This window comes from Vicia villosa, linkage group LG3, assembly GCF_029867415.1.
Source record: "Vicia villosa cultivar HV-30 ecotype Madison, WI linkage group LG3, Vvil1.0, whole genome shotgun sequence".
Lineage (NCBI taxonomy): Eukaryota > Viridiplantae > Streptophyta > Magnoliopsida > Fabales > Fabaceae > Vicia > Vicia villosa.
This window is the reverse complement of record NC_081182.1, coordinates 80,958,715-81,030,803: the sequence shown is the minus strand read 5'-3', so window position 1 is coordinate 81,030,803 and position 72,089 is coordinate 80,958,715. Positions and strand designations below refer to the sequence as shown.

Genomic DNA, 72,089 nt, shown 5'->3' with positions numbered 1-72,089 from the left:
CTAAGTGTCTTCAGATTAAATGACTGTCAATTTAATACAATAGAAATTGATTTGTCTATTTGTAAATGATAGTCACTTTACTAACAATTGAAATTGATTTGTCTAGTTGTTATTGATAGTCACTTTACTAACCGTAAAAATTGATTTGTCTAGTTGTAAATGATAATCACTTTATAAACAATAGAAATTGATTTATCTAGTTGTAAATAATAGTCAATTTACTAACAATAGAAATTGGTTTGTCTTGTTGTAAATAATAGTCACTTTACTAGCAATAGAAATTGATTTTTCTAATTGTAAATGATAGTCACTTTATTAACGATAGAAATTGATTTGTCTAGTTGTAAAATGAAAATCATTTAACTTGAAGTGACTTGGATTTGAGACCTCATAGGTAAAAAATTTATGCATAGAATCCGTTAATATTAGTAGAAATTATGGAAATTACTTATTTAAAAATTACTTTTAAGAAATAATTTTGGCTTTTTTGATATTATTCATTGATAACTGTTAAAAATGAAATTTAAAATAAAAATTAATTTAGTATTCAAAAAATAAAAAATTCAACGTATCAGTCCAGTCACGGTTTAAAAGTATGAAAAGAACCGGTTTAGAAGTAGGAAAAAACCGATTTGAAAAAAAATATTAGCAAAAGGACTAATATAATCGGGTTAAATTTTGTAAGGGATTAAGTTGAGTCAATTTTTTTGTGAGGGACTAATTTGACTCGTGTGATATTTGTGAGGGACCAAAATGGGTCTTCACCCTTTGAGTTAATAGTACCAGGGGTATTTTGGGAATATCATAAATTTTGGGGGTGCCAAAGATAATTTGGGGGGGTGGCAAGACAAATTCTCGATTTTTAGGCGAGCAATTGCAGGTCTTGAGTTATGTCACCATCAAGACCACCTTCGAAACATACGAGAATGAAAAGACGATAAAAGTAAAGTATATGGTGATAAATACTCCTTTGCCTTACAACATCATCATAGGTAGGTCGGCCTTCAACATTTTGGAGGCGGTCTTATCGGCGCTATATTTGATCATGAAGTACACATTGAGCAATGGGTAGGTTGGAGTAATAAAGGGAAATCAGGAGTTAGCAAGGTAGTTTTATAGAGACGGCCTAAAGTTAAAAAAGAAGATCAATAAGGAGCCCATCCCGAACGCGCATAAAGTCCACTATATGGACCTATATCCTTGTAGAGACCTCCTAGAATATAGTCTAACTCCCATGGAAGTACTAAAGATTGTTAGAATATGTCCCGGATAGTATTAAACTACCTAGATTGGAATGACACTTCTTGGAGACAAACAGATCAAAAGTGTGCAGCTGCTACGAGAGAATGCAAATCTTTTCACATGGGCTCTCACAGACATGCCTAGGATAGATCCATATGTGGTTTGTCGTCAGGTGTCCATAAAGGTCGGAGTGAAGCTTGTCACCTAGAGGAAGCAAAAGGAGGGAAAAGAGAATAGTTTTGTTACGACAGAAGAGATAAAAAAGTTGCTAGAGGCGAGATTTATCCAAGAAATCAATTACCTTGCATGGATGGATAACATAGTAACGGATAAGCCCAACGACACCTTAAAAATAGCATTCATGAAGAACTGAAGCAATTACTACTATGATGTCATGCCTTTCGAATTAAAGAATGCAGGAGTGACATACCAAAGGCTCATCAACATTGTGTTTTTTGATCAGATAAGTCAGAACCTTGAAGTGTATATCAATGACATGGTGATCAAAACCCCAAATGATGGGCAATATTATAGTGATTTTAAGGATAAATTATCTTCAGTAAAAGGTTTAACATGTGGCTAAATCTAAATAAGTGTTTGTTCGGGGTACAGATGTGAATTTTTTTGGGGTTTCATGTTAACCAGTCAGGGAATTAAGGCGAACCCAGATAAATGTCAGGCAATCATTAACATGAGAAGCCCGGCCTTAGTGAAAGAAGTGCAACAATTGACGGGAAGAATCGCAACACTCTCTAGATTCTTGTCTTACGTTGGTGATTAGTCTATCCAATTCTTCACGGCACTACATAATTCAAAAAGTTTTTAATGGATAGAAGACTGTGGGAAATATTTTCAAGAGTTGAAGAGTTTCCTATAAGCTCTGCCCATTCTTACATGTTCTATATAAGGAGCACATTTAATCCTATATTTATCCATCATAGAGAAAGTTATAAGCTCATTCCTTGTCAAAGAAGGTAAGAATGGAGAAAGGTTGGTCTATCTCGTCAGCAAAGTCTAAAAAGGGGGCGAGTTGCGTTAAGACAAAAGATAACTTATTTCTAGGGACATTAGATTATTGTTAAGACAAATTACCCAATCAAACAAGTACTGAAAATGTCAGATCTTACATGCCGAATGATGGCATGGTCGGTAGAGCTGTCAAGGTATGACATATTGTTTGTACTCAAAAGTAATACAAAATCCCAAGTCCTTACAGGCTTTTTGACCGAGTTCAGTACTCTGATTGCGGCGGAATCCCCATGCTTGTGGTGCTTATTAGTGGAGGGATCGTCCAACCTAAGAGAAGGGAGCAAGAGTTGTGCTGGAGAGACGTGGTGAAGTTCTCTTGGAACAACCATATTTGTTTTAAATTCCAATAAGAACTTCCACAGGTCCCTTCAGCACGATTCCCGCTCTGCTTCCTTTAATGTTGGATAACTCGTCCATTAATAAGAGCCACATGTATGAGGATTCTGCCTCAGCCGAAGTACTGAAGGGACCTGGTGAAGTTTTATATAATGGGAATGAAGTTAGCCCATAATATAGGAGGTACTTACCTCTGGGCCTGATGCGATTCTCAATTGGTCACTAACCAGATGAAGGGAGATTATCAAACAAAGGAACAATTGTTGGCCAAATATCTGCAGCATATCCTCGAGATAACAAAGGATTTCAATACTTTTGAGATAGTACATGTCATGCATGAAGAAAATGCTTATGTTAACCTATTAGAAAAGCTCTTCAGTACCAAAAGTTATGTCTCAACAGAACAATGTAACAGAAAACTCTTGAGTCTTGATATACCGAGTACAGAAGTCGATTATGATGATTCAAAACGGTGAAACCTAGATGACTCCCATCGTCGAATACTTAACCAAATAAATAGTATCCAAGGAAGCGGTGGAAACTTGAAAGATACGAAGGCCCGTTGATTGATATGTCCTGGTGGTAGACATGCTCTACAAAATGGGGAGGTCAATGCCCATGCTAAGATGTATCTTAAATGAAGAAGTAAATTTAGTATTGATCAAGGTGTATAGAGTTGTATCTGGAAGACACATTAGAGGGAGAGCATTAGCAAACAAGCTCTTAAGAGTCAGATACTATTGGCCAGAAATACTCAGGGGCAGTGCCAAGTTCGTTAATCAGTGTTTGTTGGTCAAGGTGCATTTTACCACAACTTATGACTATGTCTCTTAGGAATATCTAAGAGACATCCTACAGAGGATGAATTTTGGTAGCAGATGGCTTAATTGGATGAATTCTTTAGTCTTTTCAAGTTCAATGTCAGCTCTAGTAAATGGTAGTCATACCTTAGATTTTCTGGTAAGAAGGGGTTTGCGTCATAGGAATCTTTTATCCCTATTTCCGTTCTTACTTGTTGCAGAGGGTTTATCAGGATTGAGGGGAAGTTCTAGTGATTCCAATTAAATGAGGAAGTGTACTTTGAACTTCTTCAATTTGTAGACAATTCAATTCTTATTTTGGATGGTTCTTGGAACAACTTACGACCATCAAAGCTATGTTGAGAGGCTTTGAGTTGGTATAGAGTCTTTGTGTGAACCTCTTCAAAAGCAAATTAACTTGGCATCAATTTGAAGGAAGACTTTTTGCAATTTGCATTGATTTTCTAACAGATAAACCAGAAGCTGTAGATATTGGAGCATCATGGGTTAGCTTTGATGCAGTGCATTTCTGGAGCAAAATATATATCTAACTACTCTGACCAAAATGACTTACTATATGTATCAGTTACATTTAGTTCAGTAACATATTTTCTCATGAACAAATAAAAAGAGAAACTATCTAAATGCAACCCATGCATAACATAAAAATTAGATGGAAATAATACGGATTATAGAAATAACAAAAGATATATGCAATAGAGTATAATAGCATAATTTATAGGCATACTTGAAGTTGCTGAACGAGAACTAAAACATACATAAGATAAGAAATAATAAAAAAAACTGTTGACAGCTGTGGGATTTGAACCCACGCCCTTTCGGACTGGAGCCTGATTCCAGCGCCTTAGACCACTCGGCCAAACTGTCTTGTTGGTCAAAGGTCTCGTTGGCTGTATATTATCGTGGATTCGATGTAAGCAACTTCATGAAGAGCAAATATTAAGTTATAAATGGTAACTTTTCACAGGGATTGATTCACATCTGATGGTGCTTGCTGAAAGATTTAGGATGTTTGAAAATGTAGATTACAAATTCAATCTCTTCACCTTTTTATTAACCTTTGTTATCGAACAGCAACTAAACAGTAGCATGTTCCACCTTGATAGATCAGAACAGCACTATAGGCATGGTTTAAATTGCACTTGCGGTCGCGGAGATGCGATTGCGGTCATTGTATTTGTTGCGATGCGCATTGCGGCCGTCTATAACGAAGATGAGATCAATCCATTGTTGGGAGTTAGACAATTTGTTTATAAGATTTTGGTTCAATTGCATTTAAAATTGAAAGTGTATAATAATGATGAGATGAAGAGATTTTATGATAGGATAAGACAGAATGTAGGGGGTAAAGGGAATTTGTAGTAAAAGTGGAATGGCAAATTTTATGACTGCAATGAAAGTCTTTGGGATATTCTAGAGCTTTAATTAATCTACTTGTTTTGGAAATTATGTGGAAAAAGACCAGAAAAATGTGTGTGCACAAGATGATTATAAAAATAGTATTGTGTATTGGGTTTGGGAGCTTTATGGAAAAGGGAAAATTGTTAGTGTTGTTGATAAAAGGACATGTGTTGATGAAGAGGATGATATCAACATTGGAATAAGTTGAAACTGTGCTTATTCTTGGATTGGCTTGTTGTCACCCAAATCCAAATGAAAGGCCTCCAATTGTTCCAATGGAAAGACCTGCGTTTGTTTGGCCTGCTATGCCTTCATCTTTCAAAGAAGGTGAAGATGGATCTCTTATCAATCTCACTCCATTCTCTTTCTACTATAGTTTGATAATATTAGTATTAATTTTCTATATCAATGAATTCATATGTACTATAGTTTGATTTGTAACTATAATTCATGACCATGTTATTCTTGTATAAAGTACATATGCATTGGACTGTTGCTAGCTAAGTGATCAATTTTTTCTTTCTTTTTCGTATACTTTGTTTTCTTCATGCAAGGAGGATTGGTTACTTGCTTAAAGCTTAGAGCTTACAATAAGCATAGCTCTGTATTTGGAAGACTGTGTGGTGTTTAGAATTGTTTATGGTGTTATAACATGTTCACGTAGAAATGTGAAAAACTTTGTATCTATAAATTTTAGGTGAATCGAATGATCTCTTCTCAATCTTGTGGTTGGGATATTTATATAGGTCTATAGAGTCTGGATCTTTGTATCTAGAGTGTGGTTATTATGCTCTTCTATCAAGAGTCTGGGACATGGAAACTATTATTTCCCATATTATTCTGGAGAATATGATTTCCACCCTTTTATTGAGCTTTCCATGCTGTTGGTGCCTAAAGACACGTCATTCCCCCATGTTTCATAAGAGGGTGAAAGACAGTCTGAACCAAGCCTAATAGAGGGTCAGTGACACGACCAATGGGCGAGTGTTACGACCAATGAACGAGAGTTGCGACCAATGGAAGACTCGAGACCCAACTTTGGGAGGCATGTGGTATTTACCAACCTTTAGAGAGCTTTGTATTGCTCCCTCTGTGCCCTTTTTCTTCCATGCTTGGTAAACTTATCTATGTATAAGGTTAATACAATTATATTGGTACATAGTCCCTCAAGCACGAGGGCTTGTAAAAGACAAAGTAATTTAGCTCAATCGCGTTTAATATTCATTATTGGGTGTGTCCCTTAAGTAGGAATTGGGCGAGACTCTTAAGCAGAATTTGGAAGCGAGTCCCTCAAGAAGAACTTGGATGCGAGCCCCTCAAACAGAACTTGGGGCGAGTCCCTCAAGTTGAACTTGGATGTGTGTCCCTTAAGTAGAACTTGGGGCGAGTCCCTTAAGAGACTGCGAAGTGAATATTCTAACATCAATTGAGGTGAGTCCTTAAACGTCAGCAAAGGTGGGTGCACGTGCAACATTAAATGTAGCTAATGATGAGTTTGTTTTGTGAAGCCAAGTCGGTTTGTGTTCCTTATATGTGTCAGAAACGTGGGGAATCTTTTTGTAGTTGTTGACTTACCTATTGAGAGGTTATTAATTAGATAGAGGCATGTGCTCAAACACAACCTTATAAATGTGGAATTTAAGGCCCTGACGCTTGTGCTCCGAGAAAAGCTTGAAGGAGTCCTTTGACGTTGTCCTTCACTCTGAGAAGAAGCTGGGAGAAGAATTGTACACCCTTAAAGATGAATTAATGGACACTTCTGATCAGTACTTCGAGCGAACAAAGAAGCATGTAGTCTTCCTCTAATCAAAGTCAAATGGACGTATTCAAAAGGTATGGGATGACAAGTTAGTGGAAGAAGAAAATGTGCCACCTCCCAAGGATTCTGGCATATTTCTGGATATGCTTTATTTGAACCTGAGGGTAACAAGACGGGGACATGTAAAACTCTCAAGGATGATTATGCTCTCCAAGAGAGTGCTTTAGAAGAATGTTAGGATTTAGAGGTGGGCCAGTAAGCTCGCGATTTTGTTATTTCTGCCATTTATGGATTTTTTTTGGTAACCACATCCTAGATTTTCTCAAGTTCTCTCATCAGGGACCTATCAAATCCCTGTCATGACAAGTATTCTCGCACTCCAGTGTGCTTCGAATCAAAAGTTTCCACGGTTGTGAGACAGTTCGGTGCAGAAGTTCGTTCTTACGGTGCAAGTGCAAAATTCGCAACTCCCGACTGGAAGGTCGTATGGGGTCGGTTCCCGTTTAGTTGGGATTGTTTCGTCATTCTCTATATCTTTCGTGTTCGGCCCGGAAGCTAACTCATTAAGGAAAGTGGCGAGAATTAATTGTTTATGATATTTCGGTTTTACCTGTCCACTGTCTTTCGGAGGTTCGAAAATTCATAACTTACACCCACTGAGCCCGTTTGAGGGGATCCATATGCCAAAAGTTTCGTCTTGAGGCCTATTATATTTCATGTGTTCAGACCGGGAATTAATTCTTTGAGGAAGATTTCCTAATTGGAAAATTTACCTAGAGATATACAGTGAGAAATTGTGTTGAACCACTGTCTTCTGGATTCTAAATAATTCATAACTCTCGCACGGTTTATCGGATTTGGCTGAAATTTTGACAGTAATTTTGTCTCGGCATCCCCAAAATTCCGTATGTTTGTCTCCAAGGCTAGTTCTGTACCAAAAATTCCACAAAAATATAAAAGCGTCAGGATTTATTCGCCGAAATGCGTTTTTGCGCACGGCGCGACAAAATTCAAAATGGCATAACTTCCTCAATTTTTATCCGATTGAGCCTATTATGGCGGCTAACTCTCTGAAATTTCATTGGCTTCATTTTATTTTCAGGCCTCGAGTTTGAATTTTGATCAGAAGATCGAGTTTCATCGCGTTCTTTGAAAGGTGCGCACGAAAATTCTGCACAGTTGAGTTTTCCGCCTCAGATGACCAGATGAATTTCTCGTCGTTCAGACGCGCATAACTTTTTCACCGTTTATCCGATTGAGCCGATTCTGGTGGCTACAGTTCACAAATTTCGTCCTTTTCAATTTGACGTTGGACCTGATTCCGAATTTCATGCCGAAATGTGTTTCCTTGAAAATGGAGCTTAAAAATACGTTTAGGAGGGAAATTGAAGTTTTGAATTTCAGACCCACTATATATACTTTTTCCCTCACAATTTCGTTCATGCACCAATTTTCTTTCTCTAAAATTAAACACTAATTTCCTTTGAATTTTTTCAAGAACTCTAACAATCTTCATACAATTTCAAGAACACAACAACATCAAAACTCAAGAAGGGTGGTGTTTGAAAAAGTTGTTGAGCTGCAGTCATAATTTCCGCTGTGCAGTTTGGGCTAGAGAAAATTGATGGAAGATTTATTTTTGACTTGTGGAAAGTTCAAGTCAAATATGTGTTGATACAATCAAGATTACATAAGATGGAAGATTATGTCGGTGGTTGAAGAGCTTCCTGCCAACAAGGTAGTTGCACCATAAGTTTTCAACCTAGTTTTTGACATGTGAAATTCTTGGAGTGGTTTAGTTTCAAGTGAAATTTATTCTTCATGATAAATTATATGATTGTTGGTGATGACAATGTGAAATTATTGAAGTAGTTTATCTTCAAGTGAAATATATTCTTCATGAGAGAGTATGGTAGTTTTTAAAACTATGATTGTCGATAAAGACAATGTGAAAAATTCTTGGAGTGGTGTAGCTTCAAGTGACTATACTCTTTATGGTGGAGTATGATTTTCGGTGAAGACAATGAAATTTGATGTATTATTTTCAATCAAAACGGAGATTATTGAGATTGGTTGAAAATATACATGTTGATACTCTTTATGGTGGAGTATGATTGTCGGTGAAGACAATGAAAGTTAATGTATTATTTTTAATCAAGGTGGAGATTGTTGGGCTTGGTTAAAAATATATATGTTAAAGAAGTCCCACATTGTTTAGTTTTGTAACGGAAAAGGGAGTCTAAGGCTATATATAGGATACAAGTTCTTTGAACTCCCACATCGCTTAGTTTAGTGAAGGAAGAGGGAGTCTAAGGCTATGTATAGGATTCAAGCTCTTCGTTCCAAGATGCACCAGTCAAAAGCACTTTAAGCTTGTATTTGACATGCTCTTGTATTAGAGTATTGTGAGATGTAGATAAATATTTATTTGGGAGAGTGTGGGTGTACTGGGTGTCTGGGTTAGTTGAGGGAATATTATGTGTTGTAATAATTTCTACATACTGTTATTCTCTTGTTGTCTATTGACAACGACCGAGGTTTTTCTCTAGTTTTGGAGTTTCCATGTTAGGTTCTTGTGTTGTGATTGTGTTCTTTTTTTTTCCTCTATGCTATGTTTTTCTTCTCAACAGGTGTTTCAATTATGGATTGAGGTTTAGGTTTGTATTTAGGAGGAAAATTGTGCTTAAAATAGTATGTTTCAATTGTATGACCTGGTCTTGAAGAAAAAGCACATTGTTTTGGAAGGCCACATCCAACATAAGGAGACCTACCATGACCATGATTACAATTGTTTTTGTTGGATGCATTGAAGGGAATTTTGGATTCTTGAACAAGTGTATTTGCAAGACTTGATTTTTGTTGTAAAACCAAAGAAAATAGATGGGAGTGGATCCATGAGAAGAATTTGGGATCAAACTGTATTGTAATCATCTCTTAATCCTTTGAGAAAGAAAATTACCAATGCATAGTCATGTTGTTGCTTGATGATTTTTAAGGTTGGCTGCACAATTGCATATTTTACAACATGTGGAAGTATGGGAGCTTAAATTATGTATATTCAAATCCAGTTATTACAAACTGGTTAATTATTAGTTATCAGGTAGGGTTCCCACTATGAATCGAACTTGTATTACTCAAACCTTTGATCATTAATAGGAGCTCGTTTACCACTTGATTCCAAGTGTTTGATTTTAACCAAATCTATATTTTGAACATGTTATTAATATGGTTTTAACCAAATTCATATTTTTGATATTCATACCAAAATAAAAAACCAATTTAATTTTTAATTTGAAAGTCATAAAAAATTTATAAATTTATTTATTTTTTAATTTAAAAAATTTAAAAAAAAAACATTATAAATTTTTTTACTCAATTTATTTGGAAATTATTTTTTCTAAAAATATAAATAGAATTTAATAGATATCAAATTCAAAAGTTTGTAAATTTAAATTTTAATACTTGTAACTAACAATTATAAAATAGTAATATTTATTTTTTATTCCCTATATTTTATTTTAAAAAATAAGAATAAGAGGATATGTATGGAAGATTGGAAGGTATTCTTCTTGAAAAGAAGATATTCAAGATATTCATCTTGATTACTATTAATATAAATAATATATCTTAAGTGGAAACGTTCAAATCTCACTCTAGGCCTGTTTATTTTAACTTTAAAAATAATTGTATTTTTATGAATAAATTTTACAAATTTTATTTTAAAAACATTACAAATTTTTTATATTTGTTTTTTTATGAAGATTTTTGTTTGATGGATTCAAATAGAATTTTCAGGAATGTGAGGTTGAAAATCGCATATTCCCATGTTTGTTTGAAGTTTTAACAAATTATTCCTAAGTATTTTTTATTCCTTGAAATATAATTTACTCACGAAATTTTAAGGATTTATTCTCATGTCAGAGGGTGAGAATTTTATATTTCCATAGAAATAAAAAGTAACTAACTATAATTACCCACTTATATATTATTTTAATATTTTTGTATTTATTTTTAAAATTTTAAAATTATAAATAAATTTTCAAAATATTCCAAAAAAACTAAATAATTCGTTAAACAAATTGATGGAAATTATATTCCCAACAATAATATTACTAAAAATAAAATTCTCAGGATTGTAATTTAATCCATCAAACAAACGATGACATATCATATGAGAATGTCATATTTATATGAGAATGTGAGAATAAATCTGAACCATTTGATTTTAAAATAAATGGTGGAGATTATGTGTGAATCTTTTTTTCTCTCTCCTACATCATTTATTTTAATAATGGAGGAGAGAGAGAAAAAAATTCACACATAATCTCCAACATTTATTTTAAAATCCAATGGTTCAGATTCATTCTCACATTCTCATATAAAAAAGACATTCTCATATGATATGCCCTCCAAACAAACACACTCTAAATAGAAAGATTATTTTGATATCCTATAACATAAATATACATTATTGAAGATCAAAACATATTTGAAATCGCAATTTTTTCAAAAAGTTGTATCTCAAAAGTGTTTTTTATGAAAAACTATTTGAAATAGTTTCAAAATTAATATTTTTTTTGAAATTTTGATATCCAAAAAAAGTTTTAATAAAATGATCAAATATCTAAAATAACATTTTAAGAATAATTATTCAAACTAAATTTTTCATTTGAAGCTTTTATGAAAAATATCTTTGTAAATTTTTTTACACAAAATTATGTTACACTATAAAAATCATGCTTTTAAAAAAGACAAAACAAACAAGCCCTTTGTCTTGTGTATAATATTTTTCGCTTTTTTCAAATTCAATGCAACACAAATAGCGTGTGTTTTTATTTATTAATATATTTTTTATTTTTAAGAAATCAGATTTTTTTAATTCCGACAAACATAATTTTACATTACAGTTTCTTTTAATAATAAGATACAACAAATCTTATCCATATATCCATATATATATATATAATAGGAAATGCACTGACGATGTAAGATAATCGTATACCGTCATCCAATGAACGACGTGCATTCGACTGCCCAAGATACCACCCTTCCTGCTAGACCAGGCTTCTTTAAGACTTGACAAATAGGATAGTTGTTTTCCCCAAGATCTTGTGACCCTGAAAGTCGGGTCTCATTTTCCTAGTCGCGAAAAAGAGGGCTAGCCGCCAGGTTCTTAATCTTTTGATAACGTGCTTTGGAACATCTGAACACCTTGCTTACGAAATACACATGCCTCTTTATCTTGTCTGTCTCATGGACAAATACTGAGCTCATTGCTTGATTTATGACTGAGAGATAGAGGAGTAGTGGCGACTCCTCTTCGGGCGAGTGAAGATGAAGGCGATGTGAGGAAGGCCTTTACCTTGAAGAAATCCTCCTCTCACTTTGTAGTATATTCAAATCTTTCTTTCTTTTTTAAGGCGGCGAAAAAGAGGAAGGCCTCAACACTTCCGCATAAGAGGAAGTGAGATAGGGTGGCAAGGCGACATGTAAATTGTTGCACTTCCTTTACATTAGTAGGGATTCTCATGGTGATGAGTGCTTGGAATTTATCTGGGTTTGCCTCAATGCCTCTCCTTGTCTGCATGAGACCTAGGAATTTCCCAACCTGAACCCCAAAAGAGCATTTGATGGGGTTTAGGCGCATATCGTACATCTCGTCTGAGTATGAGACATCCTCCAAGTCTTCTCCATGGATCTTCTATTAGACAGTATAAACTATCATGTCAGCGACGTGGACCTCTAAGTTTCTCCCAATCTGATGGGCGAACACATCGTCCATGAGTCGTTGGTAGGTGGCGCAAATATTCATGAGGCTGAAGGGCATGACATAGTAGTAGTTGCCTTATCCCTGATTAGGTTGATGTTATATGATGAAAATCTCTATGAATTCTTGGTAATGGTTGCGATTGGTATGCAATTCTATGAATTTTTTATGTTATATGATGGATGATTGAATATAAACTGTGAATTCTAATGTTAATTAATGATGATTATGGGTTCCTAGTTAGTGGTTTCCAAACTGATTCTATTGAGATTTTCAAATTTAGGGAAAATCAGGGTTTTTAATGAGTGGTATTTGAATTACATGTTTGATTGTTATGTGATTACATGTGTTAATCGTTGACATGAAAATGCAAGAATCAATTAATTTCACAATATTATTTTTTACTATGGATTCCCATATTACATGATATGAATGCTTGATGTGTGAAAATGGTTGCATATTATTGTGTTATGTTGTGAATCATCTATGAGTCTCATTGCATATTGGTAGCATAAACATGTCTAGAAGATATGCATTAATTGATGAGATTGTTGTATATTAAGAGTTGGAGATTATGCATGAAAACTGATAAAAATGGGTTTATAATGTTATGATTCGAATCATATCATCTCTAGGTCGAATAATGTGAGTTTTTAGAGTTTCTAGGCAATCTATGGTTGCTATAATTCGAGTAATGATATTTGTGATTCAAATCACTGGTAAAATTTTCATCTGGATGTCAGTTATGGTTGATTTGATTCGTATCACATGTCCCTCATTCAAGTCAAGAGAGTCAAATTGTGTTTTAGACCTTGTTTTCATCATAACTTGAGTTCTGTGATTCTGGTTGAGGCGTGGTTTGAAGTGAAAATTCTGGTAAGACAGACTCAGAATGTCATACACAATGTCACGACACCTTTTCTGTTATTAGCTTAGCTGAGGCAGTACATACAGATCCCCCAAATTTTGATTACTTCTTGCATGCAGAAGTCCATGAGTGCTGGGATCATATTAGTTTAGTTAACACAAATAAATCTGCTTTGGAGAGGTTCTGTGATAGCACAGTCATTGAGCAAAACACTAATGTCATGCACGATGTTATGAAATTCAAACTGAACAAACAAATAAACAATGCAGAAACATAAACAACACAGAGAATTGTTCACCCAGTTCGGTTCTAACTAACCTACTCTGGGGGCAACCAAGCCAGGAAGGAAATCCACTATCAGTAGTCTTAATTTGAAGCTAAACTCCCCCGTTTACAACTTCTCACTTAAACCCTACACAATGCAATCTCTACCTAGGTTCTCCCTAGATATGGAATATCTCCATTCCACTCCCAATCATAGCAATGATGTCTAGCCGTCAACAACTCAGCCACTCCATCGACAGCCTAATTCCCAACACTTTAAGCACAAATAAACACAACGTTACCTTGAAGTTGCTTACAAGCTTCCTCCAAGAACAAAACTTCACTCATTGCTTCACAGCTTCTGAGTGATTAAAACAAACCTCTCACCTACAGGCTTTGAGGCACAAATCAGTGACCATCCCACACACCGGGTGGTTCACATACACGGCTAACCCTAGAGACTACTTCTTCCTAGCTCTGGCTGTTAGCCACAGAAAATTAGGTTACAAAGGTTTCTATTTATAACCTGATCCCAGTTGGACTTGGGCTTAAAATCGCATCACTCCTTGCTGTTACAAATAAGGTCTTTAATCATAAGTTTCCTAATTTATCTCCTAAATTAGAAACTGTTGAATCTTCAATCTTCAGATTTGATTCTTCAATATTCTGACTTGATTCTTTGACCTTTAAATATGTGCCACATAGGATTACATAATATTCACATAGAATATTCTGTATCTGTTTTAAATCAAACGGAATTGTTCTTCCTCAGTTCTACAGGCGCGATGTCATGGTTGAAGTCATGACATTCCATATAACATCTTGCTTCAGTACCTGTTTTGTTCTTTTCATATTTGCAAGACTTATACACTATTACATTCAGCTGCTATTATGTTTTAGCCAAGCATGGATGCCAATAAAACAATTCTACAGAGCAGAACATCAATAATCTCCCCCTTTGGCTTATTTTGGCTAAAACTTACATTTACAATAAATTTAAGATCAAGAGCAAATGCTTCAACTTTCAAGACATCAAGAAGAACAGTCTTTTACATTCTCAGAATTGGGTCTTCTGTTCTTCACTGCTTAACCACATCATAACATCTTCAATTCACTCTGTCTTCAGATCTTCCTTTGTTTCTTTTGACAGTAGCAAAATCAACATGCTATGTACCATCTCTCCCCCTTTTTAGCCATAATATGACAAAGCTTGAACCAATGTCACACCTTTGGATTTCAACACCTTCATGCAACACTCGTACATGAGGAGAACGATGGATGGTGGCCTTTGTCTACGAGGACTATTGGTGACAATATGAAAACCCACTCCTTCTAGCTCGAGGTCTAAGATGAAGCTTGAATGAGTTTCTGCCATCCTTCCTCATAACTCAGAACACAAATCACAATTGTGTTCACAAATCACAACTAAAATGACCCCATTATCGAAGGCTGAATAAGGAGGAACATTCTTGTTGTTATTGCTGTAACACCACTGGTAGAGACACATGATTTCCCCACCCTGTGTTTTTCTGGACAGGTTTTGGTAAACAAACCCATCATAATACCACACCTGCACACACCCAACACGAACACACACGAAACACATCTTGAGAGATTTGATCTCTGAAGCCTGCTGCGAAGATGCTAATTTATAGCCATTTGAGATCATAGGTAGTAACGATGGTCTTTGGTCTTGTTCAATGGTCAATCGATTAATTAGGAAACAGTTCCAAAAGCAATTACTCTTTCCAAAGTAGTTTTTGACTGTTTTCTTCTAATAGGAGTTATCTTTAATCCAGCGCATGCATAGTCATTGATTGAACTTTACACATGCCACTGACGAGAAGAGATAAACCCAATGCAGTTTTCCTTGTTTGACCCTGAAGAGTCAATGTCTTTAGCTATGTCATGACATCCTGTCAGAAATTGTCCCTCTTTCACCCCTTAAGCACACCGCTTAAGATTCTTTTAAGAGACTTTGACAAATCCTCCTATGAACCAAGTAATAGACCTCCCACTTACTCTACTGACTCACTAGTCATAGACTTCTGTTGTTCTGATTACCTTTAGACTGTTTACTGCAACTGTAAAGAGCCTTCCCCCACCTGTTAAAGCATGCAGCCACTAGACCAGATAAAGATTTGTGGATACCAGATGCACATGGTTGGATTCAACCATTCCCAGATAACTGACTGTAATGATACATCTTATTATATAAACCTTTTCATAGGAAACTCCCTCTAACTGAGTTGAAAAAGCTTCTGCTGACTTGGAACATCTTCATTATAATGGTAGAGTATAACAGACCAAGATAATTTTCTAGAATTATATCTTGAACTAAGAAGCCACTCCCCCTATCTGAGATAGTTTGTGCTTCTCCAAGGAAAATTGTAATGATGAATGGAAAATATAAGACTCATCTTCATATCTTCAAGAGCCGCACCCTCTGTTCAACAATCCTGCTGAACACACTCACTATATCAAATTTGTTCCTTTACAAAAGATACTTACATCAGAAATTAGATGTTATAACGTCTTGTATAACATTAGGATACAGCTGAGCTGTTCAGTACATTCCACTAACTCCACTTCTCTTTCTGCAACAGATTCAAGTCTACCACCTTATCTTCACCTGAAATAATCAACTGATGCCCCTTTGACACTAGATGCTTCCATAGGAAAGGTTGCCACAGACACAACATAAAGAACTACCACTTCTTTCAATGTTGATCATAACCCTGCCATGTTTCAATCAGCTCATGGTCTGCCAAGAAAATTTAAAATCCTCCTTGATAGAACTAGAAGGATCCTCTTTTATCCTTAGCTATGTTGATCATATCACCAAACTTCTGTCTTCATAGTCATACTCACTAATGGAGTCTTCATCATGAAAGTAAACATGTATTGCCAGAACATGTTACAATCACCAAGATCAGAATCTGCCCATTCTAATCCATATTAAGTCAGAACTGTCACTTCAAACATTAATGTTGCTTCTTCTTCCTTCACATATAGTGATGTTGTGACATCCCACAAGACATTAGTTTATCAGACTTAAAATCTCATCCATTCCTCTGAGTGTTCGTTTACCTACACTGGTTGATGTCTTGTCTTGCTTCATACTCCCCCTGAGAATTACAGCATACGGATGTTTTGAATGATTTTTCTTATCCTTGAAGCATTCTTCATTTGGAACTTGCCACACTTTCCAAGTTTGGAATCCTTAGTTTGTTTGCTACACAAGATCCAGACTGCCACTTCTTGTACCTTGAAATAGAAGAAACTTCTGAATAACCCTGGACATGTCTTCAACAGATAGGTCTGAACCTAAACTTTACTGGTGTCTTCAAGTGTTGTGATGTAATAAACAAAGCATTACAAACATCTTCTTCTTTAAATTATCACATAGTAGATGTTAATATCCAGCTCCCATCAAGATATTTATCACCTCTTATATGTTACTTTTGCTTGAATCAACTCACAAGCCAACCATTTCCCTTCTTAATGCTTAAGAGAAGATAACACATAACTAAAATTGATACATAGTTCAAACCAGACCATGGATACTTTATACACATACTTAGCTCCCGACAGAGTATATGAGTCTTGTATTCAGGCTGTACATTCAATAAGTACTAAGTCTCCCGTCAAAGTACCTATTAGACACTCAGATAGAATTTACTGCTCACACCAGATCCTTCTAAATGATTTCTTCTTCATACATAAGAGCATTCTTTCAACACTTTTTATGACATCATTTATTAAGGCTTTTTGGATTTCACACTCAACATCTCTTTTTATGACACTTGAGGAAAGACAGAAAAAGCTCGACACACACCATCAACTCAGCTACACGTCAGTCATGATTAAGGGATAATATATGCCATATCTCAATAACCTTTTCTTTAGACGTTCATTCTAATTTTGAGATAATGGATGTCACAATCTGTACCTACAGAGGAGATTCCCTCAATAAGGTTTCTGGAACGGATTCAATTATGACATAACACTTGAAACCAACTCAGATTCTTCACAATAATCTGATTCCCTTAAGTCATCACACAATATTTAAAACCATATTTCACTGTGAAAGAGACACAGTATTCAGTTTTCACCACTAACTGTTCTATGGTTAAGAAAACATTCCACATATCTGGTTCCTTTGATCAGAAGAGCATACCAGATATAAGCTCATCTTGAATTCTCATATAGGTCTTTAAAGGAAAACCTGAATGAATCCTTTTACTTGCACTGAGCTTTACTTCCACATTCCCATATATATGCCCGAAATAAACTGACAATTGGGATGGAAGGTACAGTTGATTGTATTCTGACTAATCAACACACAAGGCGGATGTCTTCTCTTTCAGATCATGAGTAGGTTCCAAATGAATGTACTCACACTACATTAGTTTAGCACCAGAACATCTGTTCTTCAGATGGTAGCTGCATACCAGTATATCATCAGTTCCTTTTCCTTGGAACATACAACACTTGACAATCTTGAAGATCATCAAACAACTCCGCAGACGAATATGAGGAACAATGATCAATTGAACCTTTTCAACCTTAATAACCATGCCATTATGAGTGGACTTGAGAGAGATCCCAAGTATCTTTGACACTTGCACTAAAGCTGAAAAATATGCTACAAACTCTGTTGAAAACCATATAACCTTAGACATCTTCTTTCAAAGATAGGATTTTGCATCAGATGCTATGCAGCGGAAAGTAGCCATATATCAACAGAGATTACACAATGCTTACTCCATGAACCAATTGTAAGCATGACAACCAAGGATTGAAGCTGAACAATCCAACAATATGCTTGCTTCTTCTCCAAGCAACACAATGAGACCTAACCAATATTCTGACCAGAAAGAAACAGATAAGCATAAAGATTACCTTATCATTAACTTCACTCCCGCATGAAGGTTTTTGATACTCTTCTTCTGTACTTTGCTATATGCTGAATAGAGCAATACAAATTCTTCACTCCCGCATGAAGCCTTTGGATATCCTTGGATCCAGCAACACCATCTTTTCTTGCCAAGAGAGTACACTTGTTTTGGTCAGATTGGTTTAGTCTACCACACATAGGTCCATCCTCCAATTCTAGGGACCATACAATATGAACAAGACTGTTCAAACAATCTTCTACCTTCAGCAACCAGAAAGTATCCCTCATGGATCTCATCCTGAAACAGACAGGATGCCTGCTCTGATACCAATTGAAAATTCTAGTAAGACAGACTCAGAATGTCATACACAATGTCACGACACCTTTTTTGTCATCAGCTTAGTTGAGGCAGTACATAAAGATCCCCCAAATTTTGATTACTTCTTGCATGCAGAAGTCCATGAGTGCTGGGATCATATTAGTTCAGTTAACACAAATAAATCTGCTTTGCAGAGGTTCTGTGATAGCACAGTTATTGAGCAAAACACTAATGTCATGCACGATGTTATGACATTCAAACTGAACAAACAAATAAACAATGCAGAAACATAAACAACACAGAGAATTGTTCACCCAGTTCGGTTCTAACTAACTTACTCTAGGGGCAACCAAGCCAGGAAGGAAATCCACTATCAGTAGTCTTAATTTGAAGCTAAACTCCCCCGTTTACAACTTCTCACTTAAACCCTACCCAATGCAATTTCTACCTAGGTTCTCCCTAGATATGGAATATCTCCATTCCACTCCCAATCATAGCAATGATGTCTAGCAGTTAACAACTCAGCCACTACATCGACAGCCTAATTCCCAACACTTTAAGCATAAATAAACACAATGTTACCTTGAAGTTGCATATAAGCTTCCTCCAAGAACAAAACTTCACTCATTGATTCACAGCTTTTGAGTGATTAAAACAAACCTCTCACCCACAGGCTTTGAGGCACAAATCAGTGACCATCCCACACACCGGGTGGTTCACATACACGACTAACCCTAGAGACTACATCTTCCTAGCTCTGGCTGTCAGCCACACAAAATTAGGTTACAAAGGTTTCTATTTATAACCTGATCCCAGTTGGACTTGGGCTTAAAATCGCAGCACTTCTTGCTGTTACAAATAAGGTCTTTAATCATAAGTTTCCTAATTTATCTCCTAAATTAGAAACCGTTGAATCTTCAATCTTCATATTTGATTCTTAAATATTTTGACTTGATTCTTTGACCTTTAAATATGCGCCACATAGGATTACATAATATTCACATAGAATATTTTGTATCTGTTTTAAATCAAACTGAATCGTTCTTCCTCAGTTCTGCAGGCGTGATGTCATGGTTGAAGTCATGACATTCCATATAACATCTTGCTTCAGTACCTGTTTTGTTCTTTTCATATTTGCAAGACTTATACACTATTACATTCAGCTGCTATTATATTTTAGCCAAACATGGATGTCAATAAGACAATTCTACAGAGCAGAACATCAACATGAAGCATTGAAAAGCTAATGTACAGAAATATCTTATGATAATGTCTCATGATGTTTAACAGTTTAAATGATATCGTGAATATGATAATAACTTATGATGTTTATAGAGGTGAATGATGTTGTGAATATGGTAATTGTTCTTATAATGTTTTATGCATGAATGATGTGGAAAAAGATAATTGTGTAAGTGACATAATGTTTAGGAAGTAAGGGTCCAATGCTTTGATAAATACTTGTGTGAACTAAGCTGTAAATGTTTTAGGACACGAGTCCAATTCCTTGATGAAATGTTTGTGTGAATCAAGTTGTTAATATTTTAGGACATCAGTCCAATATTTTGATAAGATGTTTATGTGAATTAAGTTGTTAATATTTTTAGACACAAGGCCAATGTTGATGAGATACAATTTTTGAACTATGAATGATTGTGTGAATACCTTTAATCATTGTTTAATTATGTTTAGGTGCGAAAGAACCAATGTCTTATCCTAATTGACAATGTTATTAAGTTAGAAAGAACCAATGTTAGTTTTAATTGACAGTGTTGAATTATGGTTTGGAGATTCGGATGGAAGATTTTATTTGTTTGAAACACCATGCATCATATACTTCAGAGTTAGGTTAGGACTTCAGTCCAGTGTTAGGACTTCGGTCTAGTGTTAGGATTTCGGTCAAGTGTTTTAGGACTTTAATAAAATAACTTTGAGTCCATTGATGGTACCACATGCATTGGAGTAGAGGAGATGAGCATTGCATATTATTCTTGTATATGTTTAAAATATTATGTGATGTGTGATTAATATACTTGTAGTGATAAATGCTATCCTTGTTGTTATTATATCACATAATTTTATGAAATGTATTCTCACCCTTTTGTTTTCCTTGTTTCTCATATATGTAGAGAATGATCATGATGAGAATGAAGAGTAGTTGTACCGTAGTTCTTTAAGGAAGCTAGTATGGAAGATATCTTATTTTATTTTCGTTGTATTTCGCAGAACGTTTAAGTCAGACTGTTGGATTATTATTATTATTATTATTAAAGTTTTGATATTGTGACATCGGGATCAGATTTTATTCTTTTTAGATTTTATGTTTGATTAGTATGATCGGAACATTATTTTTATTTGAATGGATACAATTTTTTGTTTTTGAAAAGGCCAAATAGCAGTGTATTAAAAAAGGAACAAGAAGTGCATCCGGTACAAGCAGACTTGATACAAAAGCCAAGTCATCAAATAAGTTCCAATACACATAAATGATACTAGCAGTAATAAAAAAAACAACTATCAACTCCTATAACAGGCTTAAAATCAGACCCCTTTGCCAATGATAAAAGATATACCCCTAACACCTTCGACCAGCAGGTAAGATTTCGACCATCCAATACGGGACAGAACAAAAACCGGATGATGCAAAATGGTAAAGATGCTTTCCGCGTGCAGCAGTTTGCCCAAACCAGAGCTGAAGAACGGGCCTCGCCACTAGATAAACTATCTGATAAACTATGAGATTCCGCAATTCAAGCCAAAGAAACCAAAGGCCTTCAGTGTTGAAAACCGAGATGCCACCTGAGATGATAAACAACCATGAGGCTCAGCACAACAGCAGAATAACCGAAACATTTGCGATAAGCCTCCATATTTAAATGTACTATTCTGATGAATTAATTCACACAGCCCAATACAGGTCTTGGATTCAATTTTTTTGTTAATGTGATGTCTTTCCTTATCATTACCGCTCTTATTCTCCAATGCTTGTTAAATTTTTAAAAGAAATTTTATCAGAATTTTAGGGTGTCACAAATAGGGCTGTTTTTGGAGCTGAAGAACCGAAAACCACCCAAGATCCGGTCCATTGGAACCGAACCATTGGACGAGACGAAACGTCTCTTGGTCTGGTAATGGATATAATTTTAATCTGTATCTAGAATAAAGAATCAGACCATTTATCCAACGGGTATCCGGTAAGCACTGATATAAATTCTTTAATTTTTTCATTTCCTCATTTTTTCCTCTCTCTTTTCACTCTCTCTCTCTCTCTCTCTCTCTCTCTCTCTCTCTCTCTCTCTCTCTCTCTCTCTCTCTCTCTCTCTCTCTCTCTCTCTCGTCTCTCACACTCTTCCGTTCCGTCTCTCTCCTATGGTTTTGTCTTCCTCCCAAATTTCGATCAAGCCACAATGGTTCCTTGCATGAGTGTTTGAATCATTTCTGTTAGATACTTAGTGTGATTTGTTCAAGACTTCAAGCCTACAACAATCATGTAATGTTTCCAGACTCTTTTATTTCTTATTTCTGTAGTAATATTGTTTACAAATTACAATGTTTGCATGTTTGAGATGTTGAATAGTTCTTTACATGGTATCAATTTTGACATAAAATGTTGGGATTTTGGAATCGTTCTTGACCTTGTTTCCATTTTGTAAAAAAATTTGACCTAAACTGTTTGAGTATTTGATTTGTTGTTTATATTGCTTGAGTTGTGATAAAAAATGTTTGAGAATTTGATTATGTTTCTGAGTATTGTTCTTCATTAGGGCTCGGCCTAGGGTTTTGAAATGAGGTTCTTGACCCTGTTTCAATTTTGAACAAAATTTTGACCTAAATTATTTGAGTTTTGATTTGCTGTTTATGGGCCAGTTTGTTCCAGCTTTAAAAAAATGGATTTTTTTCTTTGTATTTTTGAAAATAGATTTTCTAAAACCGTTTTTCAAAATATTACAAGGTTTTTTATATTTGTTTTTTCTAAAATGAAACACTAATTTTGACATCTTATAACATAAACATACATAATTGAAGACCAAAACTTTGTCAAAATCATAATTTTTTCAAAAAGTCATATTTCAAAAATGATTTTTATGAAAATCTATTTGAAATAGCTTCAAAATTAAGTGATTTTTTGAAATTTTGATATCCAAATTTTTTCCCCATAAATAGATGAAATACCTAAAATCACATTTTAAGAATAACTATTCAAACAAAATTTTCATTTGAAACTTTTATAAAAAGTTTCTTTGTAAAAAAAATTTTCACAAAATTTGATAACACTATAAAAATCATTTTTTAAAAAAAGCCAAAACAAACGGGCCCTATATTGCTTGAGTATTTGATTTTGTTGCTGAGTTTTGTTCTTCATTAGGGTTTGGCCTAGGGTTTTGAATTGAGGTTGTGATTCTATTTATGTTACTCAGTTTTGTTCATATTTCGTTTTACATTATTGTTTGATTGATATTTTTCTGTTTGTTATGTCTTTTCAAGATTCTTCATTAACTCCAACCCTGGATGATCTTATTGATATTAACATGTTGCTTGATGGGAGTGGAGAAGAGGAGACAACAGACGGAGGAAATATAGAGATTGGTGAGATGATTGATTTGGAACTTCTATTTACACTTCCAACTGACAACACTACTCAAAATACAACTACTACTCAAAATACTTCAACTACTCAAAATACAACTACTGCTAATGATGGGGAAACCCCTCTAGTTGACCCAGATCAGAGTTTTCATAGCTAGATAAATGCATTTGGTAAAGCTCCTTTTCCCAAGAAATATGTTGTTCATACTGAAATGGTACTTATAGAAATACCTGATGGTACCAAGAAGTGGAAATCCATATGGTGTGGTAAGCTTTACAGTTATGATGTGAAATGGAAAAGTACTTCTAATGGTAAGAAACATTTAGAAAATTGCATTTAGAGAAAGTTGAGGATTATGTTGCACCAATAGAATTATGTTGCTTTTTGTGACTTGTGACTCTATTTGATCAATTGGTATTAGTTGATGCCACTTATGTTTGTTTGATCTGATTGTGATTCTATTTGATCAATTGTTCATATGATGAATTATGTTGCCTTGTTGTGAATTGTGATTCAACCTTGGCCTATGATAAATTATGTTGCCTGTGAAATATAAGTTGAGGCCACTTTTGTTTGTCTGGTATGCTTGTGATTCTGTTTGATCAATTGTTCATATGATAAATTGTGTTGCCTTGTTGTGAATTGTGATTCTATTTGATCAATTGGTATTAATTAAGGTCATTTCTGTCTGTCTGATCTGCTTGTGATTCTGTTTGATCAATTGTTCATATGATGAATTTTGTTGCCTTGTTGTGAATTGTGATTCAACCTTGGCCTATGATGAATTATGTTGCCTTGTTTGATCTGAGGCCAATTCAATTATCTTATATTGTAAGATGTGACTCAATTATGCCTAAGATTTAATTATGTTGCCTAGTGAGTTATGATTTAATTGTGCCTATGATGAATTATGAAAATCTGCTTGATATGATTATAGTAGTCTCTGAGGCCAATTCTGTTACCTCCTTGTGATGTGACTTTAGTTGTGTCTAAGGCCAATTCTGTTACCTCCTTATAACTTTTGTTGCCTATGATGAAATTAAATTCTGAGGCTAAACAATGTTGAAAATAAATTATGCAAATAGGTATAGATGAATTTAAGTTGGTTGACAACTCTACTTGTTCAAATAGGTATAAATGATCTTCATCAAATGGGTATATCCCTTCTTGTATCCAAATTCTACTCAAGCCACTGCCTATGAACAAGAGTTGGCAACCAACTTAAAATCTCTCTTCCGATTGTATCAAGATACATATGGAACCAATGGTGAGAATGTCCCTATATATGAGACTCCAGAGGTGGGATCTAGTTATGAGTTGGTAAGGAGGAGTTTTGAGATGTTTTTAGAAACTGTGTTTGGTAACACTAATTCAAAATATGATCTTGAATTATTTCTTGAGGAGCCTCCCTTGAAAGTTTCCCCTAAAGCTAAGTTTGATGTTTTAACATGGTGGATGGGGAATGAAGCCGAGTATCATGTTCTTAGTAAATTGGAAAAGAATATCCTAACTGTTCCAATTACAACTTGTACTCACTTGAGGATCAGAACCAGAAAAGGGGCCACAAACGTCTTGTACAGTATGGGTGATGTCGAGGAAGGGGATGTACCTGTAAGGTACTCCGACAATCAAGTCAGTAGGAGCCCATATACGATTTAGTGTTTAGGGTTATGAAATTGTGTTACCTGACTCTCTCGAGGAAGAGAGTATATATATTACCCCCAGCATGTGGCCAACGGTCTGTCTTTTGGGCTGGATCGTGGATTTAGGCCCAAAACGCGTGACTGCCAGGATTTTAGGAGTAAACCTAGGAATCCTGGGAGACTGCTCGAATCCAACTATCTTTCGAGCAGAGGAGTGTTCCTGGTTGACAGGGACGAGGTCCGGGGAGCCTGTCATTCGACCAGTGGTGTTGGAGCTGATCTGGTCATCTAGATCGTGGATAGCTCGGAGGCGGGCAGAAGAGAGAGCGCCCTTTCTGCCCATAGGTGATTGGGCCTAGGTCGTTGGATCGTCCTATAGTGGATGTGGAATGGGCCGTTCCTACTTGTGAGGCCAGTCCAGAACACAACTGTTGCTTCTGAAGCAACTTTTAGTGCTGGTAAAAAGGTTCTTAATCCAAAACGATCTTCTATGAAAACTAAGACAATTGAAATGGTTCTTTGTGGGGGTAATTGGGTGAAGGAGAAGTATGAAATTAAAAAGGGCTGCACTGCTAGTATTGTAAGTAACTTTTGCGTATGGTCTATTTTAATTGAATATTTATATTTCTTATGCTTTTACATTTGTGGTGCACTGGTGCTTATGAAGTTATCATTTTACTTTTGTAGCTTGAAGAACCACGATCAATCTTTAACATATCATTTTGGTGAGGATCCTGTCGCTTCTTCTACAACAATAACTTGAAGATATATAATTGCAATGTCAATGATGAGATTGTTCTAAGGCATCATTAACAAATGTAATGATATTTTGTGTTTTTTTGAAAACATAAGTTTCTAACTTATGTTTGAATAAGGTTTAATTATTTGCATTAACTTCTATTTTGAACATGTGAACTGATTATGTGAATTTTGATTAAAATGTAATGTGAATGTTAAATTGAAATGAGATTTTAAAAATTTAATGTTATTGCAATTTATTGTGAAAATGATGTGTACTGTTATTGAATTTTGATTAAAAAAATTCATTTTTTTATTTTTCCTCTCTAATTCGGGTGGTCTAGACACCCAATCCAAAAATTATCGGTTCCCTTTTGATTTTTCAATAACAAATTATTCAATATCCAGTCCGGTCTCGATTTACTCAAACGTACCGGGTTTCCCTGCAAAAAATTGCCAATACGGTTCTGGTTTGATCTCAATTTACTCCGTTAGATTTTCAGTCCAACTCTCGAGACCTTGGATACCCGAATTGGTCCGGACCAAAAACGGCCCTAGTCACAAATACCAAATTCAATCATTTTATTATACTCGTTGTAAAATTCATAAGCGACTGTCTCATATTCAAACTTTATTTTCAAGTGATGTTTATCGGGAATATTTGCATATATTTCACATTTTATTCATAAATATTGAGACAATCTAGAACTGATAAAAAAATTTATGTTTCTTTTTAAGTATAGAGTTATGACGTTAGTTATTGTGAAAAACAAAAATTCTGAATCTTATAAATCCATAAATTGCTTTCATATTTTATAATTTTTTTATAAATTCTTATGATATAACAATTTGAAATCTAAATTAAATTTTAAATTTTTTTAAAATCATTAAAATATTCCAGTTTTTAAAATTCATAAGAATTTTTTTTGTGAAAAAAGTATTTTTAAATTTTAATTACCGGAATAAATCAACCATCAATGAAAAAACATTATTTGCTTAATTAACATTTTTTAATCATACTAATCAGTCTTTAGTCAATTTGACCATTAAATTAAAATTCATAAAAAAAAATTGTGAAAAAAGTATTTTTAAATTTTAATTACCGGAATAAATCAACCATCAATGAAAAAGCACTATTTGCTTAATTAACATTTTTTAATCATACTAATAAATCTTTAGTCAATTTGACCATTAAATCCAACGTATATAATTTTACGACCCTATTCTTTTTAAATCAGGTTTTTGCTTTGACATTAAGAAAGCACCATTTTAGGAGAGTGAAAATTCTAGAAATGTATGAATGGTAATAAATTATTCTTCATGAATTTACTAATTAAATTGAAAATTCCATTAAATCTCCAAATAAATAATACTATTCAAAAACAATATTATGAAAAAAACATCATGAGTAATTTTTTTCTGGTCAATATCATAAAAAAAAAAAAACATTTTATATTCATTGAATAATTGTTTATTTTTTGATATTTTTTGATACATGAATAATTGTTTATTGTAAATGATAAATCAGTTGTTCAATGAACCTATTCATTTGACTACATTAAAAACTTTTCCTATAATTTTTTTTAATGACCATTTTGTGTTTTGGTTATGAAATTTTTCATCAATGATAATTTCTTTAGGAATTATATATGTTTAATTTTTGGCAAACACTTTTCTTCTGCAGAATTGATGGATTATCATATGTATTCCTCTCTTCATCAAAACATTTTGAATGTTCCCTTTCTCTTTTTCTTTTTCTTCTTTTTTTTCTAATGATAATTAGTATACATTTATAATTGTTTTGTAGGTTAAAATATCTACAAGTGAAGCAAATAATTTAGCCATATTGTAAAAGTACTGCTGCAAAACCCAACTAAATATCTACAAGTGAAGCATGTAAGTTAGCTAATTTTATATTAATTTAAATTATTTTATATATCAAATTAAATATTATTTATTATTAATAAGATTTATTTTTTATTTAGGATTGAGTGAGTTTATGTATATGTATACAAACGTTAGTATCTAGTTTTTTTTATCAAGTCAAAGAGCTTATTAGTTATAGTGAAAATGATATTTTTTGAAAAAAATATTATATTTTAAAAATTTAATGGAAATCCTTAAAATATTATAAAGCAGTTTTACACTGTTAGTAAATCATAGCCGTTAAATATTTATTAAATTTTAACTTTTATTTTAATTATTTATAAAATAATATATAAAATAATATATGTGAATGGTTGTGATGTACTGACTGTGTAAAAAAAATTACACTCAAAGTGCATATCCATTAAACCTATATTTTAATTTGACTTGTAAACAAAAAAAAAAAAAACTCAACTGCTTATTTTGTAGTTTCAAAAATATATAAATATTGAATAAAAAATATTTTTATCGAAGCTTGATTTTTATACTATCTAAAAAGTCTTTTTTTTCATTGTTAATACAAAACCTAATACAATTCTGTAAGAAATTAAAAAAAAAAAAATCACAAATCTTTTTATCTTCAAATAAAAGAATATAGATTCAAAATTTTCTTCTATGATATTCTTTTAATATTTTTATTTAATGCGATTGTAATTCCTTATATCAATACTTTTAATTTTTAATTGTATATACTCCACAATGATTTCCTTTTTTATTTTTATATTTTGAAGTTTATATTTTTATTTTAATTGTTACATTCTGAATACATTTGATTGCACTGCCATATAAAATATTGTGATATATATAGGGACAATATTAAAAAAAATTGAAATAAATAATATTCAAGTTTTTGAATAGTGACATATTGATTTGCATAAATTGATTATGGTTCTGTTTAATAAATTTAGCGGTTGGGTGATAAGTTAGCTTATAACTGATGACTGATGGTTATGGCTGATAAATTATAGTTGTTGGTTGATGACTGATAACTGATAAGTTAATTAAAGTGTTTGATAACTTAGCAGTTTAATTAATGTAAAATGACAAAAAAGAGGTCTTTTAATTATTATTAAATGTACATTCAAAATAATTAAAATTTATAAGGGATATTAATGGAAGAAAAAATGATAAGCTATAAACTATAACATTAATTAAAATAGCGTTTAAAAAATAAACTATAAGATAGTAAAATAAACTATAACTTCGTGATAAAAGACTGTTATCAAACAGGTCTTTTATCATCATACAAATTTATAAGCTATAAACTTAAAATATGACTCGCCAAACAGAGCCTATTTATTATTTGGTATTATATTTCTAACTTTTTTTAATATTTCCATATATATTTTTTCTAGAATGTCACCCAAAAAAGGTATTTTTTTGGTTAATTAGATTGATTATTTGTTTTGTTTTTCAATAATAAATCATAGTCACATGTAAAACAAAACTGAGATTATTACAGCTACTACTTCTCTTTCTTCTATATTCACTAAAAGAAAAAATTATTCTGCATCTTTTGTAAAAAATAACTCTTTAAAACTAGTAATAATTTAATTTATATCAAATATATCCTATTCTTTTATTTTTTAGGCCTATTCTTTGTTTTTAGGCCCAATAGTTAATTTATAGCTGTAGCCCATTTGCTGAGTTTATCAACAGATCTGATTTTTTTGTGAGATGTTTATTTGAGGGAGTCCAATGTCAATCTTGTTCAATTTTCTATTGAATGATTTGATTAATATTCAATAAAAAGTTACTCAAATTCTAGTGAAACAAATTTTCATTGGAGAGAATTTGTTACCATTATTTAGTCATATTTTCTAACACTAGTTTAGATTGACTTCCCTTCACTTATAGGTTGATGAATCACTATTGATTTTGTGTTTTGGAAACAAGTGACTAATCTATTAACAATGGCATCATTCTTCCTCAACAAGATTGGTTATTTGGATTCAAGAATCAATTTGAAATTGCAGAATTCAAATCACGAGTTCGGACAGTATCTTCATCGACAACGAGGAGGACAATTCTTAAATTTTCTCGAAAGAAAGAATGCGGTCTCTATTATATCAAATTCTTCTTTTGTTCACAAACTCCAACCTGTCAGGTTTTTCACTTCTACCCTTCTTTTCTTTAATATTTTTATATCTCAATCACTTTTAAGAGATTTATATGATATGTATGATTCAATGTATTACCCGAAGAAATAAAATACATCTAATTGAAATAAACTGAAAAACAACCCTAAAAAAAACTTGCTTTAACATACCAACCAACTTAAAATATTAATATTTCCCAGATATTTTTAGGGAAAAGCTATTTTGCTCCACTTTCTCCCCATCCATAATCTCAAAACTCTTAACATACAAGCCAAACATTCATTTTAATCAATTTGATAAAACTTTTAAATAATTAAAAAATATATTTATTTATTATATATAAATGCCATAATCTTTTATTAATTAGCTTGGCTACACATAAAATCAAGTTGATTTTGCTAAGTTAGGGAAAGAGAGCCTAATTTCCACAAATCCAAAATATTATTTGATTTTATTACAACTTCTATGAAAATATATGATATTATTACATTTTTAAATATATTTGTTGCTGTAGTCATTGATTATAATTTATTTTATAACTATTACCTAATTTGTTTGAGGAAATGCTTATCACGATTGAGCAAATTGAGTAAAAGTCATATACTAGAAGCAAAATAATATAATACTTTTTTTATAAAAGAAAATGATAATATATTAGATATTAGATTATATATATTCTTTGTTAAAATTTCCACAAAAGGACTAATACATTCACAAAATAAATAAATAAAATACGGATACAATATTTTGAATTTATAAATATTAGACCCGTTTGTGTTGGCTTTTTTTTAAAATAATTTTTATAGTGATTTATAATTTTGTGAAAATAAATTTTCCAATGAAATTTTTTATAAAAGCTTCAAATAAAAATTTTGTTTGAATAGTTATTCTTAAAATGTGATTTTAGGTATTTCATTTATTTATGGTAAAAATAATTTGATCTTCAATAATGTGTGTTTATGTTATAGGATGTCAGTTTTATTTTTAAAAAGACGAATATAAATAAATTAAAAACAATTTTAAAAAATCTATTTTCAAAAATAAAATAAAAAATCCATTTTTTTTAAAGTTGAAATAAAAACAGGCACATTATTTCACATAGCAATTTAATTTTTTTTTTCTGAACAAACAGTTCTGAATTACTGTTTCATAAGAAAAATAATAAATAAAACAAGGAGGTAAGGGTGACATGAATAAACCTAACTCCCAACTATAACCTAAACCCATGCTATAATCAATATTAATTTCAAACATATCACCGATTTAATTAAATGAAATGCTACCTATATGTTTTCTTTACCATTAAAAACTAAGAGACTCTTAAACCACTTCCTTTCACATCCCAACCTTCCCCCAACATTAAAAATGTTACAGTTTTTGAAAATAACAAAATTAAAAAAATTGAATTTCTAACTTTAAATCCGACTAATTCAAAAGAGATTAATTCTATAATTTACCATCAAGAATTCTATTGAAATTGGTTCAAAAAATATTAACATCTAATAAATTTTAAATATAAGATCTTAAGACGAATACATTATTTAATTTCAAACATTTATTGATAGACCATCGTTTTCTTAGGGTTATGTAAGAAATATTGTTATATTATATTTTTCATTTAACCTATTTTATTGAATTATTTTTTCATCATATTTCACTATTCAACATCAATAATTGCTGTTTTTATTTATTTTTAAATAATTAATAATGGTTATTTAAAATATTGAATTTTATGTCTTTATCAATCTAACATATTGTCTTATTTTAAGATAAACACAAAACCACATCTCATTTGTTAGATCAACACCATATATTTTAAAGAGTTGGAGACGTAATCTTAATAATTGATGAATAGCTTAATGCTTAACATAGAATTACTTTACATTGATAACAGAATATGCATATTTCACAAGTCAACTCTTTATTCTTTTTCTTCTTACTTTTACATCAAATCCCTAATAAATTCATTTTATCCTAAATGTTAATACCATGTTTATATATAATGGGCAAGATGTCAACGATTCAATCGATAGTTGTGCATATAAACATCAGATGTAACAGTGTAACATGTGAAACGAACTCAATTCAGTTAGTAGTTGTGCACATAAACATCAGATGCAATAGTGTAACATGTGAAACGAACTTAATTCAGTTATTCAGTTAGTAGTTCTACTGTGCAGAGAAATCATATGAAATATTGCGAGATGCACGACATTATTATTACTATTATTTTTTTTATTTTTTACATTATTGTAAACTTTATCCAAAATTGTAATTTACAAGTAAAAGTAAAAAGTAAATGTAACCATCATTGTTAAAAAGGAATTTAGAAAAAACAGTTAGAGGGGTTGATGGGTTTTGTTGTTGTTGTGATTGTATTAGTTCCCAATTTTGACCGACTATGAGAAGGGTTGGTGGTGGGTACCGCCACCACAACAACTCACAAGTCAATAATCCCACATTCATCACTTCTTCACATAATCCAAACCAAAAAACCATTCTTTCTTTCTTTATTCAAATCAAAAAACCATTTCCCATTTCACAATCACAACAACAACAACGTGCATTTTTCCAAAACCCCAATTCATATTACCAATCAAAATCCAATTTTTTTTACTGGGCTGTCAAATTCAGTGTTGAATAGTAATTACAGTTCTAGAGAGAGAAAGTGGGTAGCTGGGAACTAACTAGTAGTACTATTTAGGAGAGAGAGAAGTGTTGTGGCAGTGGCAGGTACCACGTGCTTCCTTCATTCATGACACCCATCAAACCTTAACCCAAACCAAACCTACCTCTTTTTTCTATTTGTTTGGTTTGCTTGCTTTTTGCATGATCATTATTTACATGCATTCATTCCTTCACCTCAAACACACTTATTATTATTCACCTTCTATAACCTCTCTATTTCAATGCCTTTTCTTCTTCTCAAACAATAAACTTTGCTAGATTATTCATTTTTCATTCCAAGGTTTGTGTCTATGACCCTTCTTATTTTTATGTAGATTTTATCTTTTATTTTCATTTAGCTTTTGTTTTGAAGTTTAGAAAGTTCTATGCCTAGGTGAATTTTGTATGTTATATTGTTCATGAAGAAAGGAAAGGAGAGGTTTATATACCCAATTTGCTATGAATTATTCAAAAAATTGTGTTTTTCTTTGGTGGGTTGGTTCAATTTTTTGTTGGTATGCTAAATCACAAGGTGGGGGTGAATAATTGGTTGAAAAAGCTTGAATGATAGCAGTCATTAGATACTGCTTTTTTTTGGGGTTCAATACCGAATCTGAAAGTGAAAGAGAGAGAAAGATAGAAAGATTCTCAACTAGTATGCTGTGTTTGGCTGTTTATATCATGCAATGAAAGCTGTGAGATTGGGATTGATGGATTTGTGATAGAGTTTAATGGATGGAGCTCTGATTTGTCAAATTGAGTTACCCTTATAATCAGTTATAGCTCTTTTAGTGCTTTAAAATTGGAGTTTCTTATCAAGTCCATATATGGTTGACCAAACAGAGCCTAACAATTCTTTTAGTTATTTTATTTCTTATGCTCTGTCAATTTTGTAGGATAAGTTAATATAGATTTTTTTCTATTACTTGTTTATATGTTTTATCTTGAGTTTCTTGTATGAATAATTTTTATTAAATTTTTCTGGATTTCTGTTTGTGAATATGCAATATCAGTTGTTGCAAAGAATTTTTTTTACATGCTTTGAGTTTCCTCTGATCTATTTTTTTACTGTGTAGTATATTGGAGACAGCTAGAAAGAGAACAGTAATGGCTAGTGCCGGGCATGGAAATGGGCACATAAACGGTGTGGTACCGAATAGGCACACTGCTACAATATCTGAAGTAGATGAATTCTGCAATGCCCTGGGGGGAAACAGGCCGATTCATAGTATATTGATTGCGAACAATGGAATGGCGGCTGTCAAGTTTATACGCAGTGTTAGGAGTTGGGCTTACGAGACCTTTGGCACGGAAAAGGCTATCTTGTTGGTTGCCATGGCTACTCCAGAAGATATGAGAATCAATGCCGAACATATCAGAATAGCTGATCAGTTTGTGGAAGTTCCTGGTGGGACCAATAACAATAACTACGCCAACGTGCAGCTTATTGTAGAGGTGTGTGACGTCGACTAAATGATATTACTGCAGTTATTCTTGTCATTAAAATTATTTCAGTGCCTATGTAATTGTGATTATTTTGAGCTGCAATACTTCTTAATTTTGCTGACGGCAATGCGATGTGTTTCCCAGATTGCTGAGATAACTCATGTTGATGCGGTATGGCCTGGTTGGGGTCATGCATCAGAGAATCCCGAGCTACCAGATGCATTAAAAGCAAAAGGAATTGTATTTCTTGGACCTCCTGCGGTATCTATGGGGGCATTGGGAGATAAAATTGGTTCATCGTTGATTGCTCAAGCAGCAGATGTGCCAACCCTTCCATGGAGTGGTTCACATGTAAATTATATCTCCCATAGTAGTGTATTTCATTTGTATGGATTACACAACTTCTGACTTTGTATTTTCTCCACAGGTGAAAATTCCTCCTGAAAGCTCCTTGATTACTATTCCTGATGAAATTTACCGGGCAGCATGTGTTTATACAACAGATGAAGCAATTGCAAGTTGTCAAGTTGTTGGATACCCTGCAATGATCAAAGCATCTTGGGGTGGTGGTGGTAAAGGCATAAGAAAGGTTTGCTTCTTGTATACTTCTTATAGTATCAATACCTATGAAGTACTGACACAAACATTAGATACAATATTGACACTGACATGTGTGTCGGCGTCGAAAATCGGACACATGCTAAATCTGAAGTATCGGTGCTTACATAGATCAATGCTGATAATCTTGTGCCAGTCATATTTTGGGTGTTTTGTTTGGTAAAAAAGTTAAGAAACTAACAGACATGTGGATATTTTAGGTTCATAATGATGATGAGGTAAGGGCACTGTTCAAACAAGTTCAAGGTGAAGTTCCGGGCTCACCTATATTTATAATGAAAGTTGCTTCCCAGGTTAGATAATCTACTGAACTTTGATCTGAATGAGCTTGATTCTTGGAGTTCTGATCATATTCTGACGATCTCTGTTGCTTTTAAATAGAGCCGGCATCTTGAAGTCCAACTGATTTGTGATCAGTATGGAAATGTTGCCGCTTTACACAGCCGTGATTGCAGTGTTCAAAGAAGGCATCAAAAGGTATGGAAATCTTCTGTTACTAGTTACTACACCAAATTGTCATGGTCGAACCACTCGAACGAATCTCGGTACTGACATAATCGATCATCTGTAACAGATTATTGAGGAGGGTCCTATTACTGTAGCACCCCCAGAAACGGTGAAAGAACTTGAACAGGCGGCTAGAAGATTAGCTATATCTGTAAATTATGTTGGGGCAGCTACCGTTGAGTATCTTTATAGCATGGAAACTGGCGAGTACTACTTTTTAGAGCTGAACCCCCGATTACAGGTGTTGTACTCCTTTTGACTTTGACATAGGCATTTGATAATGTTTGACATAGGAACTTTATCTTAGTATTTTATAGCATGTTTTTGATATTTTCTGATGTTGTTTTGCGTTTATTGATATATAGGTTGAGCATCCTGTTACTGAATGGATAGCTGAGATCAATCTTCCAGCAGCACAAGTTGCCGTTGGGATGGGTATCCCTCTCTGGCAAATTCCTGGTACAGCTTCAGATATAATTTTTTTACTATTATTGCCTTCGTACATATATTTCACGTGTCTCACACTCATACTTAACAGAGATTAGGCGATTCTATGGGAAGGAACACGGTGGAGGGAATGATGCGTGGAGGAAAACATCAGTTTTAGCTACCCCTTTTGATTTTGACAAAGCACAGTCTACAAAGCCAAAAGGCCATTGTGTAGCTGTGAGAGTGACTAGCGAGGACCCCGATGACGGTTTCAAGCCTACAGGCGGGAAAGTGCAGGTTAACTTCTAAATCCAACAGAAATTTTATCTTTAATTCATTCATCCCATAATATATACTGAGTTAAAATATTTTTACAGGAGCTCAGCTTTAAAAGCAAGCCAAATGTTTGGGCTTACTTCTCTGTTAAGGTAAGTCTTCTATCTCTTTGTATTTACGTTTAATTTGATTGGCGAGGTGCTAAATTTTGGCAATTATATGTTTGCAGTCTGGAGGAGGAATCCATGAATTTTCAGATTCCCAGTTTGGTAAGTAGGAACTTTGATCGTGAATTTGCAAATTCTAGGCTATCATATTGATATTTCAATGGAATAGATACATGTTTCTTCAGCTGCTAATATTTTAAGTTTTACCACAGGACATGTTTTTGCCTTTGGAGAATCGAGGGCTTTAGCAATTGCAAATATGGTTTTGGGGCTGAAGGAAATTCAAATTCGAGGAGAAATCCGTACCAACGTTGATTATACAATTGATCTTCTGAATGTAAATCTCTATCATGACGACAAACTAGTTTTATGAAAAGTGGTTATTATGCACTAGTGACACTATTATAATATTTTATCTCAGGCTTCAGACTACAGAGATAACAAAATTCACACAGGATGGCTGGACAGTAGAATTGCAATGCGGGTTAGAGCAGAGAGGCCTCCTTGGTATCTGTCTGTTGTTGGAGGGGCACTCTATGTAAGCAATCTTTAATTCTATTATTTTCTCCTCGATTTTTTAGTATTTTCTCATGTTCAAATTCATGATCTGTGGCTTCTTCCAATTAATACAGAAAGCTACTGCTAGTAGTGCTGCATTGGTTTCAGACTATGTTGGCTATCTTGAGAAGGGGCAAATCCCTCCTAAGGTACTATATCCAAATGGGAATAACACGAGATTCGTAGTGTATCTAACTCCGTGCTTATTTACTTGTGATACTAATGTTTGTTAATAATTATGCCAGCACATATCTCTTGTCCATTCTCAAGTGTCCTTGAGCATTGAAGGAAGCAAATATACTGTATGTAATCTTATAAGTTCAATTTGATAGACATTCTTTGTAATTCCCTTACCTTTTTTGGGAGTTGCGCTATCGTATGCAGTGCTCAATTTGCGTAACTCATCTTCCAAAAACAATTTTGTAGATTGACATGATACGAGGAGGACCTGGAAGTTATAAATTGAAATTGAATCAATCAGTGATAGAAGCAGAGATACATACTTTACGTGATGGAGGTTTGTTGATGCAGGCAAGTATTGTTCTCTGAACTACCTATGCATTTGAACTTTTGTAGCTCTCTTCATTACAATATTACTCAATATCGTCAATTTTATTACATAAGTTTCTTTGATTTCTTAACTGTTAGTTTCCATTTGTTACAGTTGGATGGAAACAGTCATGTAATTTATGCAGAAGAAGAAGCAGCTGGAACTCGTCTTCTAATTGATGGAAGGACTTGCTTGCTTCAGGTGAAACTAGTTTATTTCTACCTTTAAAAATTCGATTTCTTTTTAAGGTTGCTGAGGTAACTAAACTCCTTTCATATGCAGAATGACCACGATCCATCAAAGTTGATTGGAGAGACACCATGCAAGCTTCTGAGATATTTGGTTGCAGATGACAGTCACATTGACGCAGACACACCATATGCTGAAGTTGAGGTCATGAAGATGTGTATGCCTCTTCTCTCCCCTGCTTCCGGGATTATTCATTTCAGAATGGCTGAAGGCCAAGCCATGCAGGCTGGTGAACTTATAGCAAGGCTTGATTTAGATGATCCTTCTGCTGTAAGAAAGGCAGAGCCCTTCACTGGGAGCTTCCCAATTCTGGGCCCTCCTACGGCAATTTCAGGTAAAGTTCATCAGAAGTGTGCCGCAAGCTTAAATGCTGCACGGATGATTCTTGCTGGCTACGAGCACAATATTGATGAAGTGAGTAAATTCCTCCCCTTAATTAATTTACAATGTATTTAGACACTATTTTTGGATTCTACTATTATTCGATACTTGTATTTGCCTTTTTTATAGCTATACATCTGTTTCAGGTTGTCCAAAGTTTGCTCAATTGCCTTGACAGCCCTGAATTACCTTTCCTTCAATGGCAAGAATGCTTGGCAGTTCTGGCAACCCGTCTTCCTAAAGATCTAAGAATTGAGGTAAATGGGACACCTTGCATGTTTTTTACTCCGATTTAATGTTTTCTGACGAGATCTGACCAGCCCTTGAACTATTCTGGTATTTCAGCTGGAAGCAAAATATAAGGAATTCGAGATTATTTCAAGCTCCCAAAATTTTGATTTCCCTGCCAAATTATTGAAAGGAATTCTTGAAGTGAGTTTATGTTCCTGAATTGCTCATTATGATATTTCCCGTTTTAATGCAAATAAATTCATGGTGGGTGTTTTATACTGCAGGCTCATCTTTTCTCCTGTCCTGACAATGAAAAAGGAGCCTTAGAACGACTAGTTGAACCTCTGATGAGTCTTGTAAAATCTTATGAGGGTGGAAGAGAGAGCCATGCCCATAAAATTGTTCAATCTCTTTTTGAAGAGTATCTCTCAGTCGAAGAACTGTTTAGTGATAATATACAGGTTAGTATGATTATTTGGTTGCTTGTAATAATTTTATGTGCACAACTTAATCTGTTATGACCTTTGGACTTCTAGTTCTACCAACCAAATTAGTTTTTCGAAATGATATTCAAAAAGTGCATGATTTATTGTTTTTCTTATTTAGCCTTTACAACACACTGGAATTAAACTATTCATTGTATGTCTCAGTGTGCCCATAGCCAAAAACCAGTCAACACATTTTATTTTTCTTCATGTTCATTTCATTGAACTATTTGTTTATCATTGCCCAAAATATATTCATAACATTTCCCCTTTCCCGTGCCTTCTAGGCTGATGTAATTGAACGACTCCGTCTTCAATACAAGAAAGATTTGTTGAAGATTGTAGATATCGTGCTTTCTCATCAGGTATACACTTTTATAACATACTCCGCTTGAGTGATTTTCCTCCTTGATGTCTTGTTAACACGGTACTGCAATTATATTAACTGCATTTCTTGGGTTTCAGGGTGTCAAGAGCAAAAATAAGTTGATACTGCGCCTAATGGATAAACTGGTTTACCCTAATCCTGCTGCCTATAGGGATCAATTAATCCGATTCTCCCAACTCAATCATATTGTTTATTCTGAGGTTGGTAATGCTATATAGAGGGTTCTATGATCTGTGTGATGTTATATTTTAAATAGTTGCAGTGTCACTTTTAATCTCATTTTGTGTATGATAATTTTAATTTCTTTGAACATTTTGATTCGAATCCGGATTTGTGATCATCTTGATGCAGTTGGCCCTTAAGGCAAGTCAACTGCTTGAACAAACTAAACTGAGTGAACTTCGATCCAGCATTGCTAGAAGTCTTTCTGAACTAGAAATGTTTACTGAGGATGGTGAAAATATTGATACTCCGAAGAGGAAGGGTGCCATTAACGAACGAATGGAGGACCTTGTGAGCGCTCCTTTGGCAGTTGAAGATGCCCTTGTGGGCTTATTTGATCACAGTGATAACACCCTTCAAAGGAGGGTCGTGGAAACTTATATACGTAGGCTCTACCAGCCATATCTTGTCAAAGGCAGCATCAGGATGCAGTGGCACAGATCTGGCCTTATTGCTACTTGGGAGTTCTTAGAAGAGTACGTTGAACGGAAGAATGGGGTTGAAGACAAAACACTGGTGGAGAAACATAGTGAGAAGAAATGGGGAGTGATGGTCGTAATCAAATCTCTTCAATTTTTGCCAGCAATTATCAGTGCTGCATTGAGGGAAGCAACCAATAACTTCCATGATGCACTTAAAAGTGGTTCTGTCGACTCAAGTAACCATGGTAATATGATGCATATTGGACTAGTGGGCATCAACAACCAAATGAGTTTACTTCAAGACAGGTAAAGTTTCGGAAATTAAATACATTATTTTGAACCTAATTTTTTTAGTTTTTTCTTTGATTTATCAAAGCATCAATGATTGTATTGTAGTGTGGCTTAACTTTTTGGTATTTCGCAGTGGTGATGAGGATCAGGCTCAAGAGAGAATCAATAAGTTGGCCAAAATACTCAGAGAGCAGGAAGTAGGGTCCATAATACATGCTGCCGGTGTTGGAGATATTAGTTGTATCATACAAAGGGATGAGGGGCGTGCTCCAATGAGGCATTCCTTCCACTGGTCAGCAGAAAAGCTATATTATGAAGAGGAACCCTTGTTGCGTCATCTGGAACCTCCGCTATCTATTTATCTTGAATTGGTTAGTTATTTCACGCTTCAAGTTCCTGTTTTATTTTGGGTGCAAAAGAAACATTTCACTCGTATGCTTAATCTTTAACTTATTTAATTTTTGTCTGATTATAGGACAAACTTAAAGGCTATGAGAATATACGATATACACCATCCCGTGATCGTCAATGGCACCTCTACACCGTCGTGGATACCAAACCACAACCAATTCAAAGAATGTTTCTTCGAACACTTCTCAGGCAGCCAACCACAAATGAAGGATACTCTGCGTATCAAAGGGTAGATGCAGAAACATCTCGTACCCAATTGGATATGTCCTTTACTTCAAGGAGCATTTTTAGGTCCTTAATGGGTGCAATGGAGGAGTTGGAGCTTAACTCACACAATACCACCATCAAATCTGAACATGCTCATATGTACCTCTATGTCCTACGTGAGCAAGAAGTAGATGATCTTGTGCATTACTCCAAGTAATTATTACTGCAAACTTTAAAAATATATTTTTAATATAAGTATTCTTATATGTGTGAAGTGAACAATATTTCATCTGGTTCTTACAATTTTGGATGATAATACCAGGAAAATTAACATAGATGCCGGTCAAGAAGAAACAACAGTAGAGACAATCTTGGAAGATTTGGCACAGGAAATCCATTCCTCTGTTGGTGTAAGAATGCATAGATTAGGGGTTTTTGTATGGGAAGTGAAGCTCTGGATTACTGCATGTGGACAGGCAAATGGTGCTTGGAGGGTCATTGTAAACAATGTTACTGGTCATACATCCACTGTACATGTAAGTTTTTTAGTTTCTTAAAAGTTTAAAGGAAAATTTCCTGCATGCTTTTCCCTCTCGGATTCTTAATTTTTTAAAACTCAGATATATCGAGAAATGGAGGATGCGACCACTCATAAAGTGGTTTACAGTTCAGTCACAGTAAAGGGTCCACTGCATGGTGTACCAGTGAATGAAAACTATCAACCTTTGGGAGTTATTGACCGAAAACGTCTTGCAGCAAGAAAGAGTAGCACCACATACTGCTACGATTTTCCTCTTGTAAGTTTTGTTGAATAAATTTAGTGATAATTTCCCCTTGCAAGTCAAATTATGGTTATCTGATGAGAAATGCTTCTTGCAGGCGTTTCAAACATCCTTGGAACAGTCATGGTCAAGTCAACAGACAGGAATTCAAAGAGCCAAAGATAAGGATCTCCTAAAAGTAACAGAGCTTAAATTTTCAGAGAAAGAAGGTAGCTGGGGTACTTCTCTTGTTCCTGCAGAGCGTCCTCCTGGACTCAATGATGTTGGCATGGTAGCCTGGTTGATGGAAATGTGTACTCCTGAATTCCCATCTGGAAGGACTATATTGGTTGTTTCGAACGATGTTACTTTCAAGGCTGGTTCTTTTGGTCCAAAAGAGGATGCCTTCTTCAGAGCAGTAACTGATCTTGCCTGTGCTAAGAAAATACCTTTAATTTATTTAGCAGCAAATTCTGGTGCCCGTTTAGGTGTAGCTGAAGAAGTCAAAACTTGTTTCAGAGTTGGCTGGTCTGAGGAATCTAAACCTGAGCAGGGTTTTCAGTATGTATATTTAACACCTGAGGACTATGCTCAAATTGGATCATCAGTGATGGCACATGAATTAAAGCTTGAAAGTGGAGAAACCAGATGGGTTATAGATACCATTGTCGGCAAAGAAGATGGACTGGGAGTTGAAAACTTGAGTGGCAGTGGGGCCATTGCCGGTGCCTATTCAAGGGCGTACAAGGAAACCTTTACATTGACATACGTGACTGGTAGGACTGTTGGAATCGGTGCTTATCTTGCTAGGCTTGGGATGAGGTGCATACAGAGGCTTGATCAGCCTATAATTCTTACCGGTTTTTCAGCATTAAATAAACTTCTTGGTAGGGAGGTGTACAGCTCTCACATGCAACTTGGTGGACCTAAAATCATGGCAACTAATGGAGTTGTTCATCTTACTGTTTCGGACGACCTTGAAGGTGTTTCTTCTATTTTGAATTGGCTTAGCTACATTCCTTCTCATGTAGGTGGTGCACTTCCCATTGTCAAATCCCTCGATCCCCCTGAGAGAGATGTGGAGTATTTACCGGAAAATTCATGTGATCCTCGTGCGGCCATATCTGGAACTCTGGATGTTAATGGAAAATGGCTTGGAGGCATTTTTGACAAGGACAGCTTTGTGGAGACACTAGAAGGCTGGGCAAGGACAGTTGTTACAGGAAGGGCCAAGCTTGGAGGAATCCCTGTGGGAATTGTTGCAGTAGAAACACAAACGGTTATGCAAATAATACCTGCTGATCCAGGCCAGCTTGATTCTCACGAGAGGGTTGTTCCTCAAGCCGGGCAAGTGTGGTTTCCTGATTCTGCGACCAAGACGGCCCAAGCGATATTGGATTTCAACAGAGAAGAGCTCCCGCTTTTCATTCTCGCAAACTGGAGAGGCTTTTCAGGTGGGCAAAGGGACCTTTTCGAAGGAATTCTTCAGGCTGGTTCAACTATTGTCGAGAACCTTAGAACATACAAACAGCCTATATTTGTGTACATCCCAATGATGGGTGAACTTCGTGGTGGGGCTTGGGTTGTTGTCGACAGTCGAATCAACTCAGATCACATTGAAATGTATGCCGAACGAACAGCTAAAGGTAATGTCCTTGAGCCAGAAGGAATGATTGAGATCAAATTTAGAACAAGAGAATTGTTGGAGTGTATGAGAAGACTTGATACACAGTTGATTACTCTGAAGGAAAAACTTTCGGAAGCCAAAAGTAACAAGGACTTTGGTACATATGATTCTGTGCAGCAACAGATTAGATTCCGCGAGAAACAACTTTTGCCTTTGTATACTCAGATAGCTACCAAATTTGCTGAACTGCATGATACTTCCTTAAGAATGGCTGCAAAGGGTGTAATCAGAGAAGTTCTTGATTGGCGTAACTCACGTTCTGTCTTCTATCGGAGACTACACAGAAGAATCGGTGAGCACTCACTGATCAACAGTGTGAGAGATGCTGCTGGTGACCAATTGTCACATGTATCTGCCATGAACTTGCTCAAAGACTGGTACCTGAAATCTGATGTTGCCAAAGGTAGAGAAGAAGCTTGGTTGGACGATGAAGCATTCTTCAGATGGAGGGATGATCCTGCAAATTACGAGGATAAACTAAAGGAATTGCGCGTCCAGAGACTGTTGCTTCAGTTGACAAATATTGGTGACTCGGCACTTGATTTACAAGCTCTACCTCAAGGTCTTGCCGCACTTTTAAGCAAGGTAAGAACACTCTTGTCATTATACAGTTAGTTACATCAACTGTTTAATATTTTATCATTTCCTTCCTCATGTCTTGAAACATGGATATATGACTATTTAAATTCTTGTATGCAGTTGGAAGCATCAAGTCGCGATAAGTTGACTAATGAACTTCGCAAGGTCCTCGGTTAGGAGACGATAAAAGCTCTTGTGATCTGCCCATACATTTCTGTTGTATTGTGTTTGTGTCATAGATGCATCTCCATGTAGTATTGCACCCATTTTATTTATGCAATTTGAATCCCTTGGATAAAATGTTATCACCAAGGGCAAGCAAATTGCAGCATCCCTAAAAAATGGACTTTCACTTGAGGGATGAAACTGTAAATGACTTCAGTCTTGGATAGATATTTAATTTATGCAGTTAGAGGATCACAGCCAGCATCGCCATGGTTGATCGACTCATTGCGTGTATCGGAATAAGTATGTAATAATTTGTAACATTGATGATTTTTTATGCAAAACAATTTTGGGCAGATGACATACGGTTCCCTGCAAGTTTACAGTCTACCCACTGGCAGTGGATTTATGAACTTTTTTAGCCAAAATATCAGGGTTTCCAACAAGTTTTGTTTGGAATATTTAAAGGCATTTTTATCAACTCTTTACATTATTACAGCATAAAAATCACGATCTGTTTAAAACGAGGAAGAGTTGATGAATGGATGGTTGTGAGGAAACTACAAAATCATGTAGAAAACAAATCTCTAGTGTATAGAAATGTTATCTTTTGTAAAATAGTTTAGAACCGGTTAAAGAGGAGAGTATACTATGCAAATGCGACTAAAACATCACTCTTGACACACTTTGATCACTTTGTTTCTTAAAGGCTTTGTTTGGGAGATAAGAGAGAAAGTAATGACGGGTTTTGAAGGGGTTATGATAAATGTTAGAACAATTAGGGTTTTGAAGGGGTTATGATAAATGTTAGAACAATTAGGGTTTTCAGGAAAGATGAGGAAGAAGAGAGGAAACTGTAAAGGGGAAATATTACTATAAGATTGTTGTTGAAAGTTGTTAATTGTGTATTAAATTACAGCATCATGCTTAAGGCTCAAGTCCGAAACATTTAAAGTTACACTTCGACACAACAATTATATGTTGTATTCGACAGACTTACTCAGCTTAGTTCGACTAGATCTAACTCACCGTAATCGAACATAGAGTTGAAACACTGAATTATTAGCTTCTAACACTTTGTAATTCATGCTTTCAAGGCTTCTCATCTCGATGCTTCTCTTCAACTCATCATACCTGACTTTCTTTAGGGGCTTGGTGAGTATATCAGCTAGTTGCGGTTCTGACTTGCAATACTCAAGTTCAAGCTTCCCTTTATTTATTTGATCCCTAAGAAAGTGATATCTCATCTCTATGTGTGTATTTCGACCATGACACATAGGATGATTGACTAGGTCGATAACTAACTTGTTATTGAAAAACAACTTCATTTTCTTTGGTTCCTTGATCTTGAGCTCTTCTAACAACATTTCTATCCATACTGCTTGATATGCTGCATACGGTGCAAACACGTACTCGGCTTCACACGATGACAAAGTCAAAATGTTTTGCTTCCTTGAGCTTCAATAGATTGGAGCACATCCTATGATGAATATGTAGCTTACAGTACTCTTCTTCCCGTCTTGTTCTCCAATGATGAATATGTTGGTCTTTCCCTGTCTTGGCATCAACACATTGTGACCAATCGTATTTTTGACGTATTTGTTAAGGGTCAAATTATGTTTATATTCAATAGCATTTTATGGTCCTTTTCACCCGATTTTATTGAAGTTTCATGTCAAAACCCTAGCTTTAGTGTAAATATTTGATTTTTAGCTTAATTTTGTAGATATCTTGTAGTCTGATCAATTTCACTTCATTTCGTAAATTTCCTTGCATGTTTGAAGCTTTGGGCACTTAAAGGTAAAACAACAAGCTTCAAGATGATGGAGATTAACCTTTGGAAGCTCGTTAAACGAGCCATAGCGCACTTAGAGAGGCTTTTGGCAGCTGGAAGCGCGCTTAGCATCCATTTTCTGGGCTAAGCGCGATTTGTGGCGATTTAACATATTTTGTATCTTGACCGCACTAAGCACGCCTTGATAGGGCTTAACGCGGTCTGCCTTTTCAACCCCCTATAAATAACCAAACTAAGACACTACTAGATATCATGAACGTTTTATCATCTTGATTATGTTGTCGGCAAATTTATAAATCGTTGCATCAAAACTCGATTGGTCCCTTTGTTTGTCTATGTTGATATGTTGTCCACATAACCTTCAAATCTTCATCAATCTTCAGCTCAATATAGTTGTATTTCACACTTCCATCTATATCAATCTATAGTCCACGAAACTTGAATGATACCCATTTTTTTATTTAAATTATCGGATTTTTAGTGCACCTTTTTTTGCTAAAAAATTGACGAGAATAATTTACATATTATGAAAATTTGTGGAGGTGAGATTTGTTTAATTGTAGGGGTAAAAATCTCCCTGGACAAAGCAAATCAAGTAATTTTAAAAATTCCTAAGATGTGAGAGTAGTAGAGTGTACTGAGCTATTCCCAAATAATTCTTCAGTAGATAAGCCATAACTTTATCGTACTTTACTTTGGCTATGTTTGGATATCACAAAATGAACGGAGCGGAATGGAGCAGAACGGAGTGGGATGGAGCGGAATGGAACGGAGCAGAACGAAGATACCATTCCATTGTTTGGAAATTTTACAACAGAATAAGACAAATTGTTCATTCCGCCCAAATCGGAGGGAAAGGAATATGGTGGTAAGTGATGGAATGGAATGGAATCCATACCACTCATTTCCGCTCCGCTCCATCCATTTTTAAATTATCCAAACAATGGAATATCATTTTATTCCATTCCATTCCGCTCCGCTCCATCCGATTCCGTCAATCCAAACATAGCCTTTATTTTTTCTTGGTTACAAATTTTACTTCCATTTGAACAGTTGACTTAAAATAATAGTAGTTATTTTTTAGTACAATAATTCGTAACAAAAGTATGTACAAGTGCGGGATAAATTTGGTAACACATAAGACATTAGAACATACAAAAACAGTTTTCAGGCTGGCCAGATGTGTATTTTTCAAACCAACACTTTTCAGGCCTCAATGTGCATTTCCTAAATCCAATTTTTTAGAAAGTGGTGTCAGGTGTGAGAAAAGTTGTTCTCTATTGATTTTCAGCATCATTGCCGCCATGTATTCTGAAAGAAGGGTTATAATGCTATATTGATGTCCAGCAGCCCTGGCTATCTGATCATAATTGAATAGGTATGGTCGCCAGAACAGCACAATAAATATCGTAAAACAGAACTTATCCCCACTGACCCAGATAGAGTTTACATGTTTGAAAACATGTTGCAAGAAAAAACATGCTGAAAATCACCTAGCACAATGTAGGGAGGGAGGTGTTTCCTATTTACCAATACAGAACTTGCTAAATATATTTGATAAAACCTCCTCTGATATATCTTCTCCGCTTATCTGTCCAAGGGACAATGCAGCATCCCTCAAATCAATTGTCCAAAAATCCAGAGGTAGTTCCTCCTTTATTGATGATTGTAACCTCGTAAGCGCTTCCTTCGTTCGAACAAGTTGTTCACATTGTCTCTGCAGCATGAATGTGTCAGCCAGACAAACAATGACGCTTATCTAGACATTGTGTCTATTTATGAGGCTTACTCAAAAGGTTAAAAGAATTGAAGATGAATGTGCGCGAGCGTGTATGTGTGAAAGCTAATTCATTCCATACCTGATTGACGGTCCATCTGCGACCCCCAGCAGCAATGCCATCCATGCCTACAATCTCTAAAACCGCCGTCTCTAAGTCTTGTAATCCTTGACTGGTTACAGCAGATGTAAACACTTGTTTGCTGAATATTTTGTGACTGTAACATCCTTTGTCCCATTCAGTCTCAGCACAAGGCTCACAATCTATCTTGTTGACCACAAGGATTACTGGGGTGGAAGATCCAGTTGAATCCTGTTTTTACAGAAAGATTAAATAAAGATTCAGGTTATATTTCTATCTATATCAAATAATATTAAATATCATGAACAAGAGTAGTGAACAGAATAGAGATGATTGTGTGGCGGAACCTTAGCAGATTGAATCCTTTCAAGAAGTTTGGTGTCTTCAGAAGTCCACCCTTCAACAGCACTCACAGTCATGATAATTAAATCAGCACCTCTAGCAACAGCTTCGGACCGCTCTACACCTATTACGAGGATAAATACATGTGGAGCAATATGGTTAAAGTTACAAAACAGTGATGAGCATGCACACAACTAGATACCTCTAAGACTGCTTAGCCAAATCTGGCAAAGTTGCTAAATCACTATTAAGCTGTTGTTGGTGATAATTTTTCTTTATTTCACAAAAGAATACATTCAAAGACATTGAAGAAATCATAAAATGACTAATTCACTATGAAGCACAGACATCCCTAGGATTAGGCGTGTTGCAGTGCACGACACTTGTATGACACTCGTAAGACAATTGTCAGAAAACTCAAACAAGTGTTCCCAAAAAATAGTTTACTTTTATACTTTGACACTTTTTGAATTGGTGCCAGACATGACACTCATGACACGGTATCCCAAAAAAGTTTTTTTCTTTGTTTCCACATATCTTATACATCCTTTGGACAAGTCTCAAATATATCTAAAAGTGTTACAGATGTGTCAAAGCAATATTGATCAATGAAGGGTTAACAATGTTAAATTCAATTAGAACTTTTCTAATGTTTACAATAGTAAATGGATAAATATATGTAACGGTGTCAGTTTCCTGTGTCTTTTACATTAGTGGTGTTAACGTGTTTGTGTCCTTGTCGTGTAAAGTGTCGGAGTCCACGCTTCATAAGTGCTGTTTTTATTTCAACTGTAGACATTATAAAATCAAACTTGATGGGATACCAAACAACCTGTAGCATATAGAGAAGTGAAATACGATGCAACAAAATACTGTATGCATCTTGGTCTTAAAGGAGATAAAGAAAAGTCTCACCTATTTTTTCCACAATGTCATTGGTGTCCCTAATGCCTGCAGTATCAAGAAGGGTTATGGGGATGCCGTTGATGTTAATACTTGCTTCAATCACATCTCGAGTGGTTCCAGCAATTTCAGTAACTATTGCTCTCTCACTCTGCATGCTACAAGAAACCATGCTCAATAAGTTAAGTAATCAAGAAATTAAATATGCCAAGATGATTACTACTACGGACTCCCCTATACCCTAACACACAAACATCTACTAGTTACAGCCCTGAAATAAATTATGGACTTCAGAAGCCAATTAACTATATAATAATAATTAAGTGAGTTGTTTCAATCTTCTAACTCCAAATCAAATGAACAAATAATCAAATTATAGTAGTAAATAAGTAAAGTAATTGGGACATACTTTGCTCCATGCATTAAGAAGGCTTGACTTGCCAACATTAGGACGGCCAACAATTGCTATCTGCAAGAATTTCATATCAAGATTAGTAGCAAGGAATGGAAGAATCGACATCATGAAATTCATAGAAAAATAAATCCACATAGAATTGCTTTAGTTAAAAGAGCAAAGTTATACATCTATTACAAGTTACAACATAAGGGCACTTTATAACAAATATTCACATCTTACAAACCTAAACGATATCTTCTGTAATATACCTGTAATCCAGACTGCAGAAGCTTGTCATAATTTGCTGTTTCCAACGCATTCTCAACATCTTGTGACATATGTTGTATTTTATCCATAATCCCATTCAAATCTATAGGCGGCATCTCATCTTCAAAATCCAAACGAGCTTCAATCTCAGTGAGCAAGTCAATGCACCGGCTTCTCAATGATCTGACAAGAGATGAGAAACCACCCTGCCCAAGAAAATAACATCTTTTTCAGCATCGAAAGTAACAACAGATGAATCCAATGAAACAAGTCTCACATCGCATCTAACACAAGCACATAACATCATGATACATTAGTTAATAAAAAGAAACAACAAAATGTGAACTGGACATGCCTGGATTCCTTCCAGCGCAGCATCGGCGGCAGCCACAGATTTGGCCGCAATCAATTTCCCAACATTTTCAGCTTGTGTGAGATCCAAACGACCATTTAGAAAAGCTCGAAGAGTAAACTCTCCTGAAAGACCAAAAGATCAATCACCAAATGCAATATACTTCATTCTACAATTCATACTTACCTATGAAGCTTTCACAATGCAGAATCTATTAAGAAATAAACCTGGCTGAGCAAGTGTTGCTCCAGCTTCCAAACAAGTCCTAAGCACACGACGCAAACAAACCTCATTCCCATGACATTGAAGTTCAACCACATCTTCCCGTGTATACGATCTCGGTGCTAGCATCGGGACAGCTAAAACCTAACCACAGAAACATAATCATGAATTTCGAAAATTTCCATTACAGAAAAACCAAACACAACTTAATATGCTATATTAACTAACCTCGTCGACGACATTTCCGTCGGAATCCATAACGACACCGTATTCAACAACATGACTAGTAGGCTGCCACTTGTTCCTAACGGGTCGGAAAACTCGACCGGCGATAGAAACCGCGTGAGGACCCGAAAGCCGGACGATTCCTACAGCGGCAGGTGGACCGCCTAACGAGGTTACAATGGCTGCAATTGTTGTCGAGTTTACAACATCGGTATTGTTATTCTCAACTAAGCGTTCGTCTTTCTTCTCGACAACCTTGTAACTGTGATAATTGGTTGAGAGAAGACAGTGCCGCCACGTGGCGCGACGGTTGATAAGTAAAGCCGTGGGTTGTGGTGGTGGAGGGAAGAAAGAGATGTAGGTGTTGGTATGTAATATGTGACGAAACATGATGCGGAAAGAAGTTATAGCCATGGCCATTCTTCTTCTAGCTTTGCGCTCAGTTGGTGCTATCTGTTTTTCTTGTTGTGTCTACTACCTAAGGATTTTTTTATTTTTTTTACTTCACCCAACCTCAATTGGGTCATTAGGCCCATTTAACTGCACCTAGAAAGTACAAACCCCTTAATAATCCATCGTGGGGTATGTTAGGAAGAAGTGGTTAAAAGAGGACATAACGATCCATATTCCCTCAAATACAAAGTCTGTAACGGCAAAGTGATTAACGGTGATAACATGTCAAAATATGATGTCATTTTTGTAATTAAAACTAAATTTTGTCACATCCAATTGATTAGTATAGACTATTTGGCTTTCAAATTGAATGGTTCATGTAGAACCCTTAGACGTCTCATTTAATCTCATTTAATGATGATAATGATTACATGCATAGGAAAAGATCGGTTGGTTTCATCCCTTCATCCAGTGGCATACTTATAAAACTAGACCTTTGTCCTCTAGCATAACCATTGGCTCGAGGTCCATTCGTCTTCTATAAATACAAGGAAAATTTACTTCTTTTTCGTTACTTTTCTATCTAATCTTGCTTGACTCATTATTTTTCTTCCATTAATTTATCATCCTTTTCAAATTTAGTTTGTCTCGTAATGCTTTTTTGTCTTGTACCTTATCTATCCTTCTGGGTATATTTCTATTTTGGGTATGGTTTTTAGTAGGGTGTCGGGTGAGAATGAGAATGTGGTTGAATCAGAGATGTGTGATGAGAGATGCAAGTTGTAGAGTCATTGTATAGCGCATTCAAGGCAACTAAACATACTGATTAATTAGATATTTATGGAAAAGGAAATGTTCGAAATTGATGAGAGTAGTTTTAGTAGTAGCTCGCATAATGATTCATATAGAAATAATGTTCTTTTGGTCTCTTCTTTTCCACGACCTACGAGACCATCAATGGCATCTATTTACGCAAGTTTGGAATATTTCTACGAAGAAGTCGTGCACGCCAACTATGTTTACACTAATGAAGCGAGGATAAAAACTCATAGAGGTGAATTATATATATCTTCAACATATAACGAAAAATATGTCTCGTTAGATCCTTGTATCGAAGGCGAGAAGGCGTGCATGAGGTGGCTATAAAGGGGTAGAAGGTGAGTACTTTTTATACGTACATATGCGTTTTATCAAATATAGCTAAGGAGGTTCTCTTCACCCTTTTTGAAGGTGAGGACCTAGGAACTATCAACATTGCTCCCTCTAATATTCATCCTAATGGTTAGGCCTTTGTGATGGGCTTTGAGATTCTTTGTGGGGACCTTGGGGTCACACCTTAAATAGGCTATTTTATCTATTTGATGGGACCAAAAGGGATAAAAAAAGGAATTATAGCTCCATCAGCTCCCACCCGAATAATGTGATGTTCTTCTTGTACTTCTCACACTAAAAGAACTAGAAGAACATATTTTTTTGAGTACGAGGAAGCGTTGACTTCCCTACGGTACTTTTTATGATGAGAATGTTCAAAAGTTCCCTTTCTAATGGTCACGTAACCTTGTCTTAATAGTGGGTTTTGACCATGAAAACTTAACGAAGGTGATGATATGCAATTAATTTGTTGTAGTGATTACATGCCTTGAGGGAAATCAAGTAAAGTTTGATGAGTATTTGCATAAGTTTATTTTATGCTTGATTTCATTTTTTTTCGTTGCTATATTTTGTGTTCTTAATTCTTTGATGTGTTTTTTATGCATATAGGATGACCTATCTTTCAATGGCGAAAATGAAAGTTTATCTGAATAAGACCCGAACTCAGAAGGGCGAGGAAGATAACATTTATGAGAATAACAACACCTCCATATTGATGATTTACCAATCCAAGAAGAGGAAGTCAGGGGGCGATATAAAGATTATTCGAATTGAGCCGATCTCAATGGTCTAGGCAAAGTGTGATCCTAGCTTTCCAAAAATGAGAAGATTTTTTTGGGAAGATGTCCCTAAAGGCAGGGCCATTGTTGGTTCCTCTCATGGAAGTTCCCTTATGGCATCCTATGATGGTTAGGGGGATTTCTTTCTAGAATAAGCTGTTTGACAACTTGGGTGTGTCTACGACCATTTGGATGCATCAATCAATGTTGTAAGGGCACAACATGTGAGCTCAAAGAGAATAACTTAGATGATGGAGACTTACTTTCTATTGAGTGCTCTTTTTGGGAGGTCAGTTTTTTAAGTGTTTTCCTCCATGGAAAAGAAAGATTAAATTTGAAGACTAAACTTCATGTAATGAAGGATAATCCCCAATTGAGCAAATCCATGGTGGCATTGGTGGATAAAACCTCATCCTCCCTTGAGAATAAGTGTGAGGAGGCTTGATGAGCATTGGAAAAGTATGAATAAGAGAATAAATAAAAGGATGAGTCCCTCCAGAAGCTGAATGAGGAAGTGATTAGGCTAAAGGAAATGACCATATATAATGTTGATGCCAATAAAACGTTGGAAGCCTATTTAGAGGAGGCTTATATGGATAATGTTGTTTCCATGGACCAAGGTTTTTAGAAAGAGAAAGAGCAAGTACTATTATTATACTCCTATCTTAATTTTGGCAATATTGGGGTTTTATATTGAGGATGCAGAGGCGGTTGCACAAGTTACAACTTTACTCCTAGGTTATAGGAGTAATCATCAGGTATGGTGATGCATGTCTCGATGAAACGTTTGGAAGACATGGTCATCATGACCATGCCATCACAAAAGTAGAGAATCACTGAAAAGATTTGTGCATCGAAATTGAAAGTTCACAAAAAATGTTTACTTCTCCAAGAGTTTCAAAATAAACATTTATTTGGGGCAATTTGTTAGTTGGAAATTTCGATGATTGAGAAGTGTTAAGTTGAAATAAAGTTATTTTGAAGAGAAGTTTAGGCTTAACTTATGAAAATTGTTCGAATACCAACCTCATGATTAGTTTTATCTTGCTAAGCGTTAACGAAAGGAGTTATTCTCGAAGAGCAGATGAAATTTAGATTATTTTTTGGAAGCTTCAAAGGGAAAAGCTTCGGCGGTCACGTTGGTTAATTTGGCGCCTCGAAAGGAAGAAGATTCAAATTCAAAGGATTGGTCTGATCCAAAAAGGAAGCGTGGAAGCCTTAGAATTTGAGAAGCATGCAAGCAGCAAACGTGGCATTCCGTTAGGAAAAGACCGTCATGGTCGAATTAGTATAAATTAGAATCTTAGAGTTATATTTTAATGTGTTCAATTATGTACAAACACTCAATAATACTCGAAGTACCAAAATTAATATAGAGATGAGTTTCTGAGAATGTACATATGATTCACCACATTTTACTTCAATTACAAATTTTTTATCTTTATCAAAGTCTTTTAGATTTCTTTCATCATCGAGTTAAAGTCTTTTACTTTCCTACCTTTGTTTCTTTTTAAGACACTCCCTTTACTTACAAATTAGTCATAACAATCGTATGAATGCATATCAGAAAGACATCAAAACACCAAAACTAAACACTGTTAGACGCTGGCCTTAGGATCTAGAGGGGGGGTGAATAGATCGTTCACAGTTTTACGGATTTAAACGACTTTTCAGCGGAAGTGATTCTGAATCGACTCGCGTCTATTCCGAACCACTATCGAAACGATTGTATATGTGTTTAAAAACCAGTCGAAGACTTGAGATAAGTGATAAGAGTATATGTTGCAGAATCAAAGCGTTGCTCTTATTGAAAATCAGATTAACTTTTTGTATGATGGACAATGTTTGCAATGCAGTAAGAGTGATAGAAACAAATATACAAACACTTGGTGATAATGATCAAATTGAAGGTAATTCAATGTGTGGTGGATTGTGATGTTTATGTAAGTTCTTAATTCACAATCTTAACACTCGAATCGTTGATCAATTTGCTATTATAACCAAATATGAACAGAATGTAAATGAAAAAGTAAAAGCGACAAGAACACGATATTTGTTTAGGCAGTTCGTCGATCGTCCTCGCTACGACTACGTCTGCCCCCAATTCCAAATTGAAATTGGGTAATCTTTCATTAATGTTGAAAGAAGTATATACAAAGAAGATAACAAAGCGATAAACGATAAACCAATTATGTCGATCCTTTGAATCTTCTTCCCCCTTAATCTTGAGCAAGATCAAGGTTATCCAAGAGCTTCACTTTGATTCCCTTCTGCAGTGTCTTGATTCCTTGAACTCCCCGTTCCTCAATCGTTACACTCAGCCGAATCCTCAATGAACGCCTCTTGATAAAAACCCCCAAGAACCACCCGTCGTGGAGGACAAAACCCGCAGATTTTATTCACCAACAAACCCCACAAACCTTCACCCACTAGGAATCTTCAATTCCGTTCCATGGACGTTATCGAACTCATCACTAACCCGCAACGCAAGAATGATTATGTGTAATTGTGTTGGAGATGATGAAGAACGAAGATGAGAAGCGTTTGTGTATCTTTCAGTCGTTGGTGTTGCCTTTGAATAATTGAACCTTTGATAATATATATGATAGCATAACAGTTGGAGATGAGAGAAACAGAATTTTTGGCATTCTTGATCAGTTAGGTCGACCTCTTGTAGTGCTTAGGTCGACCTAGCAAAGCTTGCAGAATTTTGCTCCCAGTTAGGTCGACCTGTTTAAGGAGTAGGTCGACCAGAATCTTCTTCAAATGCATTCTGGGGACATTTTCTCAGATTAGGTCGACCTAGTTGTTGTGTAGGTCGACCTAGCAGAGGTATATGGATTTTTCTTCATTTTAGGTCGACCTAGGTTGACAGTAGGTCGACCTAACTGCTGCTTTTCTGCATTCTTCTTGTTTTGCTTGTGTTGAGTCAACCTATAAGCATAATAGATCATCCTGTACTATCATGAGTGATCAATGCTTGCTTTTCTTTGAGTTTTCTGCTTCCGCCTTGTTGTTTGAATGCTTATTTGAGTTTGCCATGAATCAAAAACATCTTTGAGTGTAATCTTGTTTTCACAAACACATGTTTTAGGATCAATCTAGTCGATCATGTAATTAACCAAAACGAAGTTGTTATTGGAACACTAGCTCTTATTTACCAAATTTCAGGGTAAACACCTTCATAATGTTCTATCTCCATTTGGCCTGTAGGAGAAACCATTTTCCTGTAGAGTACCTAGGGAAATTGAGTTTTTCCTCAAATCTGGAATTTATTTGACTTTGGTCAATGTTTGCACACCACCATCATCCACGACAATTTGAATTTTTCATATTCTAGTGATAGTACATGCTTTATAATCACATAGATAAACAAATCCAAAATTATATGACCTGAATGTAGTGAGCTATTTCTGGCGCGATGTCATGTGGTAAGAACAACCATGGTCAAGAATCCACTCATTTATGCACTTGTTGGATAAAACACATAGTATATCTGCTCCACTACCAGAATCATCGGTTTGAACCGTGTTTACATAACTGCGTGAATCGTGCTTTCTATTTGGGCAATCCTTCTTCAAATGCCCAATATATTGCAACTATAACACTCAACGGTTTTATGATTTCTTAATTTAGATTTCTTTCTTCCAAAACCTCCATCAACCTTGTTTCTCCCATAATCTTGACTCCCTTTCACTTAATCGTCACGTAGCTACCTATCTTCCTAAACTAAGACACGTTAACCAATACCATTATGTTACCTATTATCTTCTTTGAGAACACATTTAACATTCTAAATACTTCTCCAAATATTTCTCCTACATTCTTAGGCATAGAGAGTTTATCTCACGAGAGCCAATGATTTCCTTTGTTAGTTGGGCCACCATGTTCCCACCAAAAGTAATTTAACATTTTTTCAGTATCATCACTAAAAGGTAAGATGAGCAAAATACTCACAATATATGTCGATATTGCTTGCAAAACAAATTTTAGGAGAACTTATTTATTGACTTTAGATATACATTTGCTACCCCAAGTGTTAATTTTCTAAATACTACATCCTTAATGAATTTGAAAGGGGTTTTTCACTTCTTCACACCATTGATGGAAGTCCACGATATTTACCCATACCAAACACTACTTGTACTCCCAAAATATGAGTAAGAGAGCTCGTCACAACTTGTTAAACATTTTTACTATTGAAAATCTCAAAATTTTATAAGTTGATAGTTTGGCCAGAGCTTCTTCATAGGTGTTGAGTATATGCTTCATAGATAAAACAACTTTCTCATTCTCCCTGAAATAGGTATGGTGAAAAGGGATTGTCTTATTGGATCCTTCTCCCAATAATGATCGTATCAACATTTTCATTATTGACAATTACAAAATAATCTACCATTTGAACACACATCGTCAACAATCCACCTAATTCTGAGAAAAACCGAACTTTATCATCATCTATATGAGATAGTCTCAATCAATTTGATCACAAGACATATTGAAGTATAGCTCGAGAGAAATGATGATATTTTACCAACTCTACCAAATGTCATAAATTACTATAATTTGTAAAGATTTCACCCACATGACTATTTATAATTTGACTCGACAATTATTAATTAAGGTACGATAATGCAAAAGTAACAATTGGGAGGTGGGTGAGTGGGAAGGGGTATACAATATTATATTAAATAAAACATTTATGCTTCTTTGGAACCCTTTGTCTATTCTTGTTTAGTAATTCCGTCTGAACTTGCAGACGAAATTAATTAAGAAAATAGGCATGACTAATGTATTGTGTGTAATAGAGGAAACTAGATGCTCATGCTACAAATATGCACAACAAAAGAGTTTAGAGGAAGAGTAAATGACATTACAATAAGAGGATTTATCCCTAATGGTGATAAGTCATGAATTCGACCTTTAACTCTCCACAAATTCCTTTTTTCAATGTAAAATTGGAACCCTTATAAAGCCTATGATTTAAACTTAAATAGAAAATTTTTGAATTGTAGGAATTGTGTCGCACTGCAATCTCCTTGTGGAATAATTTGTAACTTAAATGAGGTGGCAAGTCGGGGAGCAGGAAAAATGTGCCACTATACATTCCCATTGCGTTATGATTTCAACCGGAGAAATATTCTTTATGTGATCATCAAGGAATTGTGACACAATCCTCCATAATGAAGGCATAATTTTAGTTGTATGAAACTTTCTCTTTTCAAATTCTTGTGTTCCGTCTTCACCTCACTTCACACTAACTTCCACCATATGTGAACATTGCGGAGTTCTTTTGTTAGAATGATTCGAGGTGAGTTGATATTCCCATAATAATTTTGATTCTTGATCTAAAAGGCTCAAAACAAGTAATGTTAATAGAAAAAACATTGTATAATTATCGTGAAAAAACATTTTTGAGGAAGTTGATTATAATTATCAAATATATAAATAAAAAATGTTGAGAGTGGGATTTGAACCCACTCTTGATCTAAAAGGCTCAAAACAAGTAATGTTAAATAGAAAAAACAATGTTTAATTATCGGGAAAAAACATTTTTGAGGAAGTCGATTATAATCATCAAATATGTAATAAAAAATAAATGTTGAGAGTGGGATTTGAACCCACGCCCTTTCGGACCAGAACCTTAATCTGGCGCCTTAGACCAACTCGGCCATCTCAACTTGTTGTCTTTTGTTATTCTATTAAAGATATTAATACTAAACCACAAACACAATGTTTTATTTTAAATAAATAAAAATTACTAAAAAATTATATGTGCTAACATAATTCACTACGAGAAAACAACTTTGGTCTAACAAACCAAATTCCTTAGTCGTGTTTTCTATTTTTTTAAAAATGATATTTTTGAGGAAACTATCTACTTGAAAAAATGCAGGGTTGGAATTTATTTAAAAAAGAAACATTTGTAGAATTCACAACAAATAGACAATGTGAGTGTATCCCAAACTAAAATGAAAGACATGCGTAAAACTACAAAAAGAAAAGTTATGTTTGAAGTTTAATTTTTTTTAAAACACCAACTTTATTAAGAAAAAAGCACCATATTTCTAATAGCGCTAACATATAAATTATAATATTTTGCAACAACGGATTTGAAAGTGAATTATACTTTATTTTATTGGTGTCAAGATAAAAGGTGTCGTCTACGGCGCATGATCTTCATAGGTCTCAGATGAGAGACCTCTTTTTATGTGTATTTGTAAAACAATTGTGGGGATTTTGAACACCCATAAAAAACTCCGCTATTTATTTTCACTATTCATTAAAAAAATGTAATGTTTATCATTATTTTGTGGGAATTTTTTTTTTGGGATTAATAACTCCTGCTACATATTTTAAAAAAAAATAAAAAATTCGTCAAAATAGTATTGTCGCTCACGTGAGAGACTTAAACAAGTCTCTTCCAATAGCCCGAGCCCGACAAAAGCATCAAACATGTTGTCATTCTCCACAAACTAAAGTAGTATTAAGTATTAAATGCTCAAACAAAAACGGATGTAGAGTTGTTCTCATCAATTAAGTATGTAATCATATTCATATCAATTACCTCTTATTATTGTATTTGGAAACTAGAAGTGGATGTGATTCTGTTCATGTTCAGGAACTAGCATGTGATTGAAGAACTAATGATGGTGCGTGACAGCGCGGATTGGACTTGCATAATTAACATTCTAACGTCTAAGTCATTTCAAGATTTTAGATGAATATTGTGAAAAGTGGATCTCAAAGAATGTACACTGCTCTTTGAATGTGAATTGATTTTATATCTTGAATCAAGTGGAGTGAGTTTGATATAAATTGGGCCTTAATCATTTAGGTCTTTGGTTGACGCATAACAGTTGCCCTCAAAGCTTTGTTGCATACTGAAAGAGTTGGGGAAAACCTTAAGTGATGTTGGTCGACTTTTGGGATATTGTCCAATGTAACATAGAAATGAAACGCTTGAAATCGGTTAAAAAATAGTGGGGAACGAGCAAATTAAATGTAGTCTCATCTTTAAAATATTTCGTAGTCTTCTTCTGACATGTGAGTCGATGAGACATACTAGGGCGTGACATGCTACAACTTAGACTTATAGGCTTTATTTAGGAGTTTAGAGGGAAGAATTATATAATAAAAAATTAGAAAAAATAATTGAAGAATTTAGAGTTTATTTTTTTTCCTTCTATTTTTATCATCATCAGCTAATTTAGATTTTATTCACCGCTTTAGTTTTGAGAAATTAAAAAAAATTATATTAAAGAAGGAGTTTGTAGAATTTTTTAAGACTTAAATTAATTCTTTAATATAATTTAAATTATTACAATATTATGAAAGTTAAAATTATATGAATTGTAAACATGCATTTTTCTTTTTCTTTTATAAAAAAATACTACTATTTTGAAAAATGTTAAGAGTTTTTTTTTCTTTAAGTTATCAAATTTGACCAAGTTTGAATAATTTATATGAACCTTGTAAAACTCTAAAATTCTTCTTCAGTACCATTTTTAAATCCTCCTATTAAAGAAGAATTTTGTATTAAAAAACACAATCTTCATATTTAATTTGAGAGACTATTTTTCTTTCCATCTTTCTCTTATTTTTCTCATTCGAACTCTCAAATAAAATTTTAATTTTTAAAAGCAATATCATTGCGCGGATTAATATCATTAATTGTGAAAAAACAAATGGATTGAAAATTTCTCTCTTGAGATTAGGACTTTTAAACCGTATGGTAGTACATTAGATACAATGGTTGAAACGCTCTAACAATTGTTTGTACTAGTTGAAACCGTATGGTAGTACATTAGATACAATGGTTGAAGATATGAAAATTTAAAAAGATATCATAACCCTTTACTTAATTCTCAAATAGTAGTGCTTACAATAGTTAATACATATCGTTCACAAAGACAAAACTAGGGGATTAGTTAAGATTTTTTCTTTAGCCACCTCCCTATGGGGGTGACCCCCAGCGAAAAACCAAAACTACCCCTGCTTCGGAAATGAACTTCCGAAGCGCTTTTTTTTTTGAATTTTTTTTTGTCTTCGGAAATGAACCTCCGAAGATGTCAAAACCGTTAATATTTCGGAAGTTCATTTCCGAAAATATTTCTGCATATACAAATTTCCCTCCTTCACTATTTCATCATTTTTCTCCAACACTTTTTCAAACCCTCCACAAAACCCAATCAATCTACGGCGGACTATATGAAAATCAAGAAAAGTTTGCAAAAATTCATGATGCACTTGTTCCACCACTTACCGGTATCGCTCCGGTCTCGAAGTGGATGTCATTCCCCGATATGGGTCATCTCATAGCAAGTGCATATGATATTGTATGCGTCGGTTTGACGAGGTTTGGACTAAGTGAGACTTTCTTTCCACTTCATAGTCGACCGCCATTGGACTCGTCGGGCCGAATCATATGCATCGGGTATCTACGATCGCGGCACTTCGTCCAAGTGTTTTTGAAACCGGGGTATCCTATACCTGCTACTTGTTGTCAATGGACCGCACATCGTTCAAATAAGGCGGAAACTTGGCCGGATCCTTTTGTTTCAAGAATGGCGGAGTTTGAAGAAATGATGAGCCAAGAGCGCGAGCAAAATAGAGAGCGGTCGAAGAATGAGCCTATTTTGGACTTAGGATCCACCGATTGGTTCGGTGAATTTTAGTTTGTTCCGGATCGTTTTTTGTATGTATTGTTGTTTATCATGTAAAATCGGACCGATTCAATACATGTATAATATAATTATGTTTTATGAAATTCTGGACTCAGACACGCGATGTCTAACAGGATGTCACGACATCACTATCTGAATGTTTTTAAACAAATGAACAAAGTGTAAACAGAAAAACAACACAGGAAAGTTGCTAACCCAGTTCGGTGCAAACACACCTGCATCTGGGGGCTACCAAGCCAGGGAGGAAGTCCACTATAAGTAATATCAATTCAAGGTAATACAAAACAAGATTACGCCTTTCACTTAATATCTACCCAATGCAACTTCAATCTAAACCACTTAGACCAGAGATCCTACTCACTCCCCCTCAATCACAGCAGTGATGAAAAACTAACCAATGAATAACAAAAGAAGACACTCTTCAAAAACACAACTTGATCTTGCTTAAAAGCTTTGATCAAGTACAAAAGTACTCTTGCTTAAAAGCTTTGAGTACTTCTTACAACTCAAATCAAAACACCTAGACCAAGACAATCATCATGATGATTGTTTTGGCTTACAAGAAAACTACAACAAGAAACTTAACCACAAAGAACTCTAATAGTTTCTCCACCAAAAACCCTGACGGCAACAGCAGCCCCTGCGTGGAATAAATAGCCTTCAAACAATACAGCAACTGGGCCTTGGATCCACAAAATAGTTTTTTTGCCCTAATATAACAAATCTCCATAACACAAGGAACTGATAATAAAAATCATCCAAGACGTCCTTAAAACAGATCAGAATCCATCATTACCAAATATAGCGCATAAGGTCTTATCAGATCATAAAATCATAAGTAGTAATAGAAAATAACGAACAGCTGCGAATGTCATGACATCGGCCTTGACATCAGGTAAAGGCCTGCACAAGGAAGGACTTCACAACAACAGAAAGCATGTCATGACACTGGTTTTGACAGGATAGAACCACAATTAGTTTTACCAAAAATTACAGCCAATCAACAACATCTACAAACTCCCCCTTTGGCAAATTTTTGGCTAAAACACTAATAGATGTAAAACAGATATCAGAGCATACAGCAGCCAACAACAGAAAAATAAATTCTGTAACAGAAAAATAAATTCTGAAGAAACAGCAGCAACTTGATTCAACTTGATTAATCACCAGAAAACCAGAGAACAACTACTTAATCAATTGTTACAGAAATCACTTGTCCTTGTCAGGGAGAACCAGAGAACATCCAAATAAAGAAAACCACAAAATAACCATGTCCAAGATAAAACCAAAAGATCACCAGAACAACAAAACAACCATTACAACCATTACAATCAAAACAACAAACACACACTATACTCCCCCTTTTTAGCCACAAAAGGAGCCAAACTTCAGATGAAGATTTAATCTTCAGAGCCAGCAGTATCTTCATCATCCTCCTCACTCATCTCCACATCACTGGAGCTACCAGTCTGGACATCAACATCCTCATCATCCTCAACCTTATATTCATCTTCACTATCAGCATCCATCTTCTCACCATCACTACCAGCAGCATGATCATCACCACTATCAGCAGACTGCTCAAGACTTTGTATAAGCTGTTCAAGCTTCATCTTCCTATTTTCCAGCTCTTTACAGGTCTCCTTCAGCTCAGCTATAAGAGAGGCTTTGGTCACAGACTTGCTAGTTTGAGATATCCCAGCAGATGTTGAGGCATCAGTCCTTTGAAGCAGCTTGTAGTGAAAAGTCAAAGCACTTTCCCTTTTGCAGACAGAATCTTTAGCTTTCAAGATGCCAGGGTATTGCTTTAGGATGATTCCACATATTAGGGATGGAAAGGCAATAGGAAGCTTAGTGGCAGAGGTACCTGCATGTCTCATAGTCTGGTCAAAAATATAGGTCCCATAGTCAAACACAGTCTTGGTCCCTATAGCATAAATGAATCTACCTAAGCCAACAGCAATGGTAGAGGTGTGATTGGTGGGCACCCAGTTGGCAGAACCAATTTTATGCAGCAGAGCATACTTGACAGTTAAGAGACTAGCAGACAGTTTGCTTTTGATGGGCCACTTTTTAACCTTACCCCTAGTGATGGTGTTGCAAACCTCATTATCAGTTACTTCAAGCTCAGGTTGAGCTTCAGCATTTCTACCTAGATAGTGATTGATAGCAGTAGGGGAGAACTCTATGCATTTTCTTCTAACATAAACTTTATGAAAATCATCTGTTCTACCATCAGCACAGTCTTGAGATAAATTGACAATAAACTCTTTCACAAGCATTTCATAACATTTAGAGAATTGAGAAACAGTCTTAATCAAACCTGCAGTCTTGATGAGCTGCATGACCTCTTGATTTTCCAGAGCATCATTTGCTAATTCTCTTTCAAGGGCCAGCCTTCTTTGATACACAAATTTCCACTGGATTGCATTTGAAGCATAGTGCAGATATATGTTATCCAAAGGAACATCACGGACCTTTGTAGCAGATTTAGTAACAGCAATCTTCTTCTTGGAGGGGATGTCAGGGACATCACTTGGGACATCAGCTTCAGAGTCAGAAATGCTTCTTTCCTTCCTCTTCTTCACACTAACTTTGCTTCCAGACTTTGAGGGTCCAGTAGGAACTTTCTTCATCTTTTCTTTAGTAACAGTCTTCAGAGGAGTAACCTGTGGCTTGAGAGAATGTTGCTCACAAACTTGTTTTCCCTTACGAGCCTTGACCCTGTTGGAGATACTGGAGATGAGGTCATCATCAGCAATGTCAATAGGATCATCAAGTTCATCTAGGTCCACCACATCATGCACATTAGGGTTTTCATCTTTCTTAGCAGGAACAGCAGGAACCTCTTCATCTTTCTCAGGTGCAAGAGTCTCATCATCTTTGGTACCAGAGGCTTCAACATTGATAGCTTCAGATGTTTCAACATCTTTGGCAACAGGGGTCTCGTCATTATTAACAGATGTCTCAACATCTTTAGCAACAGGAGTCTCATCATTTTTATCAGCAGATGTCTCATCATTTTTATCCTGATCTTTGCTGGCATCATCTTGCTCACCTTGATCATCATCGGAAGCAGGCATTTGGGCTAGAGGAACAGATATTCCTTCAACCTTGTGCCCTTCATTCAAGATTCTGGTGACAATATTTGCAATCGCATTATGAACATAGGAAGAGCCCTCTCTACCCTGGACAGAAAAAGTTTCTGGAACAGATCCTCCGGTTGATTTTCTTGCATGCATCTTTCTTGGTTGACTGCGAGCAGAATCGGAAGGAGGAACAGTGTTCAATGGTGCGACATTCAACACAACATCTTGATCAGTCACCACATTGGGTGCCCTAGACTCCGATGCTTTTTCAGAGGAGGGAGACGATTGCTTTGAAGGAGTACTTTGAGACATGATGAGAGAGAATGGAAAGCTGGGTAAGTATTTTGGAATGCAGAGAACCAGAGAGATAGCGTGAGTGTGAAGGAGAGGTTTTGAAGGAATGGAAACCGTTTGGGTAACTTGTAAAAGAGGGGGAAAATACACTTTAATGTGTAATGATATCCAAGATTTGGAGAGAGAAATAGTGCTGGCCCCACACTCAATTAATTGCTATAATCCTTCACAAAGACAAATGCCTAATTTGTTTCTTAGATTTTCAAATTGATTTGCATCTAAGGCTTTTGTAAAAATGTCAGCAAGTTGAAGGTCTGTAGCAACATGTTCCAAGCCAATTATTTTGTCCTCAACAAGATCTCTAATGTAGTGGTGTCTAATATCAATATGCTTGGTCCTGCTGTGCTGAATGGGATTTTTTGAAATGTTGATGGCACTTAAGTTGTCACAATATAATGTCATGACATCTTGTGTGACATTGTATTCTGATAACATTTGTTTCATCCAAACAAGTTGAGAACAGCTACTTCCTGCTGCAATATATTCTGCTTCAGCAGTGGATAAGGACACACAGTTTTGTTTCTTGCTGAACCATGAAATAAGGTTATTTCCCAAAAAGAAGCATCCTCCTGAAGTACTTTTTCTGTCATCAGCACTTCCAGCCCAGTCTGCATCACAATAACCAGTGAGAATGGGTTCACATCCATGAGAGTAAAGCATTCCATACTCACAGGTACCATTCACATATTTCATTATCCTCTTGACTTGATTTATGTGACTGACTTTGGGTTCTGCTTGATATCTAGCACATACCCCAACAGCAAAGGCAATATCAGGTCTACTGGCTGTAAGGTACAACAGACTTTCTATCATGCTTCTGTATAGACTTTGATCAACACTAGTTCCCTTTTCATCTTTGGACAGTTTCAAATGAGTAGGTGCTGGTGTTCTTTTGTGAGTAGCATTTTCCATTCCAAACTTTTTGACAATATTTCTAGCATACTTGCTCTGAGAGAGAAAGATTGAGTCTTCCATCTGTTTGACTTGCAGCCCAAGAAAGTAAGTTAATTCTCCAACTAAACTGATTTCAAATTCAGATTGCATCTGCTCAACAAAATGTCTAGTCATCTTGTCTGACATCCCACCAAATACAATATCATCCACATAGATTTGAGCTATCAGAATCTTTCCTCCTTCATCTTTAACAAAGAGAGTTTTATCTATCCCTCCTTTCCTGTATCCGTTGCTAGTAAGAAACTCAGTTAGTCTCTCATACCAAGCTCTAGGGGCTTGTTTCAGACCATAAAGAGCTTTTCTTAATTTGTACACATGATCAGGATGGTTTGGATCTGCAAAACCTTTAGGTTGTTCTACATAGACTTCCTCATTCAAATTACCATTCAAGAAAGCACTCTTCACATCCATCTGATATAGTTTGAATTTCAGAATGCATGCAACCCCTAACAACAGCCTAATTGACTCAAGTCTGGCAACAGGAGCAAAAGTTTCATCAAAGTCAACTCCCTCAACTTGAGTGTATCCTTGAGCAACTAACCTTGCTTTATTTCTGATTATAGTTCCCAGTTCATCTGACTTATTCTTGTAGACCCATTTTGTTCCAATGACATTAGAATGTTTTGGTCTTGGAACCAGCTCCCATACTTCATTCCTTTCAAACTGGCCTAGTTCTTCCTGCATGGCATTAATCCAGAACTCATCTGTTAATGCTTCCTTGACATTTTTAGGTTCAATTTTTTATACAAAGCAAGATTTTGAGACAACTTCTCTTGACCTTGTAGTAATTCCACTGTTGAGATCTCCTATAATAAGTTCTTTAGGATGATTTTTCTGAACTCTTATAGATGGACTCTTGTTAGGAGGTTCAGTCTCAGATTCTGTGATAGTAGGACTGCAATCATCTTCTCTTGTAGATCCTTCAGCTGTAATATCCCAGAATGTTCCGACATCTTCTGTGACATCTGCTTGATTGTGGGCATCATCAACCACAACATTTATCGACTCCATAATTATTCTGGTTCTTGAGTTGAACACTCGATAGGCTCTGCTGTTTGTAGAGTAGCCCAGAAAAATTCCTTCATCACTCTTGGGATCCATCTTCCTTCTGTGATCTCTATCAGCAAGAATGTAACACCTACTACCAAACACATGGAAGTATTTGACAGTGGGCTTTCTTCCCTTCCAGATCTCATATAGGGTGGTAGAGGTTCCTTTTCTTAATGTAACTCTATTATGGACATAACAAGCAGTATTCATGGCTTCAGCCCAGAAGTAGATAGGAAGATTCTTAGCATGGATCATTGCTCTGGCCGATTCTTGAATAGTTCTATTCTTTCTTTCAACAACCCCATTTTGCTGTGGAGTAATAGGGGAAGAGAATTCATGATGTATTCCTTCAGAGGAGCAAAAATCAGCAAATTTTTGATTCTCAAATTCCTTTCCATGATCACTTCTAATTCTTACAACACCATTTTCTTTTTCTCTTTGAATTCTTTGACATAGGTCCTTGAAAACATCAAACACATCTGACTTTTCTCTGATGAAGTTTACCCAAGTGTATCTGGAGTAGTCATCCACAACCACATAAGCATATTTCTTTCCTCCAAGACTTTCTATTTGCATTGGTCCCATCAAGTCCATGTGTAGCAGTTCAAGAACTCTGGAAGTAGTCAGACGTGTAACCTTTGGATGCGACATCCTGGTTTGTTTTCCTACCTGACATTCACCACATATTCTTCCTTCATCAATTTGTAGCTTAGGAATTCCTCTCACAGCTTCCAGAGAAATAATCCTTTTCATACCTCTTAGATGAAGGTGACCAAGTTTTTGGTGCCACAGCTTTGCTTCTTCTTCCTTAGAGCATACAGTAGAATAGCTGGATTCATGAGACACCCACAAGTAGCAGTTATCTTTGGATCTGACACCCCTCATTACTACTTTCTTTTCTTCATTAGTAACCACACACTCAGCTTTGGTGAAGTTGACTTGGTATCCTTGATCACAGAGTTGACTGATGCTTATGAGATTGGCAGTCAGGCCTTTGACCAACAAAACACCTTCTAAATTTGGCACTCCTGAACAGTCTAATTTTCCAACTCCTTTGATTTCTCCTTTAGCTCCATCACCAAAGGTTACATAACTAGTAGAATGACTCTTGATATCAACAAGCAGATTTTTGAGTCCAGTCATGTGTCTGGAACATCCACTGTCAAAATACCAGTCTTCTTTGGCTGAAACTCTAAGAGATGTATGGGCTATTAAAGCCATATTTTTGGGTTTCCATTGTTGCTTCTGGATGTGCATGATCTGCTTAGGTTTGTAGTAAGGAGCTTGATCTGGGTATCCATATAATCTGAAGCAAAAAGGCTTAATGTGTCCAAATCTTCCACAATAATGACATCTCCATCTTTGAAACTTTCTCTTCATTTCACTTTTCTCGTGATGTTGAGTCACATGTTTTGACATCGGTTTCAACATCTCAGCTTCAGGTTTAGTTCTGCTACTCTCTTGGAAATATTTCTTTGCACCAACAAATCCTATACCAGACATATCTCCTGAACTTTTTCCAACCTGCAAAATCTCCTCCAACATATCCGTGCCACTGTTCAACATTTTTACTGATTTTGACATCTGATCAAGTTTGGATTGTAACATGATAATTTCACTATTCAGTTCAGATATAGTTTCATTAAGCCCTTTGTTATCAGCCTCCAACTGAGCTATGTATTTCTTCTGCTTTTCACCTTGTTGACACACTTCAGCACTTCTGATACAGAGCTTTCTGTAGGAGGTTGCCAGCTCTTCAAAGGATAGCCCATCTTCACTAGAATCTTCATCTGAATTGCAAACTCCAGTAAGGGCTGTGACATGTTTAGCTGATTCTTCTTCAAAATCACTCTCAGAATCTTCATCAGACCAGGAAACTGACAATCCTTTCTTTTGTTTCTTGAGATAAGTAGGACATTCAGCTCTAATATGTCCATACCCTTCACATCCATGACATTGAATCCCTTTACTGTGATTGTATTTTTCTTCTGGTTTAGCTCTTCTGCCTGAGTCATAAGATCTACTGATGTCAGATGAGATGTTCTTGACATTAGGTCTTGGCTTCTGATCCATTCTTCTCATAATTTTGTTGAATTGTTTGCCAAGCATAGCTATAGATTCAGATAGATTCTCTTCTCTACTTTCCTCTACTTCCTCTTGAGAGTTGGACACAAAGGCTATGCTTTTGTTCTTCTTTTCAGAATTCTCACTGATTCCCATCTCAAAGGTTTGAAGAGATCCAATTAACTCTTCTACCTTCATTTTGCTGATGTCCTGTGCCTCTTCTATAGCTGTAACCTTCATGTCAAATCTCTTAGGTAGGGATCTAAGAATTTTTCTCACCAGCTTTTCATCAGACATCTTCTCTCCCAAGGCTCCTGAGGTATTAGCAATATCAAGTATATTCATATGAAAATCCTTAATACTTTCATCATCTCTCATCCTTAGATTTTCAAACTTCGTAGTTAGCAGTTGAAGTCTTGACATCTTCACTTTGGAGGTGCCCTCATGAGTAGTCTTGAGGGTATCCCAGACATCTTTGGCTAGTTCACACTGATGTACCAGTCTGAATATATTCTTGTCAATTCCATTGAATAAAGCATTTAAGGCTTTAGAGTTGCCAAGCGCCAATGCCTCTTCATCTTTGTCCCATTCTTCCTCTGGTTTAAGAGTTTTCTTGCCATCCTTTTCAGTAATAACAGGATGTTCCCATCCTTTGTTCACAGCTCTCCATGCTTTGCTATCCACGGATTTCAGAAAGGCCACCATGCGAGGTTTCCAATAATCATAATTAGATCCATCCAGAATGGGTGGTCTAATCCCATATCCACCACCTTCTTTGTCCATAATACCAGAAAATACTGTCCCTAGATCTCACCCAGTAAAAACAGGCAGGGTGCCTGCTCTGATGCCAATTGAAATTCTGGACTCAGACACGCGATGTCTAACAGGATGTCACGACATCACTATCTGAATGTTTTTAAACAAATGAACAAAGTGTAAACAGAAAAACAACACAGGAAAGTTGTTAACCCAGTTCGGTGCAAACACACCTACATCTGGGGGCTACCAAGCCAGGGAGGAAGTCCACTATAAGTAATATCAATTCAAGGTAATACAAAACAAGATTACGCCTTTCACTTAATATCTACCCAATGCAACTTCAATCTAAACCACTTAGACCAGAGATCCTACTCACTCCCCCTCAATCACAGCAGTGATGAAAAACTAACCAATGAATAACAAAAGAAGACACTCTTCAAAAACACAACTTGATCTTGCTTAAAAGCTTTGATCAAGTACAAAAGTACTCTTGCTTAAAAGCTTTGAGTACTTCTTACAACTCAAATCAAAACACCTAGACCAAGACAATCATCATGATGATTGTTTTGGCTTACAAGAAAACTACAACAAGAAACTTAACCACAAAGAACTCTAATAGTTTCTCCACCAAAAACCCTGACGGCAACAGCAGCCCCTGCGTGGAATAAATAGCCTTCAAACAATACAGCAACTGGGCCTTGGATCCACAAAATAGTTTTTTTGCCCTAATATAACAAATCTCCATAACACAAGGAACTGATAATAAAAATCATCCAAGACGTCCTTAAAACAGATCAGAATCCATCATTACCAAATATAGCGCATAAGGTCTTATCAGATCATAAAATCATAAGTAGTAATAGAAAATAACGAACAGCTGCGAATGTCATGACATCGGCCTTGACATCAGGTAAAGGCCTGCATAAGGAAGGACTTCACAACAACAGAAAGCATGTCATGACACTGGTTTTGACAGGATAGAACCACAATTAGTTTTACCAAAAATTACAGCCAATCAACAACATCTACATTTTATGACTTGCTTGTCTAATTTATGGTTAATGTCAATTCCATATGTTCAATTTAGACAACACACTAAGCAATCAACAAAATGCAAAATTTATGTCTGTTTCTGCATAATTCGGAAATGAACTTCCGAAATACACATGTCTGGAGCCTATTTTCGGAAGTTCATTTCCGAAATGTCCCCTGAGGCAGGATAAGGTTTGTTAGGCCATCAATGCTCCAATAAGTCTATAAATACACACTCTTCTTCATCCTCTCCACACCACAAAACACAAATGACACAAACCTACCCCCACCTAGCATTCGTCTACTTTGAAACCGGCTACCCGATGCCGTTCCAATTTCACTTCTCGCGTGACACGCCGTTTGCGGAGTTGATACCGTCGCTCAACACGCTTTTGCGCTATCCCGAGAATCGAAAGGTTGTCAAGCTCGAGTACCGCTCGCCATCGCTTAACGACGAGGAAGGCATTAAGTTCACACCTTTTGAGATCAAGAACGACGAAGATTTGGCGGTTTTGTGGACAACGTTCGACCGATTTTCTTCGAAGGGCCCGATCGAGTTGGACGCGAAACTTCAAAGATCGGCGGACGATGTTATCAAAATGTTGACTCATCCCCACCTACCTGTGATCAACAATATGTAACTTTAATTATATGTAATATTATCGTTGTAATCTTCACCCGATTAAATAAAGCGAATTGTTGTTGTTTTTCATTTTCTTCTGTCCAGACATATTTTCGAAAGTTCATTTCCGAATTCCCCAAGGGGGGTGCGTCCGGAGATGAACTTCCGAAACACCACATTTTCTGAAAATGTAACTTTATTTCGGAGATGCATCTCCGAAATCAATATTTTATATTAAAAAAAACACGTTTTCGGAGATGCATTTTCGAAATCACCTTTTTTTAAAAAAAAGTACAGTTTCGGAAATGAACTTCCGAAACAAGGGGTATTGTGGTAAATTCACCATGGGTGGGCAAGAAGGTTGGGAGGTGGGTGAAGAAAAATTCTTAGTTAATGATTATTGTGAGAGCACAACAAGCACATTTAGAGTGTATTTGAATGAGATAATTGGAAATTTTAAAGGAATTTAAAATTCAAAGTAATTCAAATGATTCAATTGAAATCTATTTATTTTAAATTATTTTGTTTGAATGGAGTATTAAGGTAATTCATTGTTAGAGTTTTTGGGTCATTTTTTATAAAATATAATTTTTTTGGACCAAATTAAAAAATTGAAAAGTAGGGACTAAATTGTAATTTTTAAAATTTTGAAGGACCAAATTGTAAATTTTAAAAATTATTAAGGACCAAATTGCAATTTTTAAAAAAAAATAGGGTAAATTTTATAATTTTTGAAAATTTGAGGACCAATTTATAAATTTTGAAGAAATAGTAGTAACAAATACATTTTATGGAGTATGAGGGAATTTCAAATTCTTTGAATTTTGGTGTCATTTCAAAATGATTAAATTTAACTTAGATAAAAGGGTTAAATATGTTAGGGGTCCCTCTAAATATGGCAACTTTCAATTTTAGTCCCTACAAAATTTTTCATCAAACAATGGTCCTCGTAATATTTTCCGTCCCTATTTTTGGTCCCTCCCGTTAAATTCCACTAACGGAGGCTTACGTGGCACGCCACGTGTTACGCCACGTCAATTAAAGTCAACACCAAAGAAAAAGAATGAGATTGCGGGGGTTTTAAACCCCCATTAAATAACTTAAAAAACAATAAATTTTCAGCACTTACACTACAACAAATATGAGTTTAGACAATAACCAAAAAACGTTGCCAGAACTAGAATAACCGTTGCCTAAACGTTTAGATTTCAAATTGTTAAACGTGCATATTTTTCCTTTCACACTTTTGCATATAATATTTCATGTATTGTATAGATCCTTTAAGATCATGTATAGAAAAATTGTGTCACAATATTCTTTTTTAAAATCATATTATATATATTCATTACATAAAAAAAAATCAACTATAAACCAATGTACATAAAATTTAACTCT

At 35.3% G+C, this 72,089-nt stretch overlaps 3 protein-coding genes and 2 non-coding genes across 5 annotated transcripts; 1 reads left to right on the top strand and 4 right to left on the bottom strand.

Annotated features, from left to right (window-relative positions):
* Nucleotides 1-4,215: 4,215 nt before the first annotated feature.
* TRNAL-CAG (transfer RNA leucine (anticodon CAG)) lies at nucleotides 4,216-4,295 on the bottom strand. The gene has a single exon. It is a non-coding gene; the product is annotated as a tRNA-Leu (tRNA).
* Nucleotides 4,296-32,142: 27,847 nt separating this feature from the next.
* On the top strand, nucleotides 32,143-43,755 carry LOC131662039 (acetyl-CoA carboxylase 1-like). Its single transcript, XM_058931716.1, has 30 exons — nucleotides 32,143-32,668; nucleotides 33,444-33,822; nucleotides 33,958-34,164; nucleotides 34,241-34,402; nucleotides 34,632-34,724; nucleotides 34,813-34,908; nucleotides 35,006-35,179; nucleotides 35,304-35,397; nucleotides 35,477-35,664; nucleotides 35,745-35,795; nucleotides 35,873-35,912; nucleotides 36,023-36,147; nucleotides 36,232-36,348; nucleotides 36,443-36,517; nucleotides 36,614-36,670; nucleotides 36,795-36,899; nucleotides 37,033-37,119; nucleotides 37,201-37,581; nucleotides 37,695-37,805; nucleotides 37,894-37,980; nucleotides 38,064-38,240; nucleotides 38,552-38,629; nucleotides 38,730-38,852; nucleotides 39,004-39,602; nucleotides 39,721-39,958; nucleotides 40,063-40,418; nucleotides 40,528-40,741; nucleotides 40,826-41,002; nucleotides 41,085-43,238; nucleotides 43,353-43,755. The coding sequence occupies exons 2-30, from the start codon at nucleotides 33,475-33,477 to the stop codon at nucleotides 43,407-43,409; spliced, it is 6,771 nt and encodes a 2,256-aa protein (XP_058787699.1). The 5' UTR covers nucleotides 32,143-32,668; nucleotides 33,444-33,474; the 3' UTR covers nucleotides 43,410-43,755.
* Nucleotides 43,756-46,145: 2,390 nt separating this feature from the next.
* LOC131656190 (uncharacterized) lies at nucleotides 46,146-50,242 on the bottom strand. Its single transcript, XM_058925951.1, has 9 exons — nucleotides 49,763-50,242; nucleotides 49,540-49,678; nucleotides 49,316-49,437; nucleotides 48,963-49,166; nucleotides 48,706-48,765; nucleotides 48,309-48,447; nucleotides 47,399-47,517; nucleotides 47,052-47,282; nucleotides 46,146-46,909 (listed from the first exon to the last, which is right to left on the bottom strand). Exons 1-9 carry the CDS (start codon nucleotides 50,177-50,179, stop codon nucleotides 46,715-46,717), a joined length of 1,626 nt encoding a protein of 541 aa, XP_058781934.1. The 5' UTR covers nucleotides 50,180-50,242; the 3' UTR covers nucleotides 46,146-46,714.
* A 7,441-nt stretch (nucleotides 50,243-57,683) lies between these two features.
* TRNAL-AAG (transfer RNA leucine (anticodon AAG)) lies at nucleotides 57,684-57,764 on the bottom strand. Its single transcript has one exon. It is a non-coding gene; the product is annotated as a tRNA-Leu (tRNA).
* Nucleotides 57,765-61,524: 3,760 nt separating this feature from the next.
* On the bottom strand, nucleotides 61,525-64,171 carry LOC131658406 (uncharacterized). Its single transcript, XM_058927702.1, has 4 exons — nucleotides 64,011-64,171; nucleotides 63,617-63,905; nucleotides 62,236-62,347; nucleotides 61,525-61,538 (listed from the first exon to the last, which is right to left on the bottom strand). Exons 1-4 carry the CDS (start codon nucleotides 64,169-64,171, stop codon nucleotides 61,525-61,527), a joined length of 576 nt encoding a protein of 191 aa, XP_058783685.1.
* Between the last annotated feature and the right edge of the window lie 7,918 nt (nucleotides 64,172-72,089).

What these genes read in the sequence shown, in the direction of transcription:
- LOC131658406 (XM_058927702.1), bottom strand. Translation starts at nt 64,171, where the DNA reads ATGTCTCAAAGTACTCCTTCAAAGCAATCGTCTCCCTCCTCTGAAAAA. An exon ending in CGCAGTCAACCAAGAAAGAT is followed by an intron (nt 63,906 to 64,010) that starts GCATGCAAGAAA and finishes TATTGTCACCAG; the next exon opens with AATCTTGAATGAAGGGCACA. An exon ending in CACCTGAGAAAGATGAAGAG is followed by an intron (nt 62,348 to 63,616) that starts GTTCCTGCTGTT and finishes AGTCTTGAGCAG; the next exon opens with TCTGCTGATAGTGGTGATGA.
- LOC131656190 (XM_058925951.1), bottom strand. Translation starts at nt 50,179, where the DNA reads ATGGCCATGGCTATAACTTCTTTCCGCATCATGTTTCGTCACATATTA. An exon ending in TGACATTGTGGAAAAAATAG is followed by an intron (nt 47,518 to 48,308) that starts GTGAGACTTTTC and finishes TCCTCGTAATAG; the next exon opens with GTGTAGAGCGGTCCGAAGCT. An exon ending in AAAGGATTCAATCTGCTAAG is followed by an intron (nt 47,283 to 47,398) that starts GTTCCGCCACAC and finishes CTGTAAAAACAG; the next exon opens with GATTCAACTGGATCTTCCAC.
- LOC131662039 (XM_058931716.1), top strand. Translation starts at nt 33,475, where the DNA reads ATGGCTAGTGCCGGGCATGGAAATGGGCACATAAACGGTGTGGTACCG. An exon ending in ACGTGCAGCTTATTGTAGAG is followed by an intron (nt 33,823 to 33,957) that starts GTGTGTGACGTC and finishes TGTGTTTCCCAG; the next exon opens with ATTGCTGAGATAACTCATGT. An exon ending in GTGGTAAAGGCATAAGAAAG is followed by an intron (nt 34,403 to 34,631) that starts GTTTGCTTCTTG and finishes TGGATATTTTAG; the next exon opens with GTTCATAATGATGATGAGGT.